Here is a 72,089-nt window from a genome sequence, read left to right on the forward strand (position 1 = left end):
ACTAATCTCTAAACATGCTGCAATGTCATTCAGCGTCAGTCGGTGGTTTTCCTTCAATATTGCTTCAACTGCTGCAATTCTGTGTGGAGTCACAACTCTTTGCGCTTCACCTGGACGAGGAGCATCTTCCACTGAAGTCATACCATTTGCGAACTTCTTACTCCATTCGTAGACTTGCTGCTGTGACAAACATACACCACCGTACTGAACCTTCATTCGTCGATGAATTTCAGTAGATTTCACACCTTCACTACGTAAAAAACTAATGACAAATCGCTGTCGTTATACTGATACTGCGACGGTATGTGTGCATCTGCACTATGCTGCCACCTGTAGGCCATTCTGTACGCTGTTTTTAGCACGCTTGTCAACTTACAGGATAACGGCGCGAAATTTCTATTTGTTGTTACAAATTTAAGGTTTTAATTTGGCTCACCCTCGTATTTCACCGTACACTTCGTTGAACTCCCATGTTTAAATTTATCACAGTTCGTGGTGCCTTACAACATTCATGTCATCATTTATATGATTCCATTCGTTGTTTTAAATGTTTTTCTGTCTATCTACTTCTGTCATTCTAAACTTCTACAATACATTTATTTATGCATCAATTCCATGTCTCTTGTTTCCTTTATGTCAAAATTACGATTTTTTAAATTCGTATCGAAAACTGACAAAAGATTAGACCCACACTAGCCGCGAAACAACACATAAGCTCAAACGCATTGGACAGTTAAAGTAAGAACTAAAATTGCTCTATGTCCAGCTGCACAATACAGCACTTGATGTGTTTGTGGGCGCTAGTCTATTTTCCAATGTTGTGTGACGATTTCGTTCATCTACATCATTTGTCTGCTTCTTTTGATATTTTACATTATATTCTGAATGTAAGTGGTTTCATTCTGTGTTTTGAAACGTACAGTTGGGTCCCGTTAATCCCAACTAATTGGGACCGGACCTTTTTCAGATTACCGATTTGTTCAGATTGCCCGTAATTACGGTGACGAGTTTCTAGAATGAAGTCTACCAAGCAGATAAGCAGGTACACCATTGTAAAAAATGGGAACAAGAGTGGGAATAATGGCTCACTCTCACCCTCTGCCTTTTTTGTTGTGCACTGTTGAGACCTTTGTAGTGTCTGAGGTCAGTGCACTGCCAGTTGGCTCGCAAAGCGCTTGGTTATGTTACTTATCGATCGCTGGAAAGCGTAACAGTTGTACTGTATTCCTTCAGATGTAGTAGTGTAGGTATTTTCGTCATGAGTAAACGGAAACATGCAACGTTAACTCTCAAAGAAAAATTGAATGCTTTGAAGCGGATAGACAATGGTGAGAATTTATCTAAACTGGTAACGGAACTGGATGTTGATAAAGCAACCATTTGTAATTAGAAAAAGAACCGAGTGAAACTTGAACAGTCTTGTGCATCGTCTTCTGGAAAAACACTCGAAATTCGTAGACTTTGAAACAGTTCCAGTACGATAAAGTGGATGAAGCTGTTTTTCTCTGGTTTACGCAGGAAAGAGAAATGGGAACTCCTTTGAGAGGCGCACTGGTTCAGGAGAAAGCTGTTTACCTGAACACGTTAATGAATGGTGATGAGTCTTTTAGCGCGAGTACGGGTTGGTTGGACGGATACAGAAAACGCCATGTCATGGAATCCGTCAGCTAACAATTACTGGAGAGAAGCTTTTTTCTGACCGTGATGCAGTGAAGGAATACTTGGGTGAGTTTGAGAAAATGATAAGAGAGGCAAAGTATTCTCCCCAACAAATTTATAACGCAGACGAGACTGGCCTTAATTTTAGAGCATTGCCAACAAAGAGCCTGGCATCAGAAGCAGGAGACCATGCTCCTGGTTTTGAAATGCACAAAGATCGTGTGACATTATTAGCGCGCAGTAACGCTGCTGGTAATCACAGCTTGCGTTTAATGGTGATCGGCAAATGTGCTAAGCCCGGAGCTTTTAAAAACTGCAACATGACGTCCCTGACCGTATACAGGGTGTTACAAAAAGGTACGGCCAAACTTTCAGGAAACATTCCTCACACCCAAATAAAGAAAAGATGTTATGTGGACATGTGTCCGGAAACGCTTAATTTCCATGTCAGAGCTCATTTTAGTTTCGTCAGTATGTACTGTACTTCCTCTATTCACCGCCATTATTTCATACGGGATACTCTACCTGTGCTGCTAGAACATGTGCCTTTACAAGTACGACACAACATGTGGTTCATGCACGATGGAGCTCCTCCACATTTCAGTCGAAGTGTTCGTACGCTTCTCAACAACAGATTCGGTGACCGATGGATTGGTAGAGGCGGACCAATTCCATGGCCTCCACGCTCTCCTGATCTCAACCCTCTTGATTTTCATTTATGGGGGCATTTGAAAGTTCATGTCTACGCAACCCCGGTACCAAATGTAGAGACTCTTCGTGCTCGTATTGTGGACGGCTGTGATACAATACGCCTTTCTCCAGGGCTGCATCAGCGCATCAGGGATTCCATGCGACGGAGGATGCATGTATCCTCGCTAACGGAGGACGTTTAGAACATTTCCTGTAACAAAGTGTTTGAAGTCACGCTGGTACGTTCTGTTGCTGTGTGTTTCCATTCCATGATTAATGTGATTTGAAGAGAAGTAATAAAATGAGCTCTAACATGGAAAGTAAGCGTTTCCGGACACATGTCCACATAAGATATTTTTTTCTTTGTGTGTGAGGAATGTTTCCTGAAAGTTTGGCCGTACCTTTTTGTAACACCCTGTATTTTCGCAACTAGAGAAAAGCATGGACGGATGGAAGGCTGTTCAAAGAATCGTTTCACGGCCAGTTTGTTGTCTCTGTTCGACGGTTTCCTATGGAAAATCATTTGACGCCCCGTGCAATCCATTTGATTGATAACGCGCCATCTCACCCTAGCACTGAGGAATTATGTGATGGAAAAATTGTGGCTAAGTTTTTGCCGCCGAATGTTACACCACTTCTACAGACGATGGACCAGGGCGTACTGCAAACATTAAAACTGATTTACAGAAAACAATTCTTAAGAATGCTGACAGAAGATGATGACATTCCTTTAGTGGACAAAATAAAAAAGACCAATGTGAAGGATGTTGTTTATTGGGCCGCTGAGGCATGGCAGAATATTTCAGAAAATACTCTGAGAAAATCGTGAAGAAAACTGTGGACCTCTCTTGAATTTCACAGGACACCTTAATTTAAAATGAAGAGGAAAATCTACTACAGATTATACAGACAATCCCTGGATGTGAAGAAGCTAGTGAAGAAGACATTGATGAGTGGACGTCAGTGGATGGGGCATGTGTGGAGAACCTCACTGCCGCTGATTTAGATGCTGCTGTGACTCAAGACCAGTGGACTGCTGTAATGGAAGTGACAATGAGCCTGAAAGCGACAAAGGAGAGCTGGTGCCACGCACTGACGCAGCAGAAGCCCTTAACCTTGCCCTACGTTATTTGGAGCATCTTCCCACTGCTACACCCGCTGATTTGATGTTTATGAGACTATGGCGCAACTATGCGTCATATAACAGACTGTCTTCCTTACGCCAAAAAATCAAGACTCAGTTTTTGTCATCTAAAAAGCAGAGATAAAATGCTTGCAGTACTACACTAAGTTTGACAGCTTTTTCTTTCATTGTTATGCATTGTTTAAACCTAATGTTTTCTTTCCAGTTTTTCTAATACATGTTTACTGTTCTGTGTAAATTAAAATAGTGTGTATGTACAGCAATTTACCTCACAGTTTTTCATACTTAGACTAACACTTTTCATGTTCGGATTAACCGAACGTTCGGATTCCCGGGGTTCGAATTAGCGAGACTCTGCTGTAGTTTGTTTCTAAGAATGATTTCTTTTCGTTTTAGGTTCATACGTGCTCAGTCTTCTGTCATTACTGTTACACAGAAAATACCTGAATGATTGGCATAACATTCATTATGCAGGATAATAAATTAATCATTTATCATATAGAGATCATTCAAAGGTAATAAAGTCTCCTTCATCGCCGTCTCTTCTTCTTCTTTTTAGCTGCTGATCCGGAATAAAATCATTAGACGATTTTGTATATTTGTAAGCTGTGGAGGCGGAGCTGTGATTTACATTCGTGGTTTGTAGTACACTTACCTGCTTGTCTCTTAAAGACTTTGTCTACGCTTTTAAATGAAACTTACTTAAATCTCTATGATGGTATAATCTAACTATGCTGTTTGTTCTAGGATTTTGTAACAAGTACGACACAGCATGTGGAATGTGAGAAATGATGTATGGATCTTCACAAAGAAGCGCCCACTTAAAGTTACGTCACTTCAATGCGTAAGATTTTTGGCTGAATACCCAAAAGTACTTGCCTGCCTCTTTTCAATTCGTGTGTTTTGTGAAACTCGTGTTTTCTGATTCTGGCGTTAATTACTAGGGTGACAAATACATCTCATATCTTGTAGTAGTAGGGTTCCGGTTGTCCACGATTCTTCGGAAGGGGATCACACCATTCGTTACTTTCCTTTACATCAATCATAATATCGGGAGGTGCATATTTAGACATATATTGGAAAACCGTTGTAAAAGCCCTCGAAAAGGACAAATAGCTCCCCCACTTGGCATGATTCCCTGATATGTACGTTCGCCTAAAACGGTCTAGTTTCTTGAATGCACTTTCGCGCGGATTAGATGGAGGGCTAAATCTTGAGAAAAGGATAATTTGGATGTCATTATCTTTCAAAAAATTCCTCCACTTATAACCTGTATAATATGATGCATTGTCCGAAATTCATGTATCGATCATAATGCAACCATTCGTTTATGAAAATTGTGAAATATGGCGCTAATCACTGCTCCCGTATCAGTCATGACACTAGAGGCAGGGGCGGATACATTTGGGGGCGCGCGCCCCACACACCCGCCACACCCCCCCCCCCCCAACCACCCCCGGGGCCAACCGCATTGCCACCCGCGACGCCCCCGCCAGGTCAGCGTGCACGCTATTCGTTCGTTTCTTTCGTCAGTCGACTCGGGATGTATCGAGTTATCGAGTAGTTGCACTTTCCCATGTAGCACGCGCGTCCTCGTCGTCATATTTTATACGTTTCTGTGTGGCACGTAGATAGCTAACACATACCTGCGAGAAAAGTCGCGGCCATTCTAGTGATGTCGATACGTTACTCTGCCTGGCATTTGTTCGAAAAAAATCGCGAATATTCTACTGTTTTCCTGTGCAGAGAACCTTCGAGGTCGACATTGAAGGAGGATCGACTTAATGGCTTAGCTCTGTTGAACACTCACCCTGACAGCGATTGTCCTATTGACGATGTAATCAACGAATTTGCCACGAAGAATAGGCGCCTAGAATTCATCATTTAAGGGAGATAACAATTGCTACTTTTTTATATCTTAATATGGCATTATCTTCTATATGTGTTTAATCAGTTTAACCCATTCACGGGCACATATTTTTTAGCAACTCAGCGAAGATAATCTTTTTGCTGCCCTATTAGAAATGTGATCAACAGACTGTATTAATTTTTTGATAATTTTAATTCTGTGATTTAGTACCAAAATCTATAATGGTACATGAATCACCATGTCACTTCTGTGGGATATTAAAATTGGTGGTAAATGGATTTTCCACTTCCCTTTTGTGTACTGTCATGTATTGGCATTACAGGTAAAATAGTAATGAACAGTAGTTTCTGTTTTCATTGAATTTTTTCTTTTACTTTATTCAGAACATATTTGTTGCCGATGTTGAAATTTACTTACCGATATATGAAAACAAAACTTATAGCTTTGTCATGTAATAAAGTATGAGCTGATGCAGGTCACAATAACGCATACATCATGAAGCAATGTGTTCCGTCAACAGTAATGATCTCACGATAAACAGAAACTGATTGTTGTAGCAGTTTTCATACACTGGATCCGTCGTACTAGTACAAGATGTCAGGCATATACAGAGCTTTTGGGAATATGCTTCCCGAATGTTGGTGGTCACTATGCTTCCCAAGGACCGCAAATGGCAGATAATTGTGTGGTAAGTATACTATGATGGTGATAACCATACTTCCCAACAATCATTAAAACACCATTGCTTGGTGGAATATATACTTCCCACAGTCCTGAAGGCCATACTTCACAACAAACAGAAACTACAGCAGGTGAAGCCAGGAGCGTAGAGAAGTGGAAACACATATTTACTTAAAGTGCTGTAAAGAAATACGTTTAGTGGGAGGTATGTTCCCCACAGTCTGCGAAAGGATTAAATATAACTTTCTTCCACTTTGCATGTGACTTGACTATTTTTCATCACTGTTAAAGTAGAGGTAGCTAAAGATATCTTTAGCACCCCCTCCTGGAGGTTTTTCTGTATGCGCCACTGCCTGCAATACTTTTTGTCGTTGCTAGAACGATATCTTTTACTGGTGATCGGCACTGAGTATGATCCTGGAGTAGCTCATTTGGTAAACTTGCATCGTGATTGTACCTTAGTAAGAGTATGTGTAGCGCGTTTACATCACTAATTATATTGTATTTGTGTACTGTTTTTCAGTCGGTGCGTCAAACATGTGTGTTATTCTATCATCATCCCATACGGATTCCTCTGTCACCACCTGGGTATCAGTTGTGACCTTATTTAGTTTGGTTGGTTGGTTGGTTGGTTTGGGGAAGACCAGACAGCCTGGTCATCGGTCTCATCGGATTAGGGAAGATTGGGGAAGGAAGTCGGCCGTGCTCTTTCAGAGGAACCATCCCGGCATTTGCCTGGAGTGATTTAGGGAAATCACGGAAAACCTAAATCAGGATGGCCGGACACGGGATTGAACCGTCGTCCGTCCGAATGCGAGTCCAGTGTCTAATTACTGCGCCACCTCGCTCGGTTATTTAGTTTGTCTAATGTGTCGTTGTTGGAGTAATTTCACTCGTCATCTCCATAACATTTATTATCCGATATTGTCTGTTGTTGCCACCATTTTGTTGTCTTTGTATGTGTGGTATCATGTTTTGATTTGTCGCATTATTCTCGCTTGGTTGACCATGATCCATTAAATTACTGTTTGCTGCGTAACACCTGCTGTAATTGTTTCCGTAATGCTGTGGTTGTGGATTGTTTTGATACGGGGACTTTTTGGTGCTATGCTAATTGTGATTATGATAATTTCCACTTCGATAGTTGTTATTATTGTTCCCGGCTTTTCGTTTTTATTTAAATTTTCTCCATTCGAATGCGTGCCATTGTTATTATTGTACGCATTCAGATATGTTTGCATGTTTTACTGTGCCGTGCAGTTGACATTATTCTGCGCCTGTGGATTAGGTTGGCTATCCTGCCCTGTTTGCATTTCTGTTATATTGCTCACTCTTCATGTCTTCATTAATGATATTAAGTGAAACTAAGCCCGAAAGAAATTGTTCTATATCCTGACCTAGTGCCTGTATCAATTTTTCCTTTGCGTGGAATGGTAATCGTGTTTTTAATACACGTATTACCTCTCTGTGTCGCCGCGAGACGTAATCATCCCAGTGGCGTGTCATGTTCAAATATCTGTCAAAGTAACGACGAAGTTTACGTTGCCGTGAATTGAACGATTCTGGCTCAACGCCATTTTTCGAAGCCTCTCCTGAGCTGAAGCTGCTCAGAATTTGTTCAGAAAAGCTCGCTCGAATTGTTCGTAATCCTGTATGTACAACGATCGGCAACGTTACATGCGCGTATGGCTGTTTCACCTTGTATGAATTCGATGTCATATCTTTTGCCTGTCTGTCCATATACGGGGAAAAACGTTTCTAACAGCTTTGAGAAAAACTCTTCTCTTTTCATGGGTGAAGACTTGCTTATATTTTAATATACTTTCATTCTGTAACATTTCTGCTAATGCATTGCATGCCCCCTAATTTAAAATATGCTCGTTTCCCATATACACTGGATAGGATATGTTACTTGTATTACGGCTGTTTAACGCCGGTACATGCTCCTCCACTTTTTGTTGCTGATTGGGCTGATGAGAATATCCACGATTAGCATTAAATTTATATTCCTTCCGTTCATTTGCATTTTGATTTACTATTAGTATGTTTTGTGTGCTCATTAAGTATGTAATCACTTGACTGTTTCTATATGTGTCTGCCGGTTTGTGGTGGAAAATGTACGGTATGTGTATCACTCTTCAAAATTCCTTTATCTGTATCATTGACAATTGTAGTCAAATTTGGTTGTAAACAACTTCTGAAATCCAGAATGAGATCTTCATTCTGCAGCGGAGTGTGCGCTGATATGAAACTTCCTGGCAGATTAGAACCGTGTGCCGGACCGAGACTCGAACTCGGGACCTTTGCCTTTCGCGGACAAGTGCTCTACCAACTGAGCTACCCAAGCGCGACTCACGCCCCGTCCTCACAGCCTTACTTTTGCCAGTACCTCGTCTCCTACCTTCCAAACTTTACAGAAGCTCTCCTGCGAACCTTGCCGAACTAGCACTCCTGAGCTTCTGTAAAGTTTGGAAGGTAGGAGACGAGGTACTGGCAGAAGTAAAGTTGTGAGGACGGGGCGTGTGTCGTGCTAGGGTAGCTCAGTTGGTAGAGCACTTGCCCGCGAAAGGCAAAGGTACCGAGTTCGAGTCTCAGCCGGCACGGTAGCTCAGCGTGTTCGGTCAGAGGGTTAACTGCCCTCTGTAATAAAAATCCGAGTTAATGGATCAACGACGAACTGAAAAGGGTATCTTCCGACGTCCGCCCCGAGCAGATACAACGAACCAAAGCGAACAAAATGAGATTAAAAAAAAGTCTCGGTTCGGCACACAGTTTTAATCTGCCAGGAAGTTTCAACTTTTAAAATGTTTGTCCTTTTCGTCCAGCCAAGTGTGAAAATCTTTGTTAACTTGATTGAAGTGATTGTCAGTTTCTAATTGCAAACTGTCTTTCAAAGTATTCGCTAAGGTATCTGCCTTGATATTTAGCTATGCGGTACGTGTGTTTACAGAAGCATGCGCATCAGCAACACTTAGTACTTGTGTGCCTAATGTAACATGATAGAACACGAATTATTAACGTCACATACAAGTTCCTTATTCTGATTAAACAAAGTTTGAATTTTAGCAGTAGATTGACCCTGTTGCTCGTTAAGTGTTTTAATCTGTCTCTGTAAACCTGTAACACTTCGTGTTTAGTGCAGTGTTACTGTTTTGCAGTATGACTAATTCTGCTTTTATCTCATCATGTCCGGTTTTTTAAGGTAGTGAGATCAGTCTGAATGTTATTCAGTTTAGCTTGGATTATCTCGAGTTTACTTAAAATAATTTGCAATGGGTCAGTGACATTTGACGACGGCGCTGGCTGCACCATAGCCGCCACTTCTAACAACAAAGGTTGTGACGTAGCTAAATTCATCTTACTAAACATATTTCCTATCAGATTTTTATTATTGCCTACGTTTTGTGGAGTTACTGTGAATTTCTGTGACACACACTGGTCATTTCCTTTATCTGAAACACGGTTATGCTCCATTTTTGTTAATTGTCTGCGTGTTTTAACCATCCCTGTGGAGAAATTCTGTAAATAAAATGTTATTTCGATAGGAGATGTCTAATTTAAATGTTATTTCGATAGGAGATGTCTAAATTTTAAACATCCCCTGCTACGAAAATTCATAAATTGAAATTTAAAATTTTTCAGTTCCAGTATTATTTTCTTAATGGCGGCTCGCCATTTTATGAATGATGTAGCCAAACGAAGCGACCTTGTTAGAACAATGTTTCATGTTGTACTTCTGTACTCTATTGTAGTGTGTATGTGTATGTTACATGAACTATGGAATAACAAGTTGCGTCAACTACAAACTAAACAACATTTCACCTAATAAAATCTACGACTCTTATACGCCCTTGCGAATGTGCTGCCGCTAAACATCGCTGCACCTCACCTATTCTGGTTCTTCTCTTGTCAGCTCTGCTTTTAATTTTCTCGTCAGAAAAAATTTCAATTTTCGGTTTTAGTGGTTCCCCGAACATCAACTGTTTTGTGGCATGAAACAGCAAAATACGAGTAATCATTGATACACAATTGCGATAGTCCTTTCACGCAGCTCACCGATATAAAGATTGGGTTTTCATAAAATGACGTAATTATACTTATTACAGGTTTGAGTTCCGGTCTCCCAAATTAGAATTTCTACGGTCGCCAGGCGAAACATCAGACGTCGATATTTAGAAGACACAGAGATACAGGTTGCTGGTCTGAAAGGATATGTTCTACAATACGAGACCGCAGATAAAATGTTAGTTAAGCGCCGCAATGCTACATAGGTGCTGCGAAATATTAATATACAAATACAAACTCGTCATGCCAAAAGCTAATAGTCGGGATACTGTCATTTTAAATAAAACACAATGTTTTTGATGACTTACTTCATCATCTAAAAAATGTACACCATCTCATAGATTACAGTAATACCTTCCTCTCTAAACTTTAACAGAAGAATCCTAATTAATGAAGTTTTTGTCGTTTGTTTTAGAAACAAAATTGCCTGCGATACTATCTCTTACACCTGTCTCATGTATGTAAATTAATTCTTTGTTGACCTTTGAGGAGTGCGTATCTTGTTTTCTGTGGATCTATTGTTTGTTTCTTGTTCACGCATCATCGCTGTATCCGAGACCCATTCGCCACTTCCTCCAGCTGAGCCTTTGTTTTTTGCGACACCATACGAAGGAAATCGTCAGATCCTCAGCATACACCGCCATCCCATAGACTTGATCTTCTAAAATTCGGCACAAGTATGGTTCAACTGCCAAATCTCAATATACTGGGCTACAAATCGGCCCTTTTGGACCCTCTTTGGTAAATGTAAAACGTAAACTCCGTCCACAAGCCCTGGCGGGCCCAGCAGTACCGACCGGCCGCCGTGTCATCCTCAGCCCACAGGCGTCACCGGATGCGGATATGGAGGGGCATTTGGTCAGCACACCGATCTCCCAGCCGTATGTCAGTTTCTGAGACAGGAGCCGCTAATTCCTCAATCAAGTAGCTCCTCACTTTGCCTCACAGGGTTTGAGTGCACCCCGCTTGCCAACAGCGCTCTGCACACTTATCCAAGTGCTAGCCCAGCTCAACAGCGAATAACTTCGGTGATCTCACGGAAACCGGTGTTACCACTGCGGGAAAGCCGTTGGCGCACTCTTAGGTAGTTATTTTTATTCCTTTCAATCTGCCAGCTGACCATTTTACAGCTCTACCCTGCAGTCATCTATGAAGCTGTAATGTAGACATCGCCAAACCTGCACATCATAGATCTGGGTAAATCAAGCAGGCCACCAGTGCGTTTGAAATGCTCCCACGTAATTTTTTGTTGCGTGAGCCCACTGTTTCGAATGTCTTGTTAAATGCATTTTGGATACATTTGCTTTGTCTGAAACCAAACTGGTGCTGATTAAGTCCTTGCAGTTGTCTGTATAAGTGTAACCTGTCACAGAGAAGCCTTTCCTGAACTTTTGCAAGTGATAGACTGTTCGTTGCCTTTTAGGATTAGCCGGATGTTTATCCTCGGACTTTTCTACTATAGCAGCTGTCACTAATTTCAATTAGCAGGCACTCTACCAGGCGTTAGGGACTCATATGCTAGTCCGGTTAGGAATTGAACGAGACAGTCGACGAGAGAAAATAGCGTGAACTGTTTGCAGTACCTTGACAAAGGCTCGGCTACAAGCTGACTACACTTCGACAGACAATTAAAGCATGACAATTTCGGGATCGCTGAGGGTATCAGAAATATGAAACAGAGCATTCTACACGAAATGTACCGAATTGTATCGAATTTTAACTGTAAGTACTTAGTGGCTGAAGGTTAACTTATCTCGCCGTTACTATACTAGTCTATCGGGGGCCCATATTTTCCTTATTTAGAAATTATACCATTTAAAATTAAGCCCGAGCTTCCGGCTCACTATGTCAGTATTGACGCCTGAGCAAAAATGTTTCACGACCAACGGTTTTTATGATCCCTTCTCTCATTAACTTGTTTATGTGCGTGTTGTGGTACTCAACTGAGAGAAAATTTGGAATACATTTCACATAAATATTCTCAGCATGTTATAGTCTTAGGTGGAGATTTCAATTTACCAGATATAGACTGGGACACTCAGATTTTTAGGGCGGGTGGTAGGGACAGAGCATCGAGTGACATTATACTGAGTGCACTATCCGAAAATTACCTCGAGCAATTAAACAGAGAACCGAATCGTGGAGATAACATCTTGGACCTACTGATAACAAACAGATCTGAACTTTTCGACTCTGTAAGTGCAGAACAGGGAATCAGTGATCATAAGGCCGTTGCAGCATCCCTGAATATGGAAGTTAATAGGAATATAAAAAAGGGAGGAATGTTTATCTGTTCAGCAAGAGTAATAGAAGGCAGATTTCAGACTACCTAACAGGTCAAAACGAAAATTTCTGTTCCGACACTGACAATGTTGAGTGTTTATGGAAAAAGTTCAAGGCAATCGAAAATGCGTTTTAGACAGGTACGTGCCGAGTAAAACCGTGAGGGACGGGAAAAACCCACCGTGGTACAACAACAAAGTTAGGAAACTACTGCGAAAGCAAAGAGAGCTTCACTCCAAGTTTAAACGCAGCCAAAACCTCTCAGACAAACAGAAGCTAAACGATGTCAAAGTTAGCGTAAGGAGGGCTATGCGTGAAGCGTTCAGTGAATTCGAAAGTAAAATTCTGTGTACCGACTTGACAGAAAATCCTAGGAAGTTCCGGTCTTACGTTAAATCAGTAAGTGGCTCGAAACAGCATATCCAGACACTCCGGGATGATGATGGCATTGAAACAGAGGATGACACGCGTAAAGCTGAAATACTAAACACCTTTTTCCAAAGCTGTTTCACAGAGGAAGACCGCACTGCAGTTCCTTCTCTAAATCCTCGCACAAACGAAAAAATGGCTGACACCGAAATAAGTGTCCAAGGAATAGAAAAGCAACTGGAATCACTCAACAGAGGAAAGTCCACTGGACCTGACGGGATACCAATTCGATTCTACACAGAGTACGCGAAAGAACTTGCCCCCCTTCTAACAGCCGTGTACCGCAAGTCTCTAGAGGAACGGAAGGTTCCAAATGATTGGAAAAGAGCACAGGTAGTCCAAGTCTTCAAGAAGGGTCGTCGAGCAGATGCGCAAAACTATAGATCTATATCTCTGACGTCGATCTGTTGTAGAATTTTAGAACATGTTTTTTGCTCCAGTATCATGTCGCTTTTGGAAACTTAGAATCTACTATGTAGGAATCAACATGGATTCCGGAAACAGCGATCGTATGAGACCCAACTCGCTTTATTTGTTCATGAGACCCAGAAAATATTAGATACAGGCTCCCAGGTAGATGCTATTTTTCTTGACTTTAGGAAGGCGTTCGATACAGTTCCGAACTGCCGCCTGCTAAACAAAGTAAGAGCCTACGGAATATCAGACCAGCTGTGTGGCTGGATTGAAGAGTTTGTAGCAAACAGAACACAGCATGTTGTTATCAATGGAGAGACGTCTACAGACGTTAAAGTAACCTCTGGCGTGCCACAGGGGAGTGTTATTGGACCATTGCTTTTCACAATATATATAAATGACCTAGTAGATAGTGTCGGAAGTTCCATGCGGCTTTTCGCGGATGATGCTGTAGTATACAGAGAAGTTGCAGCATTAGAAAATTGTAGCGAACTGCAGGAAGATCTGCAGCGGATAGGCACTTGGTGCAGGGAGTGGCAACTGACCCTTAACATAGACAAATGTAATGTATTGCGAATACATAGAAACAAGGATCCTTTATTGTATGATTATTTGATAGCGGAACAAACACTGGTAGCAGTTACTTCTGTAAAATGTCTGGGAGTATGCGTGCGGAACGATTTGAAGTGGAATGATCATATAAAATTAATTGTTGGTAAGGCGGGTACCAGGTTGAGATTCATTGGGAGAGTCCTTAGAAAATGTAGTCCATCAAAAAAGGAGGTGGCTTACAAAACACTCGTTCGACCTATACTTGAGTATTGCTCATCAGTGTGGGATCCGTACCAGATCGGGTTGACGGAGGAGATAGAGAAGATCCAAAGAAGAGCGGCGCGTTTCGTCACAGGGTTATTTGGTAACCGTGATAGCGTTACGGAGATGTTTAACAAACTGAAGTGGCAGACTGTGCATGAGAGGCTCTCTGCATCGCGGTGTAGCTTGCTCGCCAGGTTTCTAGAGGGTGCGTTTCTGGATGAGGTATCGAATATATTGCTTCCCCCTACTTATACCTCCCGAGGAGATCACGAAAGTAAAATTAGAGAGATTAGAGCGCGCACGGAGGCTTTCAGACAGTCGTTCTTTCCGCGAACCATGCGCGACTGGAACAGGAAAGGGAGGTAATGACAGTGGCACGTGAAGTGCCCTCCGCCACACACCTTTGGGTGGCTTGCGGATTATAAATGTACATGTAGATGTAGATATTGTCTTGTACGATAGGACCGTCCCTGTTAATTTTCATTCAGTAATCCGTTCTCGTTGTGCGACACTGTTATTTATTTAATTAGCTTGCATGATCATATCGGGTGCTTCCCTTCTCTGGAGGCCACCAGACATCGGACTTTAGCATCTAGCGGTATGCAAGAAAGCGCAACCGACACCCCACAAACTTAACGTCGCATTAACTTGTAAAAATTTTTATGCCGTTGTGGGAAGTGTACTCGAATGTAACTGTGGAGAGATGGGAGTCATGGCTCGAATACAATTCATACATGGGCTCCAAATAGATCTCTATACACCTAGTGTACATCCATTGGTTCTCTGATTTTTATCTGCAGACTTGATATAGCAGGTTACATAATACTTTAAAATTTGTCGTGAAGCTATTTTTCTTCATTGTTAATCTATCTGCTGCCTCGGTTTGATTTCCCCTTTTCATGCCATATTCTTGTCGTGTATTTCCGGGTGACGTGTATCATTCTTTCGTATTCTAGTTTATTCAGTTTCACGTTTAAGTTGATGCGTTTATAAATATGAATCGAGCTACTGTATCTAAATATCTGCAAGCATCTGTAGTTACTAGTATGCCATGTTGTTTCGTCCTTGTTCATTTCCTTGAAAAATGTCATATCACTGCCTTAAACTGCTGGTAAAATATTCATTTGTACAACCAGTTTCAGTCGTCAGATCATCATCATGTTCATAAAAATATACACAGCATCATCTTGGCCAAAATACAGGGTGTACATAAAGTCCGGGAACACTTTCAATTACACTCCTGGAAATTGAAATAAGAACACCGTGAATTCATTGTCCCAGGAAGGGGAAACTTTATTGACACATTCCTGGGGTCAGATACATCACATGATCACACTGACAGAACCACAGGCACATAGACACAGGCAACAGAGCATGCACAATGTCGGCACTAGTACAGTGTATATCTCCCATGGAGACGATCGTAGAGATGCTGGATGTAGTCCTGTGGAACGGCTTGCCATGCCATTTCCACCTGGCGCCTCAGTTGGACCAGCGTTCGTGCTGGACGTGCAGACCGCGTGAGACGACGCTTCATCCAGTCCCAAACATGCTCAATGGGGGACAGATCCGGAGATCTTGCTGGCCAGGGTAGTTGACTTACACCTTCTAGAGCACGTTGGGTGGCACGGGATACATGCGGACGTGCATTGTCCTGTTGGAACAGCAAGTTCCCTTGCCGGTCTAGGAATGGTAGAACGATGGGTTCGATGATGGTTTGGATGTACCGTGCACTATTCAGTGTCCCCTCGACGATCACCAGTGGTGTACGGCCAGTGTAGGAGATCGCTCCCCACACCATGATGCCGGGTGTTGGCCCTGTGTGCCTCGGTCGTATACAGTCCTGATTGTGGCGCTCACCTGCACGGCGCCAAACACGCATACGACCATCATTGGCACCAAGGCAGAAGCGACTCTCATCGCTGAAGACGACACGTCTCCATTCGTCCCTCCATTCACGCCTGTCGCGACACCACTGGATGCGGGCTGCACGATGTTGGGGCGTGAGCGGAAGACGGCCTAACGGTGTGCGGGACCGTAGCCCAGCTTCATGGAGACGGTTGCGAATGGTCCTCGCCGATACCCCAGGAGCAACAGTGTCCCTAATTTGCTGGGAAGTGGCGGTGCGGTCCCCTACGGCACTGCGTAGGATCCTACGGTCTTGGCGTGCATCCGTGCGTCGCTGCGGTCCGGTCCCAGGTCGACGGGCACGTGTACCTTCCGCCGACCACTGGCGACAATATCGATGTACTGTGGAGACCTCACGCCCCACGTGTTGAGCAATTCGGCGGTACGTCCACCCGGCCTCCCGCATGCCCACTATACGCCCTCGCTCAAAGTCCGTCAACTGCACATACGGTTCACGTCCACGCTGTCGCGGCATGCTACCAGTGTTAAAGACTGCGATGGAGCTCCGTATGCCACGGCAAACTGGCTGACACTGACGGCGGCGGTGCACAAATGCTGCGCAGCTAGCGCCATTCGACGGCCAACACCGCGGTTCCTGGTGTGTCCGCTGTGCCGTGCGTGTGATCATTGCTTGTACAGCCCTCTCGCAGTGTCCGGAGCAAGTATGGTGGGTCTGACACACCGGTGTCAATGTGTTCTTTTTTCCATTTCCAGGAGTGTGTTTATTTCACAAGAGCTAAATATTGTGCAGATATCATACATATTGCATTTTGAAGAGAAACACAGATTTTTTTTTTACAAACATTCCATATGTGAACCATGAGTGACACGACAGACGTCAATTCGGTAATCGAATTCTTGCCATACCCGTCCCAGCATGACATCGTCGACTGTGGCGGTCGCTTCCCGTATTCTCTCCCCAAGCCCTGCTATATCACGTGGTAGAGGCGGTACATACACGAGATCTCTGGTGTGTCCGCACACAGAAAAGTCAGTCGGAGCGGGATCTGGTGATCGGAGAGGTCATTTCATGAAACAGTGAACTCCAACACACAGAACGCCCGCTCCACACCTAAACTCGCCATGTTTGCGAATACGCTGACTATCGGAAAATTACCTAACTACGCTGTGGTGGTATACATGAAGGAAAAAAAACCTTTCAGGGTTTCTCTTCAAAATGACATATGAATGATATCTGTACAATTTTTGGTTCTTGGGAAACATACAATTGAAACTGTTCCCAAACTTTATATATACCCTGTATAAAGTTTTTACCGTCAGATGATGAAAGCACTGGTATAATATTGTAATACCTATAAATTATGTCACAAGCTTAAGAAAACTGTTCTAGGGTGTGTACTCTCTCTCGTTTTTGTACTGGCTTTTCCGAAACTGTTAGTTCAAATTAGTACAGTAGCTAGAGAAAATCAAAACTGGTTTCAAGTTATGGAAGATTTACCGCCTGACGGCACTTCCAGACGCTAGGGACGATTTACACAGAAGATAGTCTAGCATGATAATTACAGCATTGGCATTCACGAAAGCTGCTAGAGTGCGCGGCCATCGGAGTCTATGGACGCCGTACATCGTCAGGCCATCGGTTGTCGTGTCTGTTCGAAGATTCCCAGAGAAAACAATCCGGACGCACGAGGTCATGTGACCACGGCCAGTCTGTTCCCGAAGGTGTATCTCAGATCATTCCTCACAGTAATGCTGAAATGTGTTGGTGCCCCACCATGCTTGGAGTACATCAATAGTCCAACATTCAGAGGTACATTCAACGAGTGCAGCCAGCCATCCGTACAGAGTGCAGTTTTGTGCGTCTATACCACATTTCCAGTCAGCTACACCGACACAGCACCTTACGTCGGCACCACCCTAATACTGTAAGTTCAATTCAAAGATGACATGTTAATCACTCAAATAGCTTTTTGTCTACCTCCTGTATTAATTTATATTACTATACGATGCGTGTTCAAAAATTACATGTTAAGCACTCAAATAGATTTTTGTGTTTCTGATGTTGTCTACCTCCTGTGTTAATTTATATTACTATACGATGCGTGTTGTCCGTGGTTTTATCACCTGCTAACAACGATTTTATACATGGTGTCGCAAAAGTCACTGGACACTGGGCACTGAATTAAATGAAAGATCGAACTTGTCTCATTATAAACAGTACTTAAAACGGTTTTTATGTTAAAACTGTTTTTGGTCTTCATTAATACATCTGTCAGGTGTTTTTTGGACTTTGTTACGTCTTCTATAGCATACTGTCCAAATCATGAAGTGCGTCGTGTATGTAGTCTCCTAGTTCAGCAGTGGTCGTACACTTTTGAAAATAAAAAGAATCCTTGACCACACACCATAGGACAAAATCCATGGTCGTGATATTTGATGAACGTGGAGCCGTGTCGATGTCTGTCCTTCGACCGATCACTTTTCTTTGGAAAGTTTAGTTTAAATAATAGCGGGCGGCAGTGGTATAATGTGATGTAACACCATCGTGGTAAAAGTAAAGTTCTTGAAAGTTTCCAGTACACTTCCTAAGTCCTGGTAAGACATAATTCTGAGGCATATCAAAATAATTATCTCCTGTCACTCTTCCTTCAAAACAATCTGCTCCAAGTACGCAAAATTGTGATGTTGCCCCCAGTACACTCATACCAGGTTGATTTCGTGGTTGTTCTAACAAAAGATTTTAATTGTTAGCAAACCAGTAAGAGCAGTGACGTCTGTTAACTTGTCCTGTTAACTCAGAATTACCCTCGTCATACCCCACAATTTTATTGCATTGGTTAGGATCATCAGTAGAACGAAAAACCAGTCCAAAGTTGCAACTTTCCGGCATGCTTGAATTTCATAAAAAGGTTAAGATCATATTTCTGTTAGTCAAGCATCAATTCACAAAACTGAGGATGTCTATCTGGATAATCTTCAAGTAACCTATGTCGTAAACGTGAAATGTAAACGTTAAGCTTTTGTTTGTGCAACGTTGTTTTCACTGACTGTCGTGATAAATCCAGCTTAGCTGCTAATCGTCTGGTCGATTTTCGCAGACTTTGACTAATAGCTAAACATACCCGCAATTCATTTTCCTTTCTTGTGACTGTTGTTGGGCGGCTAGATCTTGGTGCATTCAATCTTCAAATCTATCTCGTATGTCGTACACTTTTTGTCTAGACGGTGGTATTGATCTAATGTGCCTTCTCCATTAACAAGTGCATTAGTACCACTTTTATAAACTCTTTTAGCGCAAAAATCCGTTCTTCTCTCGCTAACATCGTGACAATTCGGAAAGCTAAAGCTGTAAACACGTCTCACAGATCACGCTTTCAATAATTCACTAGTTTTGTTTGTGAATGCATTGTATATCAACTTGAAAACGTGAAATTATCACCGTTTCGTAAAAACAGGTCAAAATATCCTACTGTGAAAGTCCCGCTGTTACTTTTGTTTTCTTTTAACCAACGGTTCAGTGACTTTTGTGCCACCGTCTATTTCGACTAACATGATGCTGTGAACATTTTTGTGAGATAACTGAAAATGCTTGAATAAATATTTTTACCAGCAGCTCGCCGGCCGCTGTGGCCGAGCGGTTCTGTGTGCTTCGGTCCGAAACCGCGCAGCTGCTACGGTCCCATATTCGAATCCTGCCTCGGGCATGAATGTGTGTGATGTCCTAAGGTTAGCTAGGTTTAAGTAGTTCTAAGTCTAGGGGACTGATGACCTCAGATGTTAGCCGGCCGGAGTGACCGAACGATTCTAGGCGCTCCAGTCTGGAACCGCGCGACCGCTACGGTCGCAGGTTCGAATCCTGCCTCGGGCATGAATGTGTGTGGAGTCCTAAGGTTAGCTAGGTTTAAGTAGTTCTAAGTCTAGGGGACTGATGACCACAGATGTTAAGTACCATAGTGCTCAGAGCCATTTGAACCATTTTGAACCTCAGATGTTAATTCCCGTAGTGCTTAGAGCTATTTGAACCATTTGAACCAGGAGCTCAAGCCAGTAACGTGACTTTTTTCTAATATATAAGAGCTGTGGTGCACTACGTCCCAAAAGTATACTTGTTCATTTCGTTGCGATGTGTATCCACTTTTGCAGAAGGTAGATTGCCAGCTTGTTGAGTTAGTTGTATAGTATGAGTATTGTTTGTACATTGTTACCGTAAGCTATTTCTTCTGATTCATACTTCACTGATTCAAAATATTTGCCGCTCTTTCTAGCATCAAAAGTTTTTACTGCCGTGGAATCTGTGTTTCCCATGTTACTTTTTTCATTGTTATTTGAGGGTATTGTGGAAGACATGTTTCTGGATCTGTGTTCATGCCAGTTTTCTTCGTAGTACATTTTTGGCCGTGTTCATGCTGTGGTCTGCTTGATGTGCTCTGTATCAGTATTTCATCTTCCAGTTGTTTAATTCTGGCTGCCAAGTGGGTACGCAGCATCGCGCTCCGAAATATCTGTGTCCTGATTGCAGTGGCTGGTTTCATTGGCATGTGCCACTGCGTAACAGGGTTGTCAATGTATTGACCGATTTCAGATATTGTCACTGATTTTGAGGATACGATTTTTAGAATAGGAAGGATGTTTAACGGTATTGATTTCATTCGTCGGAAATATTCGTAAGGCCTGCTGCCATGTTGTAGCACGTCGCAATTCCTATGTACTGTAGATGAAGGTATTCTCTTCGCTTTGAATGATCCAAATAAGAACATATGGGACATTCAACGTATACAGAGAAAGGTAATACATATGGTCACGGGATTGTTTGATACAAGGATATGTTGGACAACCTTAACTGGCTGACACTTCGAGATAGACCCAAATTATTCCGTTAAAGTCAGCGTACCAAGCAAGTTTCAGGGAGCAGCATTATTGAGGTATTTAGGAATATACTAAAACCGCAGATTATCACTCACGTAGGGATCTGGATGACAAGATTAAACTAATTAATGCATGCTCAGAGTCATTTAAGCAATAATTCCTCTCGTGCTCTACAATTAAATAGAACGGGAAGATTTATCAACAAACTGTACAGTCGGTGTTTTCTTCTAGCACGCACTTCCCAGTGGTTCACAGAGTATAAGTCTAGAAATACAAACCTAATTTTGGTGAATAAAATACCCACTGAACTATGGAACAATAAAATCGAGAAACCATACAATATAAAAGGGTCGCACTTCCTTTTATTACTGGTGTAGGAACAATATTAGATGCCTTGCAAAACCAGGACAAAGCAAAGTCGATCGCCAGATATGGTTATGCATTGAAGACGTTATGAAATCCTTGCATTTTAAAAAGAAGCTATATCAAAAATTACTTGATTCTAAGACAGAGGGAAGATGGAATTGTTATCGTGAAGCTAGGGGAGTAGCAAAGTATCCATCTGCGGCAGTGAAGTCTGTGATAAACTTGATACACCAACTTGACGGTGAGAAATCTACCAACTTGCAAAGCAGCGTAATAGACAAACAGAAGGAACGTAAAATTTTCCGGAATCAGCGATGAAGATGGTAAATGTATCAGCAATAAGAAGCAGGCAGGAGAGTAATGGTGGCAGTACTTGGTAAAATTGCAATGAGGATTTTCCACGTGCCCCAATTCCAGTATCATCACCTGAACAGGAAAGCATTAGACCAGTCACGAAGGATGACGTAGTTGATGTAGTAAATCAAATGAAAAACGGGAAGTCAACAAGACCAAACGATATATCTCCAGATCTGTGGATATCAAGGCACTGGGATTTAAATTATAGGAGAGGAACGGATTGTAGCTAATTGGACGTGCAGTACAACACTTCCCATCTGGAAACTAAGACATCTGTTGCCTAGTAAGTCTTCTATCAAACACAGTGAAGTCCCTGAACGCGTCATCGATAAAAAAATCTGACATATTATGAGTCTCACCACGAACCACTGGGTGTTCGTGAAGGCGTGTGGGACGACATTAGCTATCCATACTGCTCGCCTCCTTATTGCAACTCAAACTCGGAAACACCTTTGACCGAATACCACACGAGTTGATATGATATGACTTGACCTACGAGAGCGTGGAACGCCTGGAGAACAAGTAAGATGTGTCAGGCTGCTATACCATGAGACGACAAGCTGGAGGGTCGGAAGATTACAATCTTTCTTTAGAAGTACATCGGGGATCTGCTATCTCATCTCTACTCTTCATCACATTTATGGATAAGATTACAACCGATATGCAGAATACCGCATTCTGTACGTTACTGTATGATGATGATGTGCCATAGGCCTCTGAAAATAAACCTGATGTTCATCAAGGTAGTTGAACAACGACTTGCTGAAACAAAGATCCTCGGGTGTACATATAGCTAAACATTGCATGATCATGTTACAAATGATGAATTTTGTAACTTTCGTGGAGTCGCACCAACAGTAGACCAGATGATAGTAAGCCGTGTATTATGATATGGACATGTTCTCAGAGCAGACGCAAAAGACTTGGCAATTACTGGTTTTAGTTTGAGAGTAAATGGTAAACGGGTAGTAGAACGACCTAGCCAGCGATAGCTTGATAAGCTGCACAAAAATGTCAGGTCTGGACTCTGGCCAGGAACAAGAACGAATAAAATGGCGACATAGAGCTAAAAGAGCGGACCCTGCCAGCTCACGACGCCGAGGAAGAAGAAGATAAGAGAGCAACAATACATATCGCTTATTACACGCAATAGTAGATCAGAAATTCACTTTGGTCAGCTACTTCGCCCAACAATGCAGGCTACCAAATCGCAGTCATACAAAATATCGCCACTGGCGAATGAAGCCTGTAGAGCATGTCGAGGTGGAATACATCCAAGAAAACTAGCTTTTGCCACTAGACGTCACAGCTTTATCTTACACTTACCGTTGCAGTCTGAGTAGCCTTTGATCCTTGGACACCGTAGACCATCGTAGTATCACTCGTGCCACAAGATTATGTGGTGCAAAACTCCAGTCGGAGAGAATCTAGCTACTATTGGAGCGTTCACTACTCTAGCGAACACTGTGAGCTGTCCGCTGTGGCCGAGCGGCTCTAGTCGCTTCAGTCCGGAACAGCGTTGCTGCTGCGGTCGCAGGTTCGAATTCTGCCTCGGGCATGGATGTGTGTGATGTCCTTAGGTTAGTTAGGTTTAAGTAGTTCTAAGTCAAGGGGACTGATGACCTCAGATGTTAAGTCCCATAGTGCTTAGAGACTTTTGATATTTGAACACTGTGAAAAGTGCTGAACAGTTCGTTTAAGCCATGTGGACAATGAATGTCCGTCCACAAAGATACGTGACTGATTTTGTTCTTTGTGTAAAAATGACAACAACGCAGTAATTACTATGGCAACATCAACTAGTAATTGTACACAGCAGGTGTGCATTCGATCAGTCAATTGCGAGCCAGGCTGTGCTAAATAGAGATCATGCGGCTGTAGTACATCAGTGTCGTGTAAGAAATCGCAACTGAGCAACACCTCTAAATCAAGAGAAGACCTCCCTCAAAGAATGTTGTGTATCACAGTTTCACACAATTTCATACTTGTTCGGGAAATAAAAAAGTGGTTTTTTCTTTTGTTACTCTTTATTCACACATTTTGTTACACAAGGTGCGGTTAAGTTGGTACAGCGGATGGTGTTTCGGGTTAGCATGCAGGAGATCAAAGGTTCGGTACTGAGTAGAGGCGTATTTTTTTATTTGCTAAAAGTAGGCTGCGTTGTATAGACTCTGGCATCTTAATCGTATTGCAATTACGTACTATGAACACAGACATGAAAATACAATCGTTTTCATTGATAATCTTTCAAATAAACCTTTTCCACGTCGTGGACGCGAATTGTTTCTTGCCACTGCGCGTACTGCATTCCAAACCTGTTTTCTGTGTACCCTCCTCCAGTCGTTCCATTCATTCATACCAACTATTATTCTTGTCACGTTCAGGTCCATTACATCTCATTAGAATCCTTAAGTCACCAGTTGGGCAAGCAACGTGCTTTGCAAATATTTTCAGTGGGACATTGGGGGAGAGTACACAGAAAATAGATGTATAATCCAGTAGATGCAGTGGTGCGAAACAATTCGCGCCCACAACGTGCAAAAGACTTCTTTAAAAACCGACCAATAAAAAGATTGTACGCCCATTTCTGTGTCCGTCGTACGTATCTGCTAATGTTTTGTAGAAGACCCACTGTAATGTCTGCATGACGATTAAGACGCCAGTTACCGTATCACAGAGACAACTTCTTGCAAAAAAAGAAAAGAAAAAACAACCCTCAACCCAGATCGCCTCTCAACCTCCTCCATGCTAATGCAAACCGCCTTCTACTGCACCAACTGCACGACAGTGCTTTATGTGCTGACAGAGGTAGTTGCCGTAGATTTGATTACAGTGTTGTCAGCAGACTTTGACGTCCGTTTACTGCCCGAAATATGCTCACAACGAAATTTTGTGTAAGACAGTTTTGTATTGCCAGTATGTAAGGAATCGCGCTGCGCACTCTGAGTGTGCGAGTCTTTCTTCACCCTGTATTTGAAGAAGTGATACAGTATGTGTTATAGAACAGCACCTAGCATCTGGCACATGTTACAATATTTGATAAGATATCGTACGTTTTACGTAGCTTCCAGTGTAAGAACGTTGCATATCCTGTAAAAGTAAAGAGCAAATTAGCTTTGTAATGAAAAAAGACATAACTTGTTTGATGAAAGTAATGAATAAATTATGTGCTTGATCAATGGCAAATGAGAAGTCTAGATCCTTTCTTCAAGATCCGTCTTTCCGTGTGAACAAATTACGTTTCATGAAACTAAGGCGAAATGTAAGGCACAAATTAGGGAAATAAAGAATAAATAGTGACAACAAGAAGCTGAACTGCAAAGATTATCTGATGCCCGTGACCTGCAAAAATTCTGTGCAGACATAAAGGAGATGTGCAACACTGAACCATTTAAGACCAGAAAAGGCTCCTGGTCCTCGTAACATTCCTTTGGAACTGATCCAAAATGGAGATACATCCTTAAAGACTAGGCTTTTTACACTGAACCTCTTAATTTGGGAAACTCGAGAAATACCTGATAACTTGAAGAATGCTCCAATCATCATTAACTTTAAGAAAGACGACTGTAGTGTATTGGGAATTACCTCGGTATAACGCTGTTGACAGTTGCACGTAAGATGATAGCAAGAATTCTGTTAAATAAGCTTCAAATTATTTTAGAGAAGATTTTGCATGACTCTCGGTTTTCGAACCCCCAGAGGCACGAGAGATATGAACTGTTGTGCTAGGCAGTACCTGGAGAAATGTAGTGAGCAACAGAAGCCTCTACATTTAGTTTTCTGTGACCTAGAAAAAGCCTTTGATTCGGTGTCTAGATCTGCATGACGGAAGGTACTAAGGCACTTCAGGCTCTCCATGAAGGCATTCTTGGGCAGGTTGCTCATGGTAACGCTACATCGGGTTTGTTTTCAGTCGCTCAGGGTTTCGAAACAAAACTATGTGCATCCTCCAACACTCTTTGCTCTGTACGTGGTTGCCATCTGCAAACAACTAAGGCTTTGAGATTAAAGTTCGTTTTGATGGAGGTCTCATCAATCCGACAAGAATGGTTTCACAAAGGTATACCAAGGTTACTCGAGTGACAGAACTACAGTATGCCAATGACAGTGCTTCTCCTACTGTTTCAGCTTGATAGCTGGATGTGATCACTTTGGTCTTACCATCAATGTGGGTAAAACGAAGGTAACCGCACCGTCTGTCCCAGGATTAACTCTCCCTGTCGTCAATATCTCTATTCTACACAAAGCAATGGAAAAGTTTGAGCACTTTGTTTATCTCGGAAGCATCTTATGTGAACGGTGTACCTGTGTATATGATGTTGATGAAGGAATTGGGGCTGCCCATGCAGCATTTGGACTGTAAAGTGACAGTCTTCATGGAAAAATATCTAAAGTTTCACACCGAACTCACGGTGTACAGACCTGTTGTCATTTCTACGCTCCTGCATAGTTGTGAAACTTGGACTCTATCACCGTGATATCAAGAAAGATTAGTGTTGTGGCATAACTACAAGCGCAGAAAAGAAGATGCGGAACGCAAGACCAGAAAAAGTGGTGAGGAAACGTGGGCCAATTGTGCGCGGAATTGGAGCGCGCCGCGCCAAAAGCGACACCTGGAAGAAGTGAACATAAGTGCAGCTCCTGCTAGCCTCGGTCGCTCAGATCGCCCCAGTCTTGAACGGACATTTGTGCTGCGCTATCAGACTGTCGTGATCCGTATCAAGTGCTTACTTAGACTTGGTGTATAGCACGAATTTTACTGTTTTCATGTCGCCTGTCCCTAGAGGCATTTGCTGTAATTAAAGTTAAGTATTATTAATTGCTTTATTGAAATGAAACTACCAATGTCATTTGTTTGAATTGTTGTATAGCATTCCCAGAACGCAGTTAGCTATAGGCACCCTATAAGCAACGAGTAGGCAAGGCCCTACAACAGGCGACGTGTCTAAATCCGAACTACGTGCCGGCAGCCATGGCACCTTAATTCTCTCTTGTCTTTATATTGCGGGGTCGCATATTGCTTTCATAATTTCTTTTCGTTTCTGCTAGTATGTGTTTTCAGGTGGGCGTTGCAGAAACATTCTTTGTAGATATTTTTGCCTATTTTGCTTGTCTTATCTATTTGTTACATTTGTGTCTTCCAACGTGCCTTCTCCCCCTAATCCCGCCCCGTGCTAAGGCGCCACAGCCGCAAGCCTTACATGCCACACAGCTAATGCAGATGTTTCAGCTTCAGGGAAACCAGATTTCTACCCTGCTCAAGACGGTGCAGCAGCTACTCACCAACAATGTGCACCCGACATAACAAGTACCGCCTACTACGGCTCTTATACCACCTTTTCGACAGTTTTGTGACCGAGAAGAGGAATGGCTCGAGCGGTTCACAGTTTGACGCGCACATCGTCGTTCACAATGTACCAGGTACTGTGAAACTTCGCTATCCATTATCAACCGTAGCAAGTGAAATGTTCTACCTCATTCAAAACCTTTTTCCTAAACCCACACCGAGTGAACTGTCGTACAACCATGTAGTAACATCACTAACAAACTATTATGACCAACAAGTGAATGTGGTAGCAGCTAGGTATCAGTTATTCAATAACAAAAACTGGTCCGAACAAACTAATTGCCAGTGGGTAACAGATTTGCTAGGTATGACAAGGAAATGCAAATTCAAATGATCTTGCGGTTCTTTGTATGCAGACACTATGTTGCTTGATGTCATCGTGTACAATGTGCCTGATGCCAAAATCAGAGAACAAATTTGGAAACAGTCCGATCCATCATTTCAGCAGGTAGCGCAAAAATTAGATCAGGATGATTACGGTGCCTTGTCAGCTCATACATTTGAGCAGCCAGCTATTTATCGGGTTCAGTCCCGATAGCCACGCCCGGTAAACAACCTTCCACGCCACATAAGCAATTTGCTCAACAGGCGGCTACACAGGCGGACAGAATTAAGTCTTGCCCCCGCTGTTATACGCGGCACAAACGCCAAGACTGCACTTCACAACAAGCTCAGTGTTACGCTCGTGGTAGGAAAGAACATGTGCAGTCCGTATGTTTGCAACGGAACAAATCTAAGAATTCAGCCATCACAAAACTCTCGTCACAAGGCCCATATCATTAATGCAGTATATTCCAAGTCTGCAACTAGCAAGCGTGCAGATTCTTCAGTGACACGTCAGTGAAACAAACTTTTTATTCGCTTACATATTTGTGGGAAATGTGGGAAATTTAAATTGAACACAGGTGCCTCTGTCACATTTCTAAATCGTCGCACATATGAACTGTTAGCTCCACACACCTGTCTAAAGCTAGCACACAGCTGAGGTCTTACAGTGGACAAGACATTCCCGTTCTTGGAACATGTACTTTGCCATCTATGTGTCACTCGCATACGTGAAAAGTGACTTTCGTAGTGCTACAATCACAGGGGGATTGTTCGTACGATATAGTTAGCGTTGACATTGTACTTGGCGGATATGGACGCCCAGATAGAAGACATGACGCCACAGTGTCACGCATGTATGTAAAATCACTATGCTCCAAAACAATGGCTCTAAGCACTATGGGACTTAACATCTGAGGTCATCAGACCCCTAGACTTAGAACTACTTAAACTTAAGGACATCACAAACATCCATGCGCGAGGCAAGATTCGAACCTGCGACCATAGCAGCAGCGCGGTTTCGGACTGAAGCGCCTAGAACCGCTTGACCACAGCGGCCGGTCAGTCCGCTCCGCCACCCAAGTTCTCTGCTTTCCGTAAGTCACAATCGCCACGGCAACGTGTGCACATAGACTTCGCAGGGCCTTTTTCGATCACCTGCTGGTTGTTATGGTTGACTCGTACAGCAAGTTTCCTTTTGCTGTGCCGATGAACTCGACAACGTCACGTAGCTCAAGTCAGGCGTTGTCTTCGGTCTTTTGGCTAGAAGGTTTACCTGAAGCAACAGTGTCAGACAACAATCCTAAGTTCACGTCAAACTAATTTGAAGCATTCTGTGAACGCAATGGCATACTGCATCTAACTAGTGGACCATTCCATCCACAGTCAAACGGCGAAGCGAAACGCTTTGTCAGAACGTTCAAGAAGCAGATGGTCAAACTTCGAACCGCACACAGCACGGGTCAAGCATTGCCACTGTTTCTCGCCTCGTATTGTTCGCACTCATGAAATGGACCATCGCCTGCGGAATTGCATCACGTCCGCCGGCATCGCACACTATTCCACCTGCTCGACCCTCCTAAGCATTCGGCGCAAGTATCGCTTCGTCGGCATAATACTGTCTTTTACTGGGCTTTTAACGGCAGCAGACGGTGGGCGCTAGACGAGATCGTCCGTCGTCTTGCCGCTTTCATGTATCTTATTTCAGGTCCAAATGGTTTGCAGCGGCGCCATCAAAATCAGCTTGGCCTGTGTTACATATACAATGACCCTTCAGTCTCTCTTCCCCCAGATTCACGGGTCCACAGGACAGCACGTCCGCAGCAGGCGCCAGAGGGTGTCATCACGACACCGCAGGACGACCCCATGGGGACGGAGCCTTCGCCTTCTCCACCTCCCCTCGTCCTACCGATGGAGCTGGATCCGCCCACACCGCAGCAGTCAACACCTTCTTCATCTGGATCATGGATGGAGGAGGTGGACACGTACCCTTCTGGTCGTTTTCCGGCGGATGTATCCGCCACAGCGTAGGCCGGATGGCAGGTTACGGCTGGAAGCTTCACGTCCCCTGCAACCACAGCTTCCGGTCCATCTTGACGCCCACTGGCCTACATTCCCCGCCGTGGTCACACTCAATACACAACGACTATCCGTCGCTTCTGGGGGAAAGAAAGTCCTGCCGTAACCACAAGCACCTGAACTAAGATGCAGAATGCACGGCCAGCGAGGGCGGTGAGGAAACGTCGGCCAATGGTGAGCGGAATTCGACCTCGCTGAGCCAAGAGCGACATCTGGAAAAAGTGAATATACACTACTGGCCATTAAAATTGCTGCAACACGAAGATGACGTGCTACAGACGCTAAATTTAACCGACAGGAAGAAGATGATGTATTACGCAAGTGATTAGCTTTTCAGAGCATTCACACAAGGTTGGCGCCGGTGGCGACACATAAGACGTGCTGACACGTGGAAAATTTCCAGCCTATTTCTCATACACAAACAGCAGTTGACCAGCGTTGCCTGGTGAAACGATGTTGTGATGCCACGTGTAAGGAGGAGAAATGCGTACCATCACGTTTCGGACTTTGATAAGGGTTGGATTGTAGCCTATCGTGATTGCAGTTTATCGTATCGCGACACTGCTGCTCGCGTTGGTCGAGATCCAATGACCGTTACAGAATATTGAATCGCTTGCTTCGGGAGGGTATTACGGAACGGCGTGCTGGATCCCAACGGCCTCGTATCACTAGCAGTCGAGATGACAGGCATCTCATCCGCATGGCTGTAACGGATCGTGCAGACACGTCTCGATCTCTGAGTCAACAGATATGGACGTTGGCAAGACACCAACCAATTGCACGAACAGTTCGACGACGTTTGCAGCAGCATGGACGATCAGCTCGGAGACCATGGCTGCGGATACCCTTGACGCTGCATCACAGACAGGAGCGCCTGCGATGGTGTACTCAACGACGAACCTGGGTGCATGAATGGCAAAACGTCAATTTTTCGAATGAATCCAGGTTCTGTTTGCAGCATCACGATGGTCGCATCAGTGTTTGGCGACATCGCGGTGAATGCACATTGGAAGGGTGTATTCGTCATAGCCATACTGGCGTATCACCCGGCGTGGTGGTATGGGGTGCCATTGGTTACACGTCCCGGTTACCTCTTGTTCGCATTGACGGCACTTTGAACAGTGGACGTTATATTTCAGATTTGTTACGACTCGTGGCTCTACCCTTCATTCGATCCCTGCGAAACCCTACTTTTCAGCAGGCTAATGCACGAACGCATGTTGCAGGTCCTGTACGGGCCTTTCTGGATACAGAAAATGTTCTACTGCTGCCCTGGCCAGCACATTCTCCAGATCTCTCACCAATTGAAAACGTCTGGTCAATGGTGGCCGAGAAACTGTCTCGTCACAATACGTCAGTCATTAATGTTTATGAACTGTGGTATCGTGTTGAAGCTTCATGGGCAGCTGTACCTGTACACACCATCCAAGCTCTGTTTGACTCAATGCACAGGCGTATCAAGGCCGTTATTATGGCCCGAGGTGGTTGTTCTGGGTACTGATTTCTCAGGATCTGTGCATCCAAATTGCGTGAAAATGTAATCACATGACAGTTCTAGTATAATATATTTGTCCAATGAATACCCGTTTATCATCTTCATTTCTTCTTGGTGCAGCAATTTTAATGGCCATTAGTGTAAGTGCCGCTCCTGCTAGCCTCGGTCGCTCAGATCGCCCCAGTCTTCAACGGACATTTGTGCCACGCTATCAGACTGTCGTGATCCGTATCAAGTACTTACTTGGGCTTGGTTCATAGCACGAACTGTACTGTTTTCATGTTGTCTCTCGCTAGCGATATTTGCTGTAATTACAGTTAAGTATTGTTAATTGCTTTATAGAAATAAAACTACTAATGTTTTTTGTTTGAATTGTTGCTTAGCATTCCGAGAACGCAGCATCCCATAGGCACCTTATAAGCAACGAGTGGGCAAGACCTCACGATGAATGCTTCCACCAACAGAAAGTCGGCTGCATCTTGAACATTAAAAGGGAGGACCATACAACCCACACAGCGGTGCTTGAGAAAGCGAATGTAAGTGGCACTGAAACAACCGTGATTGCTCATCAACTGAGATGTCTGCCTGCTTAACTGAGTGGTAAAGTGCTTGCCACCCATGCACTGGGCACGGGTTCGATACCCGGCCAGTTTGGAGATTTTCTCCGTTTGGCGACTGCGTGTTGTGTTTTCATTATCATTCCATTCTCATCATCGGCAGCAAGTCGCCCAATGTGGCGCCAACTAAAATAAGACTTGCATTTGGCGGCCGATCTCGAAAGGTACCCCCCGGCCAACATACCATACAATCATTTCATTTCTTTATCAGCTGAGATGGTTAGGCCACCATTCATCGCATGAGTGATAGTGGGCCTTCTAGGCCTTCCCACAAAATCCTGTATGGTCAATTCTGCTATGGCAGTAGACCTCATGGAGCTCCTCTCAAGCGCTTCAAGGACAAGGTAAAACACATCTTGAAAACAACTGGCGTAAACATACAAACACGGGAAGAATGAGCTGTAGAGGAACACTACATCCACCACCGTCAACTTTTTTTAAAGACAACGCCGCAGACAGGAAGAGGCCAACCGACAAGCGAGGAAGCTCCGTCAGTCACATCCCCACCTTCGTCCAACCGTTCCGTGCGACGTTGGTGGAGGCATGTTTTATGCCAGGAGGTGTCTGTTCAACCACCAGAACACATCTATAAGTTGAACTGAAATGCTCATAATATGCCGGAAGACATTGTGCATACTTGGGACCGAGTTGTAGGCGATGACGACATAGTGAATTAATATTGCGTATCAAAAAACATTAATTTACTTTTACAATGGTAAAAATGAAGCTAACTGTTATGAAAATATATTATCAGACACACTTAAAACATCCAGTGTATTTACTAAATTTACTTCCAAACTAAAAATAAACTAGTTGTAAATCGGACAAGAAACAAACTAATGAAAATGTTAAATAGAGGAAAAATGAATTGAACTGTTCAGTCAGAAAGTAAGTTCACATAAAATTCCCTGCATTGTACATCTACAAATATCCAACTAACCTCATTATTCCGACCAACAGAGGGAGAATCTCGTTATGCAGCAAAGATTACACCTACCAAACTGAATCCGACAGTTTTCCGGCGATGGAATTCACTTAGCTTCAACATGATAGACTCATTACGACAAAGAATACGGTTCTTGTTTTACCCTGCCTACTCTTCCCCCATGAAGCATAAACCTTGCCGTTGGTGGGGAGGCTTGCGTGCCTCAGCGATACAGATAGACGTACCGTAGGTGCAACCACAACGGAGGGGTATCTGTTGAGAGGCCAGACAAATGTATGGTTCCTGAAGAGGGGCAGCAGCCTTTTCAGTAGTTGCAGGGACAACAGTCTGGATGATTGACTGATCTGGCCTTGTAACACTAACCAAAACGGCCTTGCTGTTCTGGTACTGCGAACGGTTGAAATCAAGAGAAAACTACAGCCCTAATTTTTCCCGAGGGCATGCAGCTTTACTGTATGGATGGCGTCCTCTTGGGTAAAATATTCCGGAGGTAAAATAGTCCCCCATTCGGATCTCCGGGCGGGGACTACTCAGGAAGACGTCGTTATCAGGAGAAAGAAAACTGGCTTTCAACGGATCGGAGCGTGGAATTTCAGATCCCTTAATCGGGCAGGTAGGTTAGAAAATTTAAAAAGGGAAATGGATAGGTTAAAGTTGGATATAGTGGGAATTAGTGAAGTTCGGTGGCAGAAAGATCAAGACTTTTGTCGGGTGAATACAGGTTTATAGATACAAAATCAAATAGGGGTAATGCAGCAGTAGGTTTAATAATGCATAAAAAAGTAGGAGTACGGGTAAGCTACTACAAACAGTATAGTGAACACATTATTGTGGCCGAGAAAGACACGAAGCCCACGCCTACTACAGTAGTACAAGTTGATATGCCAACTAGCTCCGCAGATGACGAAGAAATTGATGAAATGTATGATGAGATAAAAGAAATTATTCAGGTAGTGAAGGGAGACGAAAATTTAATAGTTATTGGGGACTGGAATTCAAGAGTAGGAAAAGGGAGAGAAGGAAACATAGAAGGTGAATATGGATTGGGGCTAACAAATGAAAGAGGAAGCCGCCTGGTAGAATTTTGCGCAGAGCATAACTTAATCATAGCTAACACTTGGTTTGTATACATGGAAGAACCCTGGAGAAACTAAAAGGTTTGAGATAGATTATATAATGGTAAGCCAGATATTTTGGAACCAGGTTTTAAATTGTAAGACACTTCCAGGGGCAGATGTGGACACTGACCACAATCAACTGGTTATGAACTTTAGATTAAAACTGAAGGAACTGCAAAAAGGTAGGAATTTAAGGAGATGGGACCTGGATAAACTGACTAAACCAGAGGTTGTACAGAGTTTCAGGGAGAGCATAAGGGAACAATTGACAAGAATGGGGGAAAGAAATACAGTAGAAGAAGAATGTGTAGATTTGAGGGATGAAGTAGTGAAGGCAGCAGAGGATCAAGTAGGTAAAAAGACGAGGGCTAATAGAAATCCTTAGGTGACAGAAGAAATATTAAATTTAATTGATGAAAGGAGAAAATACATAAATGCAGTAAATGAAGCAGGCAAAAAGGAATACAAAAGTGTCAAAAATGAGATCGACAGGAGGTGCAAAATGGCTAAGCAGGGATGGCTAGAGGACAAATGTAAGGATGTAGAGGCTTAACTCACTAGGGGTAAAATAGATACTGCCTATAGGAAAACTAAAGAGATCTTTGGAGAAAGGAGAACCACTTGCATGATTATCAAGAGCTTTGATGGAAACCCAGTTCTAAGCAAAGATGGTAAAGCAGAAAGGTGGAAGGAGTATATAGAGGGTCTATACAAGGGCGATGTACTTGAGGACAATATTATGGAAATGGAAGAGGATGTAGATTAAGATGAAATGGGAGATATGATACCGCGTGAAGAGTTTGATAGAGCACTGATGGAACCTAAGTCGAAACAAGGACCCTGGAGTAGACAACATTCCACTAGAACTACTGACAGCCTTGGGAGAGCCAGTTCTGACAAAACTCTACCATCTGGTGAGCAAGATGTATGAGATAGGTGAAATACCCTCAGACTTCAAGAAGAACATAATAATTCCAATCCCAAAGAGAGCAGGTGTTGACAGATGTGAAAATTACCAAACTATCAGTTTAATAAGTCATGGCTGCAAAATACTAACGCGAATTCTTTACACACGAATGGAAAAACTGTTAGAAGCTGACCTCGGGGAAGATCAGTTTGGATTCCGTACAAATATGGGAACACATGTGGCAATACTGACTCTAGGACTTACTTTAGAAGCTAGATCTAGAAAAGGCAAACCTACGTTTCTAGCATTTGTAGACTTAGAGAAAGATTTTGACAATGTTGACTGGAATAATCTCTTTCAAATTCTGAAGGTGGCAGGGATAAAATACAGAGAGCGAAGGGCTATTTACAATTTATACAGGAAGCAGATGACAGTTATAAGGGTCGAGGGACATGAAAGGGAAGCAGTGGTTGGGAAGGGAGTGCGACAGGGTTGTAGCCTCACCCCGATGTTATTGAATCTGTATACGGAGCAAGCAGTAAAGGAAACAAAAGAAAAATTTGGAGTACGTATTAAAATACATGGAGAAAAAATAAAAGCTTAAGGTTCGCCGATGGGATTGTAATTCTGTCGGAGACAGCAAAGGACTTGGAAGAGCAGCGGAACGGAATGGACAGTGTCTTGAAAGGAGGATATAAGATGAACATCATCAAAAGCAAAACGAGGATAATGGAATGTAGTCTAATTAAATCAGGTGATGCTGAGGGAATTAGATTAGGAAATGAGACACTTAAACTAGTAAAGGAGTTTTCCTATTTGGGGAGCAAAATAACTGATGATGGTCGAAGTAGAGAGGATATAAAATGTAGACTGGCAATGGCAAGGTGAGCGTTTCTGAAGAAGAGAAATTAGTTAACATCGAGCATAGATTTAAGTGTCAGGAAGTCGTTTCTGAAAGTTTTTGTATGGAGTGTGGCCTTGTATGGAAGTGAAACACGGAAGATTAGTAGTTTGGACAAGAAGAGAATAGAAGCTCGCGAAATGTGGCGCTACAGAAGAATGCTGAAGATTAGATGGGAAGAACACATAACTAATGAAGAGGTACTGAATAGGATTGGGGAGAAGAGGAGTTTGTGGCACAACTTGACTAGAAGAAGGGATCGGTTGGCAGGACATGTTCTGAGGCATCAAGGGATCACCAATTTAATATTGGAGGGCAGCGAGGAGGGTAAAATCGTAGAGGGAGACCAAGAGATGAATACACTAAACAGATTCAGAAGGATGTAGGCGGCAGTAGGTACTGGGAGATGAAGAACCTTGCACAGGATAGAGTAGCATGGAGAGCTGCATCGAACCAGTCTCAGGACTGAAGACCACAACAACAACAACACTCCTCAACTATGGGGTGCCCAGGAAACCTGCTCTCTCGCATCGGTAGACAACAATTCAAGCAAATCTTATTAATTAAATTTATTACAAAAGGAAATGGTCACAATACTTAACATTGTGAGATACTGATGGGTCGCGAGCAAAGGGCAATAGACAAACAGGAAATCCCTTCAGCATATACAATTCGTAACACAAGAGAAGAAATACAGTTCCAATTCCTGAAGTCACTGTGGTAGTCATAGAAGTACTTGTCTTCAATTGGGCTGCGGGCAGGCAGCGCGGCGCTTATGTCTCCATGTCTAGGGCACTGCCGTCGCGTTGTCGTCCTAGAGAGGGGTTGCTCCGCATGCGATTGGCTGACGTCGTCTTCACAGCCCTCACTGCTCTGACGTTCCCACATGGTGTGCTGGCGCTTGACATTACCCTCGAACAATCCTACCCCCCCCCCCCCCCCACACACACACACAAAACGACGGACATCGTCGTATAAGGAGCTAGATAACGGGAGGGGAGGCAGGATCCTGGACACTACACTGGACCAGAACCTGTGGCTGCAAGGGATATCAGGTTTCTGGTCCTACGCCACCGTCCGGCCTTCACTCTGACGGAAACGTCCCCCGGAAATAGGCCAGAAAGGTAAGAGTCCACCTCATAAGATCCTAACCAGATGAAGAAGGCGTCCGCTGCTGCGGCGTGGTCGTAGCCAGCACCATCGCTGGGACGAGAGGATGTGCAGGAGGTGAAGGCTCCGTTTCCATTGGGTCATCCTGCGGGGTCGTAATGACACTCTCTGGAGACTGCTGTGGCCGCGCTGTAAAACTGGGGGAAGGGAAACGGAATGATCACTGAGCACATGACTGTGCGAATTTGATGGTGATGTCGGTGCTACCATCCGTACGCGCCCAAAATGAGATGTATGAATGCGCCAAGTCGACGAACGATCCCACCTCGCGCCCACCATCTGCTGCAGCTAAAAACTCTGAAAAACATAATATCATGCAGTTGCGAACCGATACTAGCAGCCTTCCTGAGGCGCCAGATACTGAGGAGCATGGAGCAGGTGGGCAGTGTCTGACAGCGGCGGCCATGTAACAATGCTGCCGGCGATGGTCCATCTGCGAACGATAGGAGGCGAGAAGCAGTTACAATGCTTGATCCCTGGTGTGTGCGGTGCGAAGTTTAGCCATCTGCTGCTTCAAGGTTCTGACAAAATGTTCCGTTTGACTGTGGATGGGACGGAGCACTCGGTAGATGTTGTATGCCACTGCATTTACAAAATGTTTCAAATTCATGTGACGTGAACTGAGGGCCGTTGTCCAAAACCTTCGACGCATAAAACAGAGGACAACACCTGAATCGTGCTACTTGATGTAATCGAGTTGGCTAGCCCAGCAAAATGAAACTTACTATATGAGTCTACCACAATCAACCAAGGTATATTCCAAAAAGGTCCGGCAATGTTTGTGTGCACACGTTGCCATGGAGATTTTGGCTTAGGCCAAGCAGAGAATTTTTGTGCCAGAGTGGAATGACTTTCCGCACATGCGTGATACTGTGACGTCATCTGTTCTATTTGGATGCCCATGCCCTGCCAAGTACATTGTCGACACAAAAACTGTTTCGTACGAACAGTCCCCCAGTGTCCTTGGTGAAGTAACTGCAACACTTCTTTTTGTAACGCTTTAGGGATCAACAGATGTGACTCGCAACTGTCATTTTGAATAAGATTCAAAAAGAATTACACCTTGCTGTACAGAGATGCCATGTCGACATGCAAAGCATCGGCATACGACAGATTTCTTTGTGCTATTCAAAGAGCGAGGCCAATATGTGCGAATGTATTTTAGCAAAATGTTCAAATCTGAATCAGCCTCTGTGGCCTGTCCAATTCTCTAGTAGTTCAGAATAAAGGATTGAAGCAATTCAGAATCCTGAACATCGATGTGACAACAAGAGGCAGCAGGAGCGTCGATGTCTGTATCAGGGCCATTTGGAAGACGTGAAAGGGAGTTCGCATTACCACGTTTAGCTGTCAGGCGATGGACAATTTCGTATTGGGATTTAGAAAACAACAAAGCCCATCGTTAAAGTTTTAGGGTAGTTCGTACGGGAGCTGGCTTCGTTGGATGAAACAAGGACTGCAAAGGCTTGTGATCTGTTGCTAAGCATAATTTTTGACTATACAAATAGCGGGAGAATTTGGTGACACGATACACAATAGCCAATGCCTCTTTCTCTATTTGTGATTAGTTACACGGAGCTTTGGACAACACTTTCGATGCGAATGCTGTAGGCCTGTCTCTATCAGCAATTCTGTGCAAAAGCACTGAACCGATCCCATAAGAAGAAGCGTCAAATAGGAAACACAACTGGTACGTCAAGGTAAAAAGTGAACCAAACATCAATAATTAAGCGATGCATCTTTAAGTTTTCTGAAAAACTTCTTGGCACTCATCTGTCCCAACAAATGGGACAAGCGATGCAATAAAGTTGTGATCTGTGCTGCATTGAACCGAATATAATAGTTTCTTTTCCTCAAAGCTGACTGCAACTTTTTGACATTCCGAGGAACTGGCAAACCTCGCATGGCTAACAAATGCGACTGCAGATTACACCTTGACTGTTAATGACATGGTACTGCTACTCAGGTTTTAAAAAATCACACTTCTCCAACCTACAGTTTAGTCCTGCATCATGTAACACATGAAAGCAAAGCATGCAAATTTGCAACGAGTTCTTCAGGTGCTAAATCTGCTACGACAATGTCGTCCAAATAGCTTGAACGGTTTGGTACTTGCGTAGTCAGCTGTTACAAACACCGTTGGAAAATGGCGGGTGCAGAAGCTATACCAAAAGGCAAACGCAAATATTTAAACAAGATCAAATGAGTGTTCAAAACACTCACGTTTTGAGATTCTTTAGGCGGTCGCTGTGACCGAGCGGTTCTAGTCGCTTCAGTCCGGAACCGCGCTGCTGCTACGGTCGCAGGTTCGAATCCTGCCTCGGGAGTGGATGTTTGTGATGTCCTTAGGTTAGTTAGGCTCAAGTAGTTCTAAGTTCTAGGGGACTGATGGCCTCAGATGTTAAGGCCCATAGTGCTTAGAGCCATTTGAACCATTTGAGATTCTTCATGTAGTGATATTTGAAGAAATGCAAGGCGCAAATCAATTTTGGAGATGTAAGGAGCAGCACATAATCTGTCCATGAGATCCTCTGGGTATGGCGGTGGATATATATCAATCACAGTTTGTGGGTTGACAGTAGACTTAAACTCAACACCGAGATGTATGCAGCCTGAAGGTTTGGGGAGCAAAACGAGTGGACCTCCCCATTGACTTGCTTGTATCGTACCAATAGCTCCACTATCTCGCAGTTGTGTAAGTTCAGCAGCAGTTGTGCCCTGTAATGGAATATGAACAGTTCTGCCCAGCAAAATTTCGGCTGCGCATTGTGTTTCGTAGTAACATGTGCAACAAAATTGTTAGTCTAGCCTAAACCTTCAAAAAATACTACATGGAATTCTTTCAGCAAGCTAGCTATACTGTCTTTGGCACTGAATGCAGTCACTGACAACACACTGTCCTGAATTTTAAAATCGAAACAAATTAAACGAATGAAGGCTAAATATATTCTCACAATCGCATGATTGTAGCACAGTTAAGGTTACAGTTCACGTATGCAAGCAGTACATGGCAGGAAAAGTAGATTTTTCCAAGAACAGGAATGTCTTGGCTATTATAAGCTATCAGGAACGTGCTAATTTCAGAGAGTTGTGAGGAGCCTAACGTTTTATATGTGTTACGATTCAGGCACCCGTGTCCAACTGAAATTTCACACATTTTGCACAAAGAACCAAATGAACGGAAAGCGTGTTGGACTGGCGTAGCACTGAAGAAACAGTTTGCTTGCGAGTTTTGCTAGTTTAAGTAATGGCAGCAGCTGGCTTGGAATACACAGCATGGATTACATGAGCATAGTGACTAGCTTTTTGTGAGTGGGCCCAATTCTTATGTTTGTTCCGTTGCAAACATATGGATTGTGTGTGATATTCCTTGCCACAAGTGTAACAATGTGCCTGTCTGGACGGGCAGTCTTGGCGTTGGTGCCTAGATTAGCACTGACAGCGTGACTTAATTCTCTTCGCCCCTGCAGTCACCTGTGTAGAGAACTGTTTACAAGGCTTGGCATGAACAAGCTATTTATGCAGCGTGGTGAGCAAACTCTGCCACTGCCTATAGGGCCGGTTGTGGGCAGGAGGTAACTAGACTCGACAAACTGCTGGTTTCTCAAATTTATTGGCCGACAAGGCACGGGAATTGTACGATCTAGTATTTGCACTATGTATTGAAATGAATTGAACTTTAAGTTTGACATCAGTTACGTTGTACATGATCGCATCACACACAACATCGGAATATAAAGCACCAGAAGGACGTTTGAATTTGCATTTCCTCGTAATACCCTGAAAATCTCTTACCCACTAGCGATATGTTTGTTCTGGCTGTTTCTTGTAATTAAAGAATTGATACCTAGCTGCTACCACATTAACTTGTTGGTCAAAATAGGTAGTTAGAAAATCTACAACCTGATCATATGGAAGTTCACTCAGAGTGACGTTAGGAAACAATTTTTGAATGAGTTGAAATACTGCACTTCCCACTGTCGACAAGAAATAATGGATTTTCACAGTACTTGTGAACAAGTACTTGGGATTCAAACTGTTGCAACCACTCGAGCCATTACTCTTGGTTTTCATTAAACTGTCGAAACGGCGGTATGTCACTTGGAGCTACAGTAGGTGCAGTTTGTAGTTGCGGCTTGCCTACAGTGTTGGCCAGTAGCTACTGCATCGTGTTTAGCAGGGTTGATATTTGTTGGCTCTTAAACTGAAACCTGTGAATGAGCTATGTTGCATCTATCGCTTGCACCTGAGGCAATCAGGGGGTGGCTGCTCAAATTGGGAGACAGAAAAACAATAAACAGAGAATGAAAGTAAGAAAAATAATTAAAAAAGCAAAGAAAATTTCCACAACGCCCACTTGAAAACATTATTATAAAAAACACTATAATGGGTACTGTTAAAACAAGTAAATACACCCCTGAAAAGAGAATCAAATGTAGAAGTAAAGCGTTAGCACGCCGCCTGGCTAGCCGCACAGTCTAAAGCGCTGCTTCCCGAGTGGGAAGGCGTGCTGGTCCCCGGCACGAATCTGCCTGGCAGATTAGTGTCGAGGTCCCGAGTGGCAGCCACCCAGTGAATGGTTTTTTAGGCAGTTTTCCATCTGCCTCTGTATCTGCCACTATATCTGGGATTGCTGCAAAAACAGTGTCTCCATGTACGCATACACAATCATTAATCACTACTCTATCACATTGGCGTTACACTCGTCTGGTATGAGACATTCAGGCGGAGGGGTGTGGCAGGTGGGGGGGGGGGGGTGCTGGTGGGGGTATGGGGTATTGACTGGGGGCCGAACCACCTGTTGTGGGTTCCTGAACCACTGAGGGCTATGGTGGGACGAAGCCTCTGTGTCATTTCTAGGTCCCCAGTTCAATACATATTTACATATATACATAAAGTGTCAGCAAAAAACAAAAACCCACGTAACAGACTCCGTGATGGTCACACACTGGGTTGCTGCAATGGGATCCGTCGACCTTCATGTCGCCAATGTTGTATACTGCCTACTCATCAAATATGGGGTCCTTAGGAAATCTGCTTTCTCGGATCGCTAGCTGACAATTCAAAAATCGTGTTAATGAAGTTTATTACAAAAGGAAATGATCACAATTCTTAACATTCTGAGGTACAGATGTGTCGCGAGCAAAGGGCGACAGACAAACAAGAAATCCTTTCAGTATACGTAATTCATAATAGTAGAGAGGTAATACAGTTCCTAAGTCGCTGCTATACAAACGTCTATTCTTGATGCTACTGCGGGAGTCGTCTTCAACAGAGCCGCGGCCGGGCGGCGCGGTGCTCTCGTCCTCTTCGTGTCGAGGGCGCTGCTGTCAGGTTGTCAGCCTGGAGAGGGGTCGGTCATCGTACAATTGGCTGATGTCTTCTCCACCGCCTTCTTTGCTCTAACGTTCCCACCTGGCGTGCCGGTGCTTGACTTTACTGCGAAATGGTTCTCATCACCACTGACATTGACACTGTACTGAGGAGATAGCTCTGGCATTGCACAGGCATAGAGGTGTTAAGTTGAGGTTGATTTTCTATTTCGATTTTAATAGAGAATGAGGTACTCAAAGTTGAATGACACACAGTAACACGCAGATACAATGCATTTGGATCACCTGCCTTGATATTCAGCTGTGACGCTAATAATTCTTGCGGTTTGGTCAAACTTCGTAAATGCTACTCTTTTTCTTTCCCGGTTAACGCCCAGTACGGTGCCAGGTCAGAATGCTATGCCTCGAAACAAACAAGAAAAAAAACAACAAAAATACAAAAAAACTTATGTTCTACCGTTCTAAAATATCCTGTCAAAACAAGGTTGTTGTATAAAAGTATCATTGCCCAGCTGTGTTTTAGCCAAAACCAGCAGCCAGACTAAGTAAATTATTCCAGTGTACAAATTTTATGTTATAATGTTTACAACGTTCTTCTTCGTGCCTCTTTTTATGTAATTTTTCAGGCACGTTTTTATCTGTTATAGGAATATAAGATAATCAACTGGTGCTCCTATTTTTTTTATGATCTTCTTCCAACTTCATGGATCTGTTTTCCTTTCTTTCCTTTTATTTAATGGTACAATATAATTTGGAGTGAAACTTACATCAACCATGTTCGCCATTTTCATTGGTAGACAACGTTCTTCAGGGTGGTCAAGTTTACATCTACAAACAGCTTAACTTGTACACCGAAAAAAGGAGATCTGTTGCTGTGGTAACATATCGCATGTGCCACTTCATTCCAGTGAAAGCTCTGCTTTGCCAAAAATTCGGTGGACAACTTTCTTTGAGGCATGTCTTCAAGTGTCCCTAACGTTTGGGAGAAGAGGAAAGTGCACACAGAATTTGTCCTACACATCTTGACTGCCAAACAAAAACAAGAACACATTGGCATCTGCCGTGATTTGATTGAAATGCAAAGAGCGGACATTTATTGTTGGTAGCAGTACGAACCTACCACAAAACGACAAAGTGCAGAAATTCAGATGAAGTATCAGCGCTTGACGACATAACCGGCATCCAGACATATGCGACACATAACTTGAACAACATCGCAAAGAAGAACTTTTCTGACAGTTTCACATGGTTGTACGAACGAACGTTGCCTTGTACTGAAATCAGGGATACTACGCGGACTGAAACCACAATCTTCACTATTCTCTATTTTTTTTAAATCTAGTATCGAAACTTTTTGGAATGATGGGATTTTGGTCATCTCGTGTTGTGACCACACGCAGTAGTCCAGTAGCCACTCCTCCTTGTGTTACGACTCTGGTATCAACATACCGTTCACTACTTAATTTATGCAGTCTTAAGGAGCGGATGGTTAATTGTACAACAAAACGAGTTACCCAATGAAGATTATTCAGACCCACTGGAGCTATAAAACATACTAATATTGAGCTCCTTGTCGTCGACCACACATAGTGAAACTTTACTGAGTGGCGTCAAAGCCATTTTATCCGAGACATAGAAGAGTGTACTACTGGCTGAATGTCACATTACATTTTTAAGTTTCAACTTTCCCACTGCCTGGAATGAATCGGGCTACTTTTGTCCCCACGTTGGCACATCCAGATACAAAAACTGTAGCAAAATATTTAAACTTCATAAAAATATTTCTTGAGAATGAAATTTTCACGGCCCGCATCTCGTGGTCGTGCGGTAGCGTTCTCGCTTCCCACGCCCGGGTTCCCGGGTTCGATTCCCGGCGGGGTGAGGGATTTTCTCTGCCTCGTGATGGCTGGGTGTTGTGTGCTGTCCTTAGGTTAGTTAGGTTTAAGTAGTTTTAAGTTCTAGGGGACTGATGACCATAGATGTTAAGTCCCATAGTGCTCAGAGCCATTTTTTTTTTTTTTAAATTTTCACTCTGCGGCGGAGTGTGTGCTGATATGAAACTTCCTGGCACATTGAAACTGTGTGCTGTTCCGAGACAAGAACTCGGGAGCTTCGCCTTTTGTTTGGAAGGTAGGACGCGAAGTACTGGAGGAAGTAAAGCTGTGAATATGAGTCTTGAGTCGTGCTTTGGTAGCTCAGCTATTAGAGCACTTGCACATGTGAGATGAAGTGTTCGAGTTCGAGTCTCGGTCCAGCACACAGTTTTTATCTGTCAGGAAGTTTCATATCAACGAACTCTCCACTGCAACCTGAAACTCTAATTCGGGAAACACCCCAGGCTGTGTCCGCAATATCCTTTCTTCCAGAAGCGCTAGTCTTTCAAGTTTTGCAGGAGAACTTCTGTGAAGTATGGAAGGTAGGAAACGAAGTACTGGCGGATATTGTTAAGTGGGTCTAAGGCTTCCATTCATTCCCTTGTTGAGCACTCTGGTATGGCAGCTGAAGACGAAGTTTTAAATTCCAAGCTCAAGAAATCGTTCACCTAGGACAATCATACAAACATACTGCCAATCGACCGTCGGACAGACTCCCGTATGCACGACAGAGCAATAAGCATCTCTGAAACCTCCTGGCAGATTAAAATTGTGTGTCGGACCGAGACTCGAACTGGGGACATTTGCCTTTAGCGGGTAAGTGCTCTACCAACTGAGCTACCCAAGCTCGACTCACGCCCCGTCCTCTCAGCTTTAATTCCGCCAGTACCTCGTCCCTACCTTCCAAACTTTACAGAAGCTCTCCTGCGAACCTTGCAGAACTAGGCTGTGGCTAAGCCATGTCTCCGCAATATCTTTTCTTTCATGAGTGTTACTTCTGCAAGGTTCGCTTGGGTAGCTCAGTCAGTCGGCTTTCAGCCGTGCTACCGTGCGGACGGGCTCGGCGCGCCGGGCAGTGCTCCGCGGGTGTTGTTGTTTACCCGCTAGCGCGCGGTCGCGTCGTTGTATTGCCATATAGTACCTGTACCGACCCGACATGGCGTTCTCATATCGAAAAGCTACAATCAAACTAACGTTAAACGCATCGTACACGAGACCGAAGGCCCATGAAATTGAACGGTTTCTACGAGACATCATGCACATAGAATCACAAGAACTGATAGGAATTCATCTGTCTACTGTAACCAGCACAGTGTACCTCAAACTGATTGACGAAGCGGCTTGCGACAGATTACTCCAACGATCTGCAAACGGCTTTCGCTTCTGTCACGCAGACGGTAATGTGAGCGTGGTAGGAGTTGACCATCCTGGTCTGGGGGTGCGTACCGTGCGCATCTTTGAACTACCTTTCGAAGTTCCTGCCAACCTAGTCGTTGATGCACTGCGGCCATACGACACAGTTCTGAGCCACACAGAGGAGAAATGGAACACATTCGAAACGTACCCTGTCCTTAACGGGGTACGACAAGTGCGCATAGACCTTAAGAAGCACGTTCCATCATTTGTTTTCGTTGGTGGCTGCCGCGCAATTGTTATACATGATGGATAACCGAGGACCTGCTCGGGCTGCGTCCAAGAGGGCCATGTTAGAACTGAGTGTCTGCAGCGCAGCCTCGTTCAGGTGCCCCGCAATGAACTTCCCCAACGATCCACTATGACCTCTCTCCCGCTAACATATATGGAGGCGGCACGACATGATGTGATAGATGATCAAAACCTGCTACCTCCTCAACCCGCAGCCAATTCCGTTGGAGAGTCAGTGCCGTCAACGACGCCGCAACCCAACGGTGCAGAGGTTCCTACAGCCTCTGCCCACCGCGGCGTCGTGGGCACCCAGCCATCGTCACTGTCGGGATCAGACACAGGGGTTCCTAGCGACCGAGACTGTGTCGAGCCCCGCCCTCCAGTGGATGTCGAATCTCGGACCCGAAAGCAAAAATCACCCAAGCGACACAAGAAGAGGCGATTGTCAGCTGAAGGACAGGGATGTGAAGCCGGCGGAAGACATCGACTTCGTTTACTCGCCCACAATTGCAACGGACTCCAGTGGCATCATTCACCAGAAGGTGCCTGAAGACAAGGAACACTCTCCTAAAGCTGGTGGCCCAGAACACGAGGCGCATTGCGTCGACTCCCAAAATGTGGGCTCCGGTGAAAGCGACCAGCCCCCAATGACATCACAATCGTCTCTTGGTGATTGGGCAGACGATATGGAGGCAGATGATGCATAGTAAACATCGATATCTCCACCAGAGCCCATGGCTGACAATGAGCCCGGAAGGCTCTGCCAGTCAGGGACTCCTACGGCACAGTAATGCACAGCACGCAGGTGGATGGCTGTGTGGTGTGTGAGATCAGTGTGGGCTTGCACCGGCACACTGCCTCCGCCACTTGATATGTCTCAGTCATACCGTGTGGGAACAGTCAATGTAAATGGTGTCCACTCCACTGTCAAGACCCGCATGTTACACGATGTTACACGACATGATCAGAGCGGCAGACTTGGACATTGCCCTTCTCTAGCTGGTCCGTCCCGAGTTGCGTTTAGACCTATATGGCTGCACCACGTACAGCCTACCCGTAGGTGATGGCACAGGAGGAACGGCCATCCTTCTCCGAGATGGCATAGACGCGACGGACGCGACGTACTTGCCGAACGGGCGAGGCATCGTACTCACACCTGGCGCAGCCCGCCTCATTAACGTCTACGCTCCCTCCGGTAATCCGCACCGTGGTGACAGGCATGTCTTCTATTCGGAGGAGGTAGCCCCACTTTTGCAAGAAAATATGAACCATTACATAGTGGACGGCGATTTGAACAGTGTTCTGCGGCCCGAGGACCAGATACCGCATTACGTCCCATGCCCGGTTCTACAAGCATTGATACGTGACCTCGCGCTCGACGACACATGGCTCTTACAACATGGGACCCAGAGTGGATATACGCACTTTACCAGCCATTCTGCCAGTCGTCTGGACCGGATATACGTCTCGCGTGCCCTCCGCACAGCAACCCGTGATGCAGAACTCTGGCCGACGGCCTTCACGGACCATCTCGCGTACATCTGCACTATCGCCTTGCCCCGACAACTCACAAGACGCAGCAGGGGCCCGTGGACGCTGAACGTCTCCCTACTTCGCGAGGAAGCGTGTCGGCGAGCAGTCACTGACACGTGGCGTCGATGTATCAGGCGCCTGCCATGTATGCTTCCACGTTGCTGTGGTGGCTGGGATGTGTCAAACCTCCACTCCGAAAGTCCTTTATGGCCTACGGGCGTGACAGATCGAACTGGCAAAGGGCAACAACGGAATTTTACTATACAGCGTTACGTGAGCTGCCGACGCAACCGCCGTCTCCCGAACGTCAGATGTCCCTACAACGCATCAAAGCTCGTCTACTTCGCATCGGGACAGAGCAGCTAGAAGGTGTCCGCATCCGTGCGCGAGTGCACGACTGTATCCCCAACGAAACAGCGTCGGTGTATCACATTGTGCGCGAGAGGCGCCACCGCAAACGTCAGCTCATTACGGCGGTAAACACGGAGGACGGCGGCCGCGCAGTGACACAAACGGACATCGCGCACACGTTCGCCAGACACTATGGGACCTTGTACATGGAAGATCCGCGAAATGTACGTGATTATGACGAGCTGTTGCACGATTTTGCCGCCCCTCGGAACGTGGCACCCGATGATAGTCTGCTGTTGCCCATTACACCCTACGAGCTGACATCGGCCTTGGCACTTGGAGCACCGAACAAGTAGCCTGGACCGGATGGTTTACCCCTGGAATTCTACCGCACTTTTTACCACCTTATGGGTGACAAGTGGCTCCAAACGTTTCAAGACCTGATCCACCCTGATTTCACTGTCCCCACAGAATTCACAGAAGGCATCTTGATCCAAGTACCGAAACCGAATGGTGGTTGTAGGTGGCAGGATTTTCGCCCACTCACACTCCTCAACAACGATTACAAGATCTTCGCCCGGATCCTCCGCGCGCGTCTCCACACCGCTATCGGGAAAGCCATCCACACCGATCAGACATGTTTAGGTGGTGTCAGCAACATTCATACGGCGTTAGGAGCATACCGCGACGTAATTGCTTTGACGGCGGCCTGCAAAATACGAGGCGCCCTTGTCGCCGTAGATTTTGACCACGCATTCGACCGCGTCACCCACGACTTCTTACGCGCAGTTTTGCAACACATGGACCTCTCTCCGGAGTCTGCACAGGTGGTCCTTCGACTGGTCCACGGAGCGCGCTCCCGTATGATGGTCAACGGTTATCAGTCTGGTCACATTGTTGTTGGACCGTCAGTGCGGCAAGGGTGCCCCTTGTCGGGTATATTATTTGCTGCAGCGCTTGAACCAGCTTTACATGGTCTACGGCAGCGATTAACTGGTATCTCCTTGCGGGAAGTGACCTTTTGTTGTGGTGCATTCGCCGATGACGTGGTGTTCCTGCCCAGATCAGAGGATGAAATGCATATGGCGCTACAGTGGCTACGCCAGCACGGGGCGATCGCAGGGAGCGTCATCAACGTGAAGAAGACAAAATACATGTGTGGGGCTTTCCCACACAACGGCGGTCCCATTTGACAAAGTGCCCGTACTCAAATGTTTAGGAGCGCAATTCTATAGCAATGTCCGCCGCACGGCGGCGGCTACGTACCGCCGGCTCCTACACCAGACACGTGCTCTGCTGCAGGACAACAAACTGCGTCGCTTGGATATGCTCCTCAGAACCCGTTATGTCAACACGTATCTTGTCGCAAAACTGAACTATTTTGCGCATATCCTTCCCTTGACGGCTACGATGGCCGACAGATTTCAAGCAGCATATGGACATTTCGTAAGCACCGGTCTGGTTTTTAAAGTCCGATACGCCACCCCGACACTGCCGCAGCAGGCGGGCGGTATCGGTTTAATTCATGTATATAACCGTGCACGATCGCTTTATCTCAACACTATGCCTCGCAAGTGGACCTCTGCCCACGCCACTCTGACGGGCACCCTGATAGCGGAAGTGGCACCACACTCTCTGCATCCCCCGGTTTCTGTAGGACACATTTCATCGGCACTCACCCACATCAGAGAGTTCTTGATTGAGTTCAGCTACTTACGGTCAGAATTTCCGACGACACGGAAGCCCATCACAAAAGACTATTATCGCCTCTATCAACAGCGGCGACCTGTAAATACGGTCACCCACAGACATCCTGAAGTTGCCTGGAACGCGGTGTGGCGAGCGGTACACACGCCTTTTCTACCTACGACGGTGCGTTCATTGTGGTACGTGGTTGTGAATGGGAAGTTCGCTACTCGTCAGAGGTTACATTCCATACATCTGACGGACGACCCCTCGTGTCCGACATGCTCAGTCGCTGACTCGGATGCACACCGTCTGACGTGTGCCGCGACCAGGGAGTGCTGGCTACTGACGCAGCGCATGCTGGCATTACTCTTGCGGCGATTGCCGGAGTCTATCTCCCCTGATGACGTATTGCGCCCCGACGGCGTATACTTTCCATCAACCAGAACGAACGCCGTTAACTGGCTAAAAGGCATGGCCGTTTACTACATATTTTGCGATGCTCCCAAAGGCACATTCGACTTTTGGTCCCTACTGATGACGACACATGCAGCTTTCAGCCGCCACCCGAAGTACAGAACTCGTTTCGCAAACTACTTAGATTCATTATTTGCGGATCCTCCTGCTCACTGGGGCGTTCCGGGTATGAGACGCTGAAAATGAAGAAGAATCCTAGAGCATATTGATCCTCTACGGACGGAATAGGGGGGAACCCCTCCCAACGGACGAGAAGACGACTCGGACGCTCGGCTACGGCAGTTGTAGGATCTTTCTTTGTAATGAAACAAAAATAAATCTATAATACAAAAAAATGTTATAAAAATTAAAGAAATAAATAAATAAAACAACATCGACAAACCCACTACATCCTCTTCCTGATCCTTCGATCCTCGAACTCGAACACGTTGCTTACCCGCGGAAGGCAAAGGTCCCGAGTTCGAGTCTCGGTCCGGCACACAGTTTTAATCTGCCAGGAAGTTTCATATCAGCGCACTTTCCGCTGCAGAGTGAAAATTTCATTCTAGAAATAAGCATCTCTTGCATGAAAAAACAACTGAAAAATTTGGAAGCAAATAAATCATCAGGTCCGGATATAATCCCAGTTCGGGTTTGCATACAGACTCTACGGCATTGCCCTCTACCTAGCTCAAATTTTGATGAACATCTCGACCAGCACAAAGTCTCAAACCACTGGAAGAAAATGCAAGACACTCCAGTATATAACAAGGGTAAAAGAACGAAACCACAAAATTACAAACCAATATCCTTAAATTCGGTTTGCCGCAGAATTCTTCACCGTATTCTCAGTTTGAATGTAGTAAACTTTCTTGAGATTGAGAAGGTTATGGCCACGATCAGCATGGTTTTAGAAAACATCTGTCGTGCGAAACTGAGATCGCCTTTTTTTTCGAATTATTTACTGCGAACGATGGATGGAGGGCAACAGGCAGATTCCATACTTGTAGATTTCCGAAAGCATTTAACACTGTGCACCATTGCAGGCTGTTAACAAAGGTACGAGCATATGGAATACGAATACAGATATTTGAGTGGTTCGAAGACTTTATAAGTAACAGAACCCATTATGTTGTTGTACTCGACGACGAATGTTCATCAGAGACCAGATTATAGTCAGAAGAGCCCCAGGGAAGTCTGATAGGACTTCTGTTGCTCTCTATATACATAAATGATTTGGGTGACAGGGTAGGCAGCAATCTGCAGCTGTTTGCTGATGATGCTGTGGTGCACGGTAAGGTGTCGAAGTTTAGTGACTGTGCGAAGATGCAAGAGGACTTAGACAAAAGTCTACCTGGTGCGATGAATGGCAATAACTGTAAATGTGGAACGATGTAAGTTAATGCGGATGAGTAGGAAGATCAAACCTGTAATGTTCGGTTACAGTGCTACTAGTGTCCTGCTTGACACAAAGTCGCAGCGTTGAAGGCGATATGAAATGGAACGAGTACGTGAGAACTGTGGTAGTGAAGGCGAACGGTCGACTTCGGTTTATTGGGAGAATTTTAAGGAAGAGTGGTGTTGTGTACATAGTTCCGCGTAGTCAGCGCGTACACAACTTTCCCACTAGAGCGCGCCCCGCTAAGCACAACAGCGCAGGCGCAGCGCTCGTCCGTCTCCGCACTACGAGAAGGCGCTACCTAAGAGACGGACCAAATTCTCATTGCGCCGATCCGCGTATTAATATGTAACGCAGCCAATGAGATTTCTGCTAACGTGATACCTGAACGCGCGAGATATTATAACGAGTGTACAGACCTCCGATTAGTCAGTCTGCATTAGTCTGTACCAGTCAACATTAGTCTCTACCAGTCTATAGTCAAGTTTCAGCCTGCGCCTAATAAGATTACCATATTCCTGTACATTGCCATGAAGATAAATGAATAGACACTTTGTCAAGTATCAGAGATATGTGAGAATAAGATTAACGTACCAAGACCAAAGGAACTTCAGATTGTCAATTGTAAACAGCATCCAGTATCAAGTTAAATAATTTCTATGCTTTTTATTATTTTAATAAATGTGTGTGAAAATTAATCAGATTCTGTTTATAGTTGGTCACCGTCAATCTGCTACTCTAAGCGTGCAAGTGGCATTTCTATTGTCTGACCTAACGGCAGAAGATAAACACGCCACGATAAGACCAGAAGACATATTGCTGACACTCGCCTACTTCGCTAGAGCGACAAGTCAAATAATCTGATGGTGTGTGTACCGAAGGTCTTACAATACGCACACCACAAGTGGTTCACCTGTAAAGGAGACCGCACATAGGCGAATGGTGTGAAATATTCTTAAACACTACTCGAGTGTTTGGGATCCGTATCGGTTCGGACTGAAGGAAGATACTGAAGCAAATTAGAGGCGGTCTGCTAGATTTGTTACCGGTAGGTTCGAACAACATGTAAGTGCTACTAAGATGCTTCGGGAGTTCAAGTGGGAATCCCTGGAGAGAAGGTGCTCTTTTCGAAAAACACTATTAAGAAAATTTAGAGAACCGGCATTTGAAGCCGACAGCCGACGGATTCTGCTGCCGCCAACGCACATCACGCGTAGGAACCACGGAAAGAAGATTGGAGGAATTAGGGCTCTTAAGGAGGCATACAGACAGTTGTTTTTTCCCTAAATCTACTTGCGAGTGAACAGGAAAGGAGATGAGTATTAGTGGTAATGTGTACGCTCCACTGCGAAGATGGGTCGTGGGTCATTCTTGGCTAGCTCAGCTGGCAGAGCACTTGTCCATACAAGGCAAAGTTCTGAGTCTCGGTCCGACACACAGTTTTAATCTGCCAGAAAGTTTCACGTTTCTTGAGATACCGCAAGTATATCTGCCTCAGATGCTGAGTGGTCAGTGTGTTTGTCTGTCGTGCGGACGACCCAAGTTCAGTTCGCAGGATAGTCAATGATTTGTGCTTGATGGGACAACTGCAGCTCAGTACACTTTATCTCTAGAGGCCAATAACGGAGCTATTTGAACGAATAGTAGAGCTTCCAATGTCCGTACCAGTCATGACGGGCGGAAGAGCAGTGTGCTAACCCACTGCGCCCCCATACTGAGACCAGATGGTCCATGTTGCAGGCGATGACAGGGCCGCCGGTCAGGTCAGTTGTCCTCTGGGGCTAATCATGGGTTTACCTCTCTTTTTATAAATCTCTTCTCCGTGTCAAGTCAGACGACAGTACCATCAGAATAGAATCGGAACCACATTACCAAGGACGCGCCTCTCTCTCTGCAGGTCTCGGTCGCTGGAACTCTGTGTCACCGAAGTCCGCCGGCCATAAATCAGAGGAAGCAAAACGCGGCGTCGTTGTTCTTGGGCCGAACCGCGCGGAAACATGGAAGGCGGGCACGCACGTGAGGTTTCACCGAGGGGCACACCATAGATTTATCGTGGCACAGCACTCGATTAAGTTCCATAAATTAACCGACCCCTTGTTCCAATAAATTACACAGGCTGTGTTTGCCTTTCAGTTCCAGTGTGTGACCGCATCACTACCTCGGTATTAAAACTTAAGATAGGCGTTCACATGGATCATGGAGCATGTCAAACACTAAAGTGTATAGGAGTAGCCTTAAATTTAAGTTAACTGTGTATGAACACATACTTTCCCGACTTCCACTGTGAAATAACGCTTTTGGTAATAGATCATAACCACAAGCAATTTCACATATTTGGTTGCAAAGCTAAAAACGTCAACTTTCGTTTCTTTTCATGGCTAGTTAAATGTGTGTCGACAGTGACACATGTTCGGACAAAGTTCTTCTGTTTCTTCATGACTTCAGGGTCCTTACGGATGGTCTGAGAATAGCATCGTTGCCTTGCCAAATTGTCATCGCATTTGTTCATATCACGTACTCGAACTGCGTTTGAACTTGAAGTATTCTACAGCAGTCTGCATCCCCTCTACATGTGTAAGGGGAAAACACGAGAAAGAGACAGATGGAAAAAAAGTAATCAAACTTTTTATTGTTTAAAATGTAATCACCATAACTGTGATTCCACTGTGAGACAAGACGTCCAATGGCTTCATGGATAAATTTTTGCGGTTGCCTAAAGAACAACGGTTGTACCCTGGAGTGCATCTTGGACCAACACCAGGAGTTGCAGTCTGGAGTGCGATTTCGTATGACAGCAGGAGCACATTCGTGGCTATCCCACACATTCTGACTGAAAAGCTTACATCAATCTGGTGATTCGACCTGTTGTGCTGCCATTCAGGAATAAAATTCCAGGAAGCGTTTTCCAACCGAATAACGCGTGCCCACGCACTGATATTGTAACCACACATTGTCTACAGAGTGTTGAGATGTCGCTTTGGCCTGCTCAGTCACCAAATCTGTCTTCAATTGAGCACGTATGTAACATCATTAGATAACAACTAGAATGTCATCCAATATTAGCATTAACCGCCCCTGTACTGTCCGACCAAGTGCGATAGTCAAGGAACTCCAACTCATAATTTGACATCCAGCACCTGTACAACACAATGCATGCGCGTTTGTATTTTCGCATTCAACATCTGGCGGTTGCACCAACTATTATTTTTGTATCAGCATTTCGCAGTTCAATGACTTATCTCGCCCTTAAATAAACAATTTTCTATCACAGTATTAACCCCTTACGTATGTTACCTGGGCAAATATATTACCGAAATGTTATTACTTTATTTTAATTATTATTATTGTTGTCATTATTGTTATTCCCCCCCCCCCCCCCATGAACCATGGACCTTGCCGTTGGTGGGGGGGCTTGCGTGCTTCAACGATACAGATAGCCGTACCGCAGGTGCAACCACAACGGAGGGGTATCTGATGAGAGGCCTGACAAAGGCGTGGTTCCTGAAGAGTAGCAGCAGCCTTCTCAGTAGTTGCAGGGACAACAGTCTGACTGATTAACTGATCTGGCCTTGTAACACTAACCAAAATGGCCTTGCTGTTCCGGTACTGCGAACGGCTGAAAGCAAGGGGAAACTACAGCCGCAATTTTTTCCGAGGGTATGCAGCTTTACTGTATGATTAAATGATGATGGCGTCCTCTTGGGTAAAATATTCCGGAGGTAAAATAGTCCCCCATTCCAGTCGCCGGGCGGGGACTACTCAAGAGGACGTCGTTATCAGGAGAAAGAATACTGGCGTTCTACGGATCGGAGCGTGGAATGTCAGATCCCTTAATCGGGCAGGTACGTTAGAAAATTTAGGAAGGGAACTGGATAGGTTAAAGTTAGATATAGTGGGAATTAGTGAAGTTCGGTGGCAGGAGGAACAACACATTTGGTCAGGTGAATACTGGGTTATAAATACAAAATCAGATAGGGGTAATGCAGCAGTAGGTTTAATAATGAATAAAAAATAGGAGTACGGGTAAGCAACTACAAACAGCGTAGTGAACGCATTATTGTGGCCAAGATAGACATGAATCCCACGTCTGCTACGGTAGTACAAGTTTATATGCCAACTAGCTCTGCAGATGATGAAGAAATTGATGAAATGTATGATGAGATAAAAGAAATTATTCAGGTAGTGAAGGGAGATGAAAATTTAATAGTCATGGGTGACTGGAATTCGAGAGTAGGGAAAGGAAGAGAAGGAAACATAGTAGTTGCCTATGGATTGGGACCAAGAAATGAAAGAAGAAGCCGCCTGGCAGAATTTTGCGCAGAGCATAACTTAATCATAGATAAAACTCGGTTCAAGGGTCATGAAAGAAGGTTGTATACATGGAAGAACCCTGGAGATACTAGAAGTTATCAGATAGATTATATAATGGTAAGACAGAGATTTAGGAACAAGGTTTTAAACTGTATGACATTTCCAGGGGCAGATGTGGACTCTGACCACAATCTATTGGTTATGAACTATAGATTAAGACTGAAGAAACTGCAGAAAGGTGGGAATTTAAGGAGACGGGACCTGGCTAAACTGAAAGAACCAGAGGTTGCACAGAGTTTCAGGAAGAGCATAACGGGGCAATTGACAGGAATGGGGCAAAGAAATACAGTAGAAGAAGAATGGGTAGCTTTGAAGGATGAAATAGTGAAGGCAGCAGACGATCAAATAGGTAAAAAGGCGAGGGCTAGTAGAAACCCTTGGGTGACAGAAGAAATATTAAATTTAATTGATGAAAGGAGAAAATATAAAAATGCAGTAAATGAAGCAGGCAAAAAGGAATACAAACGTCTCAAAAATGATATCGACAGGAAGTGCAAAATGGCTAGGCAGGGATGGCTAGAGGACAAATGTAAGGATGTAGAAGCTTATCTCACTAGGGGTAAGATAGACACTGTCTACAGGAAAGTTAAAGAGATCTTTGGAGAAAGGAGAACCACTTGCATGAATATCAAGAGCTTTGATGGAAACCCAGTTCTAAGCAAAGAAGGGAAAGCAGAAAATTGGATGGAGTATATAGAGAGTCTATACAAGGGCGATGTACTTGAGGACAATATTATGGAAATGGAAGAGGATGTAGATGAAGATGAAATGGGAGATATGATACTGCGTGAAGAGCACTGAAAGACCTGAGTCCAAACAAGGCCCCCGGAGTAGACAACACACCATTAGAACTACTGACGGCCTTGGGAGAGCCAGTCCTGACAAAACTCTACCATCTGGTGAGCAAGATGTATGAGACAGGTGAAATACCCTCAGACTTCAAGAAGGATATAATAATTCCAATCCCAAAGAAATCAGGTGTTGACAGATGTGAAAATAACCGAACTATCAGTTTAATAAGTCAATGTTGGAACACGTGAGGCAATACCGACTCTACGACTTATCATAGGAGGAAGATTAAGGAAAGGCAAACGTACCTTTCTAGCATTTGTAGACTTAGAGAAACCTTTTGACAATGTTGACTGGAATACTCTCTTTCAAATTATGAGGGAGGCAGGGGTAAAATACAGGGAGCGAAATGCTATTTACAATTTGTACAGAAAGCAGATGACAGTTATAAGAGTCGAGGTTTATGAAAGGGAAGCAGTGGTTGGGAAGGGAGTGAGACAGGGTTGTAGCATCTCCCCGATGTTATTCAATATGTATACTGAGCAAGCAATAGAGGAAACGAAACAAACATTCGGAGAAGATATTAAAATCCATGGAGAAGAAATAAAAACTTTGAGGTTGGCCGATGACATTGTAATTCTGTCAGAGACAGCAAAGGACTTTGAAGAGCAGCCGAACGGAATGGACAGAGTCTTGAAAGGACGGTATAAGATGAACATCAACAAAAGCAAAATGCGGATAATGGAATGTAGTCGAATTAAGTTGGGTGATGCTGACGGAATTAGATTAGGAAATGAGACACTCAAAGCAGTAAAGGAGTTTTGCTATTTGGGGAGCAAAATAACTGATGATGGTCGAAGTAGAGAGGATATGAAATGTAGAATGGCAATAGCAAGGTGAGCGTTTCTGAAGATGAAAAATTTGTTAACATCGGGGATAGATTTAAATGTTATGAAGTCGTTTCTGAAAGTATTTGTATGGAGTGTAGGTATGTATGGAAGTGAAACATGGACGATAAATAGTTTGCACAAGAAGAGAATAGAAGCTTTTGAAATTTGGCGCTTCAGAAGAATGCTGAAGATTAGACGGGTAGATCACATAACTAATGAAGAGGTATTGAATAGAATTGGGGAGAAGAGGAGCTTGTGGCACAACTTGACTAGAAGAACGGATCGGTTGGTAGGACATGTTGTGAGACATCGAGGGATCACCAATTTAGTATTGGAGGGCAGCGTGGAGGGTAAAAATCGTAGAGGGAGACCAAGAGATCACTAAGCAGATTCAGAAAGATGTAGGCTGCAGTAGGTACTGGTAGATGAATAAGCTTGCACAGGATAGAGTAGCATGGAGAGCTGCATCAAACCAGTCTCAGGACTGAAGACCACAACAACAACAACATTATTGTTATTATTGTGGCGTAGCAATTTTCTACCATCAGTGTATAAAGGGGAAAATTGTTACCAAAAACCTCAAAAATTTCGTGGCCGATTTACTTCAACTTTTCGTACGTTAAGTTAATAAATAATTGAGCAGGTATAGGCTATTTATCCTTATATAGTCAGATGTATAAATGTATATGAAATATACAATGGGGAAACGTTGCTATAAAAAATCTTTGAAAACTCTCAACCAATTTGCTTGAAATTGTTGGTCGATCTCGAGTAACAGAGACAGGCTATATAATTTAATATATAAATTGAAGTGTAATATAAAAAGAGAAAGCGTGTTATCAAAAATCTTGAAAAGTTCTTGAACAATTTGCTTCATAGTTTTACAGGATACCCTAACGAACACGTAAGAGACAGAGGTTACATATATTTTTAAATATGCCAATATATGTATATAATATGAAATTTCATAGCCAAAACTCTCAGAAAATTCTGGACACATTTACTTAAAACTTTTACACGATACTCCAGCAGACATTCAGATCGAAATGTGGTACATATTTTCTAAACCACAGTGGAGTGGTGTTCTGCTTACACCAACTCTGGGAAAGAGATTTTGTGCTCTGCGCTACTGAGGAAATGTGTGGTTTTGTCTTCTTGCTCACAGTCAGGCAATTTGTTTCCCCCACATGTATTCTTTCTCATTATACCTTTTTGAAAGAATGTGTACACAACAATGTGTAATTTGTTTACTTCCTTGCTGTCGGTTTTCACGGAAGACAGGATATTTATGTTTAAGCTTATGAGCGTATGATTAGAATGATACTACGCAACAACGAATTTGCAATGAAAATAAACATACTTAAGAACAGAGAGAGTAGGGGAAAGGAGACGGATAGAGAGTGGGGCAGGAGATGGACATAGGGAGGGAGAAGTAGGAGATAGAAAAAAGAGATGGCGAGGAGGAAATGGACAGAGAAAGATGGTGGGAAGAAGATTAGGATGTTTATACCATTTTCAACTATATTTAGCCATTGCAAAGCATTGTTGGGTTTGCTAGTAAACATATATTTGCAACTGACAACTGAGTTTTGTTCTCAACACTACAGTACCCGAAAAGTAATAGCTATGAATAAAATAATAATTTATTAGGATATTTAGCTCTAGTTGTAAAATAGTAAAATTGAAATTACTAAAAACTCAGTAATGAAAATTAAGTAATATAATGAAATGGAATAATTGTATCTACAATGTTCAGAACGGGGGATTGTTTTCGATGATAATTTTGTCCGCACAACCAAGATGATGAGAAAATCCTTATTGAATCCCTTGGATGCAGTCAGTGCCATTGGCTTCTGCAGTGGTGTGACTGTATCAGATTTGGATGTGAGTTCAATCATCACCATGACACAAAACAGAAACTGTACCATATTCTTGGGAAGGCTTGCAGTAACTGGACGATTGCCATTTATCTTAATTTCTTGCGCACAATAAGGTGAATCACGCCTGAGTCGCTTGAGTCGAAAGTGTTGTCTTTCGGTGTGCCTGGCACATGGACTGATATTTTTTCCATATTTTTAAAACGACATAACTTCTTTAATTTCTGCAAACACTTCTTGAGTCGGAAATGTTTGTACCTTAGATGGGTGCAGCAAACGACTATATCGATATATTCTTCAGGTGTACACAGAACATACAGCGAATCGTTAATACTTCACTTATAGAATAAGATTCGTTTCCTTATTAAGCACTATTGCCACATTCTTTAATTGCACGAGTTCCAGATCCTTATTGTGTTCCCTTGTAATGTCTCAATCGAAATGCATATGTAGTTTTCGATGGATACTCTTCTCCAGTAAGAAAAACTAAAAACAATTCTTGAAGCTACAACACCCATCTTATTAGCTTTCATGTGTTAATATTTTACTCAGCAAGAACTTACATGGCTCGTAGTTTGTACATATTTTGGTTGAGTGTGAACAGGAATTACTTAAATTTCTTGAAGACCTGTGTAACTTCCAGAGCCTTCAGTTCCATCACGGAATAATTCTTTTCGATCGTAGCACATGGTTACCAAATACTGTGGTTTTGTGTACATGCTATGGTTTTGTGTACATGCTTTCCATTCTGCTCGAATTTTATAAAAATCATTACTCCGACTCCTGTCATGTCACTGCCTGCGGACGTGCCAAAATGTTTCAGAAAATCGGGCTGTGACACTCTGAGTGGCTGCACCGTTTCTATCTTTAACACCTAAAATTTGCTCTCTGTTGTTCCATCCCACACCTAAGGTGATTTCTTGCCTGTAGCAACACACAGCCATGTAGTTGCCAGTGTGTCATAATTTATGAAACACTTAAAAAAAAGTTATGAGACTTACGAAGACTTTCGATCTTCTTCTCGTTCTTGGTTATGGAAAATGTCTGACAGCTTATGTATTGTTCGGATTTGGTGAGATCCTCTCTTCTGTGACAACGGTACCTAAGAATTCTACATTAGTTGTTCCCAAACATGATACCTCCACGCTGACAGTCACACCTGAGTCCTTACGGTAATCGGAAGTGCATTTGGAACTCTTTTATGATCTCCACATGATTTTTCCACAGTTAATAGATCGTCGACATAACTTGTCATACATTGCTTCAATGACTTATTCAAGATCCTATCTAATCCACAAATGAAGGCTGCGGATAATATGTTCAGGTCAAGTGAGAGCTGACAGAACTGACCGCATCGTCCAAGTGCAAGGAAGTCTGTGCTTTGCTGTATGAGGGACGTAACTCTGTATACTAAAAGCTTGATCTCAGGTCTGTTGAGGAGAAAACTTCCACCCCTTGGAACTTTTGCAATGATGGTTCGAGTTTCCTGGGCCTATCTGTCTCAGGTGCAATTACTGTACTGATTTGTTGAGAATGAGGTAAAGGTGAATAGATTTATCCTTTTCATCAACCAGGTGGAGTCGATAGTTTTGAGTTAAAACATCTGGTTTACTCATTGTATCTAGTAATAGTCTTCGAATTTCTAAAAAAAAACCGTAAGTCTGTAGGCAAGTTGAGTGGCCTATGGAGGTACAAAAAAAAGTAATCATCTTCCATCTTAAACTTGCACTGAAAGCTTTTTACCACTCTTCGATCAGCGAAAAGACTTCTCCATTAGTAAGTAGTGTTTGTTGTAATTCTTCCCTTTCTTGCAAATTAATGTTTTGAAGTTGTTCCACTGGTTAATTAGTTTTCTGATCGATCTTACCACTCTCTGATCACCTCCCCCTCTTCCATGATCATAGTTACTCCTAACATTTAGCAGTGTGCAATCTTCACATTCAATACAATCCTTCAATCATTTCTCTGTGATATGTTCCTGAATAGTCTGCTCCTCAAAATGGATGTGTACCTTCGTCCGTTTCAGAAAAAATGAACTACCCTCGTCCAATATCAAATTATCTAACTATCTATTATCATTCAGAAAGTCCATGCCTACCATCCAGTTGCCGACCAATTTAGGTACCACCAAGATATTTCCTGTTAGAATGTGTGCTTAACAGACAAATTCTGATCGAGCCCTACAGTGGTCGCTATCTAAGAAACGAAACGTAAGTGGTCGCATGGATTTCATCTGTATACCATTTTCCCAATTAAAAAAAGAGGCCATTGAGTCTCCGCCCGGCACACCGTTTTAATCTGCCAAGAAGTTTCATAAACATCTTATTAACTAGATCCACATCATTCTTTGTACGGTTGTAGTGCGTTATTATTTCTGGTTTCTGTTTAGATCCTGTATCGGCGTCAATTTTTGGGTCACTGTGCATTGCTGACATCAAAATCACAACTTTGCAAGGTTTTGGCACGTAAGAAACCAATGTTCAAGGGGGTGGAAGCCAAATTTTAATGAATTTATTGGATTTCCATTGGCCACGCGAAATACCGTGGGCAGTTCTCTTTTGTCCTTCAGTACCTTGGCAACCGTGGCTGTTCTACTTTGAAACAGCTGCCTGGCAATATGGAGCGAAGAGAACCAATAGTCCATTGTTATACTGATGTTTCCGCCGAACTCTGGACATACGACTCTTATTACCACATCACTTCTTTCACTACTCAACCATATGGTCGTTCAGGCTGTTTCCCTTCATATATTTCCAAGCTGAAAGTGTAAGGTTAGTGAGCATCCACAAGCGCAAATAGCTTCACACCATATTTTTCGGGATTTCTGGGAATGTACTGCCTAAATAGACAGCATCCCCTGAATGCAAAAAAGTTGTTCAACCAAAGTCGTTTCAGCACTCAGAACAAAGCACTGTAGAAATTTTGTAGGGAACAGATCAAATATTTCACGTATTGGAGTCAATTTGTCAGTTTTTGCATGCACTTCACGATCATTAGTATCATCAAATTGCAAAGTTCTGATAAGAAATCTTTGCTCAGACATAGTCAAATAAATTGCATCAATTGCAGTATGTTTTATGTGGTCAAACATTTGGCTTTTGTTCTATCAGCTTATTTTCTACACTCCACTCATCAACAGAATCCCGATAAGTCCCTTTATTTCACTTGCATCTGTATGTTTAACACCTCTCTCTAGAAAAATTATTCTTAATGTGGTCTATTTTTATGTTGGTGTATTTTGTTATGATATAAATAGATACTGGCGTCCAAAAAATGGGGCATCCGATCTTCGATAGTAGTTTTCTGTCGTGCACTTCCTTTACGACCAGGAGGAACATCTACAATATTATGAACTCTGGTTCTTCCTATATTGAGAGGAGGAGGCTTTGACCAGATTGTGTCATCTACAACAGTATAAATATCAACCCGTCTGCTTCTCTGGGATGGTTCATCTGATGAAAATTCAGGACTGTTCTCAGTTGTCTCACCTGGTACTTCTCCCTTTTGCTCAGATTCAGACTGAAGGTTCTGCTCATCGAGAACGTCATGTTCATCGTTAGAACTTGAGTAGGGAATGTGTTCCTCATCCTCAGTCTCCTTCAGCCACGCCAGAATCTGAGATTCTTCCCTCTGATCCATAATGTACCTAAATTCAATGAAATTCTACTATTATTTCAAATATTTATGCATTGTAAAACAATAATTAATAGATGTAATACGTATTCCTACAAAAAAGTGGAAAAAGTGGACTAAGAAAAATACTTAATTAACAGGTCGCACGGTCCACAGCGGTACACCGCGGACTTTCATAAGGTCCTGTGAGACTACCACACGTGACTGGGGCTCGCACAGCACTGAGAGGGTTCGCCAACAATCCATCTTAAAGTACACAGAGGCTCGAAGCGTTGTCCCTCCTGGAATTCCAAATTTATTTGAATTTCCACACATGGATTACATATGTAATCCACGCGTATTCTCAATCACTTGAATGGTTGTACAGGGTAGCTGAAATTGAAACTCTGTCTCAGTTATCACCAATATTCGGCTCACACTATCGAGTATCTCTTTCGGTTGCACTTTTCCTACCAGCACATTAATCGCTGGATGCACATTCTGTGTCGTGATTACTTACTTTCCCTCTAATAGTGCCTCAAGTACATCATCAAAACGTAGCCAGCTTATTTGGCTGATTCCGACTTGCTTTACAGGTGTTATGGCATCCTCTCCCGTATCTGTATTTAGTCATTTTTGAGATAAGCTACTACCATAATCCTTGGGATAGGAGAACCTGATATCAATGGTTTCTACCTCTTCCCTATCTGGATCTGGTGTTGGTTTATTTTGCATGAACCACTGTCCATGTTTATGATTGCAGGATGCATTCATAGAATTACATCAGGAAGCACAGGTAACAAAATTCTCCCGAGGTACGGGGTGAATACCAGGAATTGGGGCTATCGTACGGCAGACTGAAAGTTCTATTGACTCAAATCTCTAACATTTTACCACTCACGCTGGCTCGTAGGGAAAGAGGGTGGCTGGACGCAGATGGGGAACGGAGATACCCTGGTCCTGAATAACACGGTTAGGCAAGTGCAAACTACGGCAGACACTACAAACACAATGGTATGGTGGCATCCAAGCAATTATTGAACTTAGAGTGAGGCATTCTGAGTACGACTAAAACGATACGTGAAAGAACTGTGGAGTTATCCCAGTAAACCCGGCATACAACGAAAACAGTGAACAGTTATTTCGGGGAATTACAGAGACAAGTGAGCTCATTGGACTGGAAACTAACAGTAGCCCGACGACAACGAATTTTAGTGAATAGTGTCAACAATGAGAGAATTGGGGTGGAGTCGTTAGAGGAAGCAGTGTACCATGCCGTAAAAAGACAGTTGAGCGTGGTATGACTGCTACCTCAACGATTCTTGACAGGGATGCTAACAGGAGAAAAGCTATTTTCTGTGGAGCTGTGAAAGGTAGCAGACGTGTCTGAAAAGACAGTATTTTACCACATAGCAAGCGTGGAAGTAAATAGGGACAGGACTAAGTTATACTTATTGTCCGACTACGAGTGGTAGGAATGAATGGGCCGTATCGATGTTATAGGTTCACTCTTGTCCAGTAATATGGTTCTCGATGGTAAATGGGAACAAGTAAGGATACGAGACATATTAATAATTTCTGAACGTGGAGAGTATCACCATTTGTCTAATGAAGAAATGTAGACTGAAACACAGACATTAAAAGTGCAATATTTCTGAGGAAAATAGAGGCAACGGAAAGTCAGAAAGACATATTGGCACCACAGCCTCATTTTCAGAACATAAGAGCGCATTGTATACACTCATTTTCTTCCCCCAAAACTGTGATCACGAATTACTGTAAGAATGAGAAACCTCAAGGCATGGTGAAATTAGATTTACGTATTAGTGTTATTTTGGTGAATGGCACTACTTATTGGGTAGGTAGGGCGAACTCATGATATATCTGTCGAGTGGTTAACTGGTGTAACCCAAGGAACTTAACCTTAGAAAACTGTAAAACGGAAATAAGGATAATGTGGCATAACTGTGAAAAAGATTTAGCAAACTGAAATTTAAGAAGAGTGTTATAGAATTAGGAAACATAGAGACAATCCATGTAAGTCGTCTCTCACGAGCAAAGGCGTTACTGGTGGAGGTAAAATGGACAAATATATCAGTAGTTGTATTAGATTATTGCAAAGGATAACCAAAGGTAAAACCCGGCACGAACTTTCTGAAACAAGTTGAACAAGTTGATAATTTTATTGACATGTTTAGATTTTTAAAAATTCTACAAGCCTTGCTCAGAACAGAGAGAGTTAGCTCTGTATTGGTGTGCCAGTTGAATTGTCAGCTAGGTATACCGTGTATACCGTCAGTGTAACAGACGTCACGAGAGGCGAGCGCTGCCATACAACCTCAGAGGGAGGCAGGCAGAGACGAACATAAGAAGTGACTGTGAGCTGACATTACATAACTGGAAACCCGAGCGCCACTGCAAACTCAAATGTAAACTCCAGCTCGACGACCCAGATTACTTTTTGAATTGCCACTGCGAGGCAAAGAGCGCTGACGGGTCTGATAATCGAGGGAAATGCGCTCAAACACCCAGAACCACTACGCCAGAGCCACGTGCTCGCACCTTTAAATAACAAGGATTTTGTAGCTCAAAGACACATTCAGTCATGCTGCCATACTGCCCGTGTCGCTAGAAACAGAGTGGAGTACCTCTATTGTGTCTCATTAATAACAACTAAAGGCTGATTGATGATGGTCTGCTTGATACCTGCTTGCTAGCTTCAACACGGGAATGCAACCAAACTATTGCATGTCACAGCCATAGTTTGCCAGTGCTGCAAATTATGTCGCCATGGATAAGAAAACAGGTGTGCAGACTTTCCTCCTATACTACGCGTCGTCGCGGATGATGTGCAAGTTGCCACTTCCATACCAACCTCGTGCATCCTCCTGACCGACTCGTAAGCATGTGTTGTAGCCTTGGTCGATCCGTGGTGGATGCCCAGAGCCAGGTCTTCCTGACAACTGACGCCCTAAACGATAATCAGCAGCATCCACCCGAGAAGTCTACAAGCTGCCTTCGAGAACGCTGAGGCGGGGCCCACATTGGATTGCGGGATGATCGGCGGTGATGCCACCATGCTCTTAAGTTGTCGCCAGCAAGCATGTGGCCATGGCACTGACCTGCAGGGTGGTGTCGCGTCTCCCCGACTGGACACGTAACTTCTTCATGACACGTGTCCTTATACCTGGTCGCCCACCTACGCTCTGAAGACTGTTGTATCACTGAAAGAGAAATTTTCAGATCTCAGCTGCATGTGGACATCACATTCAATGCAACGGCGAAACGTGAAATCTGTGTCGGAACGGTACTAGAATCCCAATGCTCCTCATCTCTAAAATGGTTGCCTTAACCGACTCGTCCATCCGAGCACACCTTCCGTCCAGCGCAAATTCGCACACGCCACACCCTGCTGATAAAGTGTTCTCCGTCATTTATCTCGCATTTTCTTGCCGCTATTAGTCTGAGTTCGGAAATGTCCGGAAGAACAGACACAGCACACATAAATATGTACGTATATACGCCTAGGGGGCGTTTATATCTACTGTGCAGAGGCGCTCACTCGGCCGAATCCCTGCGATCCCAGCTCCCTGGGTCACAACACAAACTACCTTACTCTAAGGAAATGCAGAATACAGGGCTCATATTGATTTGGAAAGTGAATGTAAGAGAAATTGGAGAGCTCCTGCTATGGAATGACAGATATTCACGCATATATATCGCGCGTGTCTGTGTGTGTGTGTGTGTAAGTGTGTGTGTGTATTTGCGTGTGTCTGTGTGTGTGTGAAGGAGAGAAAGAGGGGGTAAGAGAGTGAGGGTTGAGGGGTGAGAGAAATTATATTTTGTAAGAACTTCAGCTCTCAATTTTAGCAATACGTTCAAAAAGATATTAGAATACTCGTCTGTTGTCTTCTCCGATACACTTCTTTCTCACCAACTGAATTAATGTTGTTGTTGGTGTTGTTCTTGTGGTCTTCAGTCCTGAGACTGGTTTGATGCAGCTCTCCACGCTAATCTATCCTGTGCAAGCTCCTTCCTCTCCCAGTACCTACTGCAACCTACATCCTTCTGAATCTGCTTAGTGTATTCATCTCTTGCTCTCCCTCTACGATTTTTACCCTCCACGCTGCCCTCCAATGCTAAATTTGTGATCCCTTGATGCCTCAGGACATGTCCTACCAACCGATCCTTTCTTCTAGTCAAGTTGTGCCACAAATTCCTCTTCTCCCCAGTTCTATTCAATACCTCTTCATTAGTTCTGTGATCTACCCACCTAATCTTCAACATTCTTCTGTAGCACCACATTACAAAAGCTTCTATTCTCTTCTTGTCCAAACTATTTATTGTCCATGTTTCACTTCCATACATGGCTACACTCCATACAAAAACTTTCAGAAACGACTTTCTGAGATTTAAATCTATCCTCGATGTTAACAAGTTGCTCTTCTTCAGAAACGCTTTCCTTGCCATTGCCAGTCTACATTTTATATCCTCTCTACTTCGACCATCATCAGTAATTTTGCTCCCCAAATAGCAAAACTCCTTTGCTACTTTAAGTGTCTCATTTCCTAATCTAATTCCCTCAGCATCACCCGACTTAATTCGACTACATTCCATTATCCTCGTTTTGCTTTTTTGATGTTCATCTTATATCCTCCTTTCAAGACTCTGTCCATTCCGTTCAGCTGCTCTTCCAAGTCCTTTGCTGTCTCAGACAGAATTACAATGTCATCGGCGAACCTCAAAGTTTTTATTTCTTCTCCCTGGATTTTAATACCTACACCAAATTTTTCTTTTGTTTCCTTTACTGCTTGCTCAATGTACAGGTTGAATAACATCGGAAGAGGCTACAAACCTGTCTCTCTCCCTTCCCAACCACTGCTTCACTTTCTTGCCCCTTGACTCTTATAACTGCCATCTGGTTTCTGAACAAATTGTAAATAGCCTTTCGCTATCTGTGTTTTACCCCTGCCTCCTTTAGAATTTGAAAGAGAGTATTCCAGTCAACATTGTCAAAAGCTTTCTCTAAGTCTACAAATGCTAGAAACGTAGGTTTGCCTTTCCTTAATTTTTCTTCTAAGGTAAGTCCTAAGGTCAGTATTGCCTCACGTGTTCCAACATTTTTACGGAAACGAAACTGATCTTCCCCGAGGTCGGCTTCTACTAGTTTTTCCATTCGTCTGTAAATAATTCGCGTTAGTATTTTGCAGCTGTGACTTATTAAACTGATAGTTCGGTAATTTTCACATCTGTCAATACCTGCTTTCTTTGGGATTGGAATTATTATATTCTTCTTGAAGTCTGAGGGTATTTCGCCTGTCTCGTAAATCTTGCTCACCAGATGGTAGAGTTTTTGTCAGGACTGGCTCTCCCAAGGCCGTCAGCAGTTCTAATGGAATGTTGTATACTCCCGGGGCCTTGTTTCGACTCACAATGTCGAACATTGTGTCTTATTGAATTACACCCAAATTTACAGTGATTCTTTTCTTATTTCTGTAAATTGCGGCAAGCATCGGTCAGTTGAACACCGATGTTACTACAGTTATAACCTAACTCCATACTTTTTAGGCAGTTTGTTTCTGATATTCTGTTGTTATTTATGGATGTAAAGCTATGTTAAGGATACGATACTGTGACTTTTCGTGATGGTTAAAAATTTGTTTTCTCCTTCGTGATAACTAAATATATTCTCTTCATACACAATGACCTTTAAATGTAAAGATAGCACGGTACCAAATTTACGAATTCTGAAATTCATTCGCTGATACCTATAGCCCATTGAACCACTGTTTTAAGAGTCCACACAGTTAAATTTTTAAGCCTTATGCTCTGATTATAGCCGTGGCTCTTTCGAGGGCTCTAAAAAACATCAGGATGTTTATCACCTTCAGCAACGTTAGACCAATAATCAAATGTACTACCATTTGGTCCTGTGATGTCTCTTGGAGGCTGCCAGAAGCGACAGCATTCTCCACCGTGCTGGTGCACTTGGATTCTCTTAGAGATCAGTCGCTGCTATAGGCCCATTCCGACTATAGGCAGCTGTTTTCAATTCTCTGATCTCGTAAAGTACTCCTTCATAAACTTACTGTTTGCCGATCCTTCCTTACAGCGAATGCCACAAAGCAACATAGCACGGGGCTCTCTATTGGATCCGCAAATTCTTCACGCAAATCATTTTTATACCACTCTTCAATAAATGGCAGAGCTAAAGCCGTGGTACCCGTCGTGAGGGAATTTCTTTATTCCTTGATGTTTATATTCTTCCGCCATTCCTGATGTGGCCTACAACGCTTACCTGTACTGATAATTTACAAATGATTTGGTTCCCATAAATACGTTCACTACCAGATGAGTACACTGAGAGCTAATATATCTTGACGCATTACCGTGCGTGACTTCCGATTTTACTGGCACTCGGCACTATTAAGTAGTGTCCGTAGCAACGTATTGAGGTGTTATAAAAGTGTAGGTTACTCCACATATTTGTACACACGATGCTGCAATTCTGGCATTTGATAATTCTTGTGAACAGTCAATCAAATAGTGCATTTCGATGTAATTACATTGTATCACAACTTGGGTAATCAAATAAGGAATCTGGATTAGCAACCATTACACATCTGAATTTTCCGTGTCAGCTATCAAGATGCTAGGCCCTACTGTCGACGAAATGGTATATATTTTGAAAGAGAGGGAAATTTTACGTTGCAAGAACGGAACATATGTTTCGGTTCCATCGTAACAAACATCGTTGCTGCTGTATGTATGAAACAATATGATTATCATTGATTGGAAAAACAAACTGAAACGAACGAAATGGAATAAAGCAATTACGCACCACAGAATTGCTTGTGACGAACGTAAACAACACGCAGTAAAATTAACGATGCTTTGTTGTCTCACTTTAAGCCAACCCCAGTACTGGAGCAACCATGTAGCTGCCTGGCCCCCAAGAGACTGATTGAATACAACAATTTACCGATGTTGCTTTTGTGTTTGTGTGGTAATTAATGAGATACTAAATAGGGTACAAACCGTTTAATCGTATGATCATACGTATCAGAGCTCGGAAGACTATTCAGTAACATAAAAACACATGAACCGCGGCATAGCCTAGCCCTAATGCAATACGGTTTCGGAGAAATTGCCTTCACTCAATTTTAACACTGCTTACAATAGCAGAGACTAGGGTGCATGATATTGGTATGTCATTAAATTTGACTTAAGTTCTTTAATCCTTTAAAACAGTATCATGCGGCAAGTAAGCCTAATAATACCATTCCACGTGCTCGCTCTTAAAAACTCGTTCAACTTGTCTAATGACGTACACTCTTTTTTAAAGGGTGTAATATTAGATCTCACTCGACTCAGATTATGTGAGATAGAGCAAAAAATGGACTTCTCTTATTTTCATGGGTAACACAACACCTTTGCATGTAATTTCTGTTAATTTTTACTTTATGTTGTTTCCCAGCTAATGTTACTCAAAATATAACAGTTAAGAAATTACTCATTTCTTTTTAAATTAATAAAAAGCATACCAACTTGCAAACAAGACCTATATGCCAATGATTCCTCTCACTAAACAGTAAAAGCAGGAAAATAGGTTGGAAGGTTAATGTTCCGAAGACGACATGGCAACTGGAGACGTAACTCTGCTGCGGATTGTTAAAGGCTGATGGAGGTTACAAGGATACCGTCAAGTGATTTTGTTGTTTTCAGTCCGAATGGCTTGGCGAGGCCCTCCGGGTTTTCTGGCTTGTGGAAGCCTATTTATCTCTCAATATTTCTCCCTCAGTTCAATATCTCTTCATTTGATATCTATTCTAGCTAACTGTTCTTCTGTATTGTTCTACATATATTATCACAATCTTACCACATTCAGCAGCATCTGATATCGTCTTGTTGGAAGTACGTGTCGTATACGTTTCACTTCCGCAGACGTCTACGATCCATACAAGGACTTCATAACACTTCTGTTTGTATGAAGTTAGCAAATTTCTCTTTTTATTACATGTTATCCTTGTTGTTTGTCTGCATTTTTCACCCTTACCGCTTCGGTCATCGAAAGTTATTAACATTTCTGAACCTTGAATTTACTTTCAAAACGTTTTCTTAAGAATTTACTTTATTTACTAACGATTCATCAAGAACATTAACACATTTAATCACACTATGTGAGCGTGGAAGTAGTTGCCAGTGGTAACATTTCTTTCAACAAATGTAAATTTTATTCCTAAAGGCCCCCCCTTTTTTAAAAAAAAACAGATTTAAAATTATAATCAGAAAGCACCCTTAAAATATCAAGTTACAATTTTATTCAGAGTCAGAAAGAACAAATATTGACAGTATGAGCTTTCGGGCTGAGAATCTTGCCGCTGCCTTTTGGCACGGCCGTAGTCACGACCGCTCACAACAACCTCTGAAAGACTACACTGGTGCAAATCTGCAACGCACCAGATTACTTTAAACTAAGATTTTTAACAACTCTCACCAGCACATAAACTATGCATCCCGTAGGAGGGATGGAAATGGTACAAAACACTAATATTTAAAAAATTAACTTGCCACCGAAGGTGTAACTTGATTAAAAAAAAAACTCTTACGGTGGAAGGGTGGCAACTTTATATACTAAAAGTATCATTTTAATAAAAACCCATGAAATGCAGTTTTACATAAAATACACAAACATGCTCTACATAACACATATCCCGCCTCTCAAGATGATAGGCAAAAACAAAAACATATTTCAGGAATTCGGCCGTTACACTTCAAGCAATAAATTCATTACCACCGATTCTGACAAACATGACAGAGGCAGCTATTGACGTACGGCAGATCGACAGACAGACAGACAGACAGACACTAACTGCCCAACAAATACGGTCGGGAGACAGACAAGCAAGCTGGGGACGAGATATTGACCAAGAAAACAAGTAGAATTTAACAAGTAAATGAAACAACATATCACGAATCACTTAACTTTTAAATAAACTGCGATGTCTGGCGAAGACCTGGCGCAGCACCCCCCAAAGCGCTCTCCCCAACCGTCCGTTGCCAGCCGCTTCAACGGACGCAGGGAGGCGCGCCGATCTCCTGTCTCACGGCGTCGCAGCTCGCTCCGGCCAGACCGATGTCGTGGGTTGACTCTGTTGCTCTCGTGTCGGCCGCGAAGCCACTACCCCACGCTGTACGGTCCGGCCCACTGTACTGACGTGGCGACCTCCCATGCGCCGGCGCTCAAGACGGACAAGTTATCTTGTGTCCCAGTGCGCGACCCACCAACCGATCGATCCAACCGCCAATCACCATTGCCTGAACAACTCGAGCAGACTGGCGGCCTAACACATACTAGCACTCTGCAGGACAAACAGACACTGACTGCCCCACACTGACCCAGCTGACCAACTGACCACACTCGCCTTTAGCGACGACGACGACGCACATGACGGAGGGCTGAACCCTCAGCTGGGGACGAAGTTCTAGCGCTTTATGTGCTTCACCTTCTTAAATGATGTGGTGAGAATGTGGGGTGACATGGCGGGTGTTGTTGTTACTTGACTTTTGTGATGGTGTTTTTTTTTTTTTTTTTTTGAAAGTTGAAAGGATAGTCAAAGTGATAGTTTAAGAAGTGGGAGAAGGAATGGCCCAATTGATTGGCCCAGTTTTTTTTTTTAGGTAAGGAAAGAAGACAGGACAGTAGAAGGGACAGTAGAAGACTGGGAGAAAACGAACGACCCATTGACTAGCCGGGGATTACGACTAAGTTACAGAATAAAGGAGAGGAGGAGGAATAGTGAGAGATAGTGAAAACGAAAGGCCATTGTCCTGGCCTCTTCTTCTTCTGCATAGCGGCGT

Source organism: Schistocerca piceifrons, chromosome 5 (genome assembly GCF_021461385.2).
Source record: "Schistocerca piceifrons isolate TAMUIC-IGC-003096 chromosome 5, iqSchPice1.1, whole genome shotgun sequence".
Classification (NCBI taxonomy): domain Eukaryota; kingdom Metazoa; phylum Arthropoda; class Insecta; order Orthoptera; family Acrididae; genus Schistocerca; species Schistocerca piceifrons.